The sequence below is a fragment of the Triticum urartu genome, chromosome 7, assembly GCF_003073215.2.
Source record: "Triticum urartu cultivar G1812 chromosome 7, Tu2.1, whole genome shotgun sequence".
NCBI classification, from domain to species: Eukaryota; Viridiplantae; Streptophyta; class Magnoliopsida; order Poales; family Poaceae; genus Triticum; species Triticum urartu.
The window spans coordinates 370,926,829-370,998,917 of NC_053028.1; the positions used below are offsets into that span (position 1 = coordinate 370,926,829).

Consider the following 72,089-nt stretch of genomic DNA (forward strand, 5'->3'; position numbering starts at 1 on the left):
TATCTGTTTTCAGCATGCTCTAGTTTTCACTAAGTCTGAGAACTGTTTATGTTTTTGCCATGTTCACATGCTTGCAATTGTATTTTCTGATCCCTTTTGGCTCAAGATCACTAAGGGACTTTTGTTAAGCTCTTTGAGTAGCTCCATGCCATGCTTTACTTTGCCATGTTCAGGTCCTGTAGCATGTAGTTTTGATGCTTCGAAGAGTGCTACCTGATCTAAAATTCCAGACAAGTGTTAATTTCACTAAGTCTGAAATCTATTTGCCATATGCATTTTTGCCATGCTTGTTTGAACCTGTTAATGGATGAACTGGCCGAAGCTCAGTGCTAGACTATTGTTAAGCATCATGATTTCATCCCTGCCATGTATTTTGTTCTCATGTTTGGGTGCTGTATCATGTTCATCTTGTTGCCTTTAGATTCCTACTTGCTGTAAATCGCAGACCGGTGTCATATTTGAATTGCTTGCCATTTCCAAACCGTAACTCCGATTCCGGCGTTCTTTATATCGTTTTCAAGCGATTTCATCTCATCTTTCCAGTGGCACATTTGATTCCCAAGTTGAGGCCAGGTTCATGCATCCCTTGTCAAATCTTGCATTTGCATCCCGCATCGCATCCCGCATAGCATTCCATGTTTGCATCATATTGTTTGATCCTTGCACGTGGTTGATTGTGTCCTTGTTGCTTGTTTGTCTTGTTTGGGTAGAGCCAGGAGACGAGTTCGCTAACGAGGAGCCCGTTGAGCTTGCTTTCGAGGATCCAGTCAACTCTGACAACTTTGCAGGCAAGATGATCATACCCTCGAAATCACTACTATCTTTGCTTTGCTAGATGCTCGCTCTTTTGCTATGCCAATGCTACGATGCCTACCACTTGATTTCAAGCCTCCCAAATTGCCATGTCAAACCTCTAACCCACCATGTCCTAGCAAACCATTGATTGGCTATGTTACCGCTTTGCTCAGCCCCTCTTATAGCATTGCTAGTTGCAGGTGAAGATTGGAGGTCGTTCCTTGTTGGAACTTTTATTTACTTGTTGGGATATCATTATATTATCTTGTTATCTTAATGCATCTATATACTTGGTAAAGGGTGGAAGGCTCGGCCTCTCGCCTAGTGTTTTGTTCCACTCTTGCCGCCCTAGTTTCCGTCATATCGGTGTTATGTTCCCGGATTTTGCGTTCCTTACGCGGTTGGGTTATAATGGGAACCCCTTGATAGTTCGCCTTGATTAAAGCTTTTCCAGCAATGCCCAACCTTGGTTTTACCATTTGCCACCTAGCCTCTTTTTCTCTTGGGTTTCCGGAGCCCGAGGGTCATCTTATTTTAGCCCCCCAGGGCCAGTGCTCCTCTGAGTGTTGGTCCAAACTAGAGTCCTGTGCAGCGCCCCCTCGGGGAAACTCGAGGTTTGGTTTTAGTTGTATGGAGCGCTCATCTGAGGGTGCCCTGAGAACGATATATGTGCAGCTCCTATCGGGATTTGTCGGCACATTCGGGCGGTGTTGCTGGATTAGTTTTAACCTGTCGACGTGTCTTGAAGAACCGAGGACCGAGTCTGATCGGGACGTCTCGGGAGGAGGTCTGTTCCTTCGTTGACCGTGAGAGCTTGTCATGGGCTAAGTTGGGACTGCCCTGCAGGGATTTGAACTTTCGAAAGCCGTGCCCGCGGTTATGGGCAGATGGGAATTTGTTAATGTCCGGTTGTAGATAACTTGAACCTTAACTTAATTAAAATGAATCAACTGAGTGTGTTACCGTGATGGCCTCTTCTTGGCGGAGTCTGAGAAGTGGACACGGTGTTGGAGTAATGTTTGCGCAGGTTGTTCTCTAGTTTCTCGCTCGCGCTTTGCCTCCTCTTGTCGCTCTCTTTTGCGAACAGGATAGCCACCATATTTGCTAGTCGCTTGCTGCAGCTCCACATATATTTACCTTGCCATACCTATAAGCTTAAATAGTCTTGATCGCGAGGGTGCGAGATTGCTGAGTCCCTGTGGCTCACAGATTACTATTACACCAGATGCCGGGCCTGATGATTCCACTCCAGGTGATACGCTTGAGCTCAAGTGGGAGTTCGACGAAGACTCTCAGCAATACTATGTTTCCTTTCCTGATGATCAGTAGTGGTGCCCTATTGGGGGTGATCGGGACCGTGTCGCATGTTGGGTTATCTTTTATTTTGGCGCCGTAGTCGGGCCATGAGTGTTTGGATGATGTAATGTTATTTATGTACTTGATTGACGTGGCGAGTGTAAGCCAACTATGTTATCTCCCCTTTTATTATCTATATTACATGGGATGTTGTGAAGATTGCCTAACTTGCGACATATGCCTTCAATGCGATTATGCCTCTAAGTCGTGCCTAGACACGTGGGAGATATAGTCGCATCGAGGGTGTTACAATTAAGGATCAATATCCATAGTAAAATCACAAATTATGTGTAATGACTCTATGTATCCAAGTACTTTACGTTATTAATGCTCGGATCCGCATTGTACAAAACTTTGTTGACCGACCATCGGCTTCCACCTCCTTGGCCAGTAGCCGAGGAGTGTTTGTCCTACTTTATAAAGCCTTTATGAGGGCAAAGATTTACGACAAACAAGGCAATCTGGCCACACAGTTTTATAAACAAAGGTACGCAGAGAGATATGTTATATTACTGTTTAACGGAAGAAATGTATTCCAAAGAAAATAGTCCCGCTATCGGTTCCTTTCTTTGGGTTGTCATGCTAAGCATGATCATGAAACCTCAGCTCGAATGTAAGAGCAAAATATCGAGGATTTAGTTTGGGAGGCCAGTTAATAGCCCCCGGTAGTGTTCGGCGACAGTCGAGGTCAAGCCGTAAAAACTTCGGCCAATGTTATGAATGGCCCGTCATAGTCATCGGATCGCTGACCAGTTTACACTTATTGTGACAGTCAGTTTTCGGCTTTCTCCACTAAGGTGCTTAACCATGTGAGCTGGAAGCACAATCGCAGTGGTTCTCCCTTTGCACGCCTAGCCGAACAAAATGAAACGTAGGAAGCAAGTGCAGGAGCCGGGCAACCCAACTATTGACCGAAGACACAATTCAAAACCGATGCATATATAGCAATATCTGAGAATGTTTTTGCCGAATCCCTAAAGGTGTCCGGCGTTGCACTGCGAGACTAATGCTGGAAAAGCACAAATATTTTAAAAGTGCCAAAAAGCTTGGAAAACCAAGAAACATTAGTAAAAACATGACGTCCGAACAAGATCAAGTGTTCGGTGCCAATCCGAAAATTGGTCTTAGAAAAAAGAAGTGCTTCTGTCGTCCTTTAACATGACACATCCTATCTCAAGACTTCGAGCGGGTCAGCCTACGGCTTCAACCTCCTATCCCGAGGGCGGAGTACTTCTCATTAGGCCAGTTTAGCAAACTAAACTCTAGCGGCTTTGAGAGAGAAATTAGGCTCCCCGGCTAGTGACCGCACACTCGCGTCGAAAAAAGGAGTGATAAAAAATAATAATAGAACTTTGCAACGACTGAGAAGAAGAACACTTATTATAAAACGGCTCAAATAAACTTAAGAGCCCCCAAGTGACTTGGGTAGAAGAATGATTGCATGTACCAAAGTACTTATATCATATCTATGTTCAACCGAACTTTGAACGCGTCTTAACCGACCGTCGGCTTCTCCCTCTTCGGTTAAGGACCGAAAAGTGTTATGTACTCCATCGGTCGAGAATATCGACGGTGTTTCCAATAAGCAGGCAATCAGGCCATAAGGCTGTAACAGACAAAGCGCGCTCAGGGAACTTATGCTATATTACTGCGAAGAGTAAGAAGCATCTTCGAAGAAAATAGTACCCCCACTGATACCTTTCTTCGGTGCTCATTGTTATTATGAGACTTGTGCAATAGATTTTTTGTACTCATGAGTTCCGTTGTGTGCCGACCATCATTGAATAACTATAAGAGCGCTAGCTTTCGGCTTCACCCAGTCTGAGGTCCGGCTCGGGTGACCCGATCGTGACAATCATAGAGGTGCTCCCTTTACTCCCTAGCCGAACAATCGGGAACGTAGGAGTAAACACAGGAGTGAGGCAACCCAGCTTGCAAATCGCTTAAGTCAGTGTGGTGCATATTGTGGCGTAATACACGAACAAGGAACGAAGCTGTACAAGTATAATCATATGCAATAGGAAAAGCTTCATAAAGGAAGCCCCCAAGTAAACGGGGTATTTGAATTTATGCGTCACAAACAAAGTTTGGACAAGGAAATTTTTTAGAAGCAACTTTTTTCCAAAAAAGTATAATGCTTGGTCGAACCGAACGCAAGTTAGAAATTAAAGCTTTGAGCATGAAAGCGACTTAGCTGGTTAATGTGTTCGGTATTGATGACGCGGTCCGAGCTTGATGCGGGGCAAGGTTCCATCCCTCAAGCCGGTCCCGAGGTGGCGGAGCGGAGAGCTTGACATGCCGAAGTGGTGACATGGCACGATCAATGCAGACCGGCAGAGTGACGCCGAAGTCCCCGGATCATTTTCCTGTGCACAAAAAATAGTGCAAACCGGAGATAATAGTAATAATGATAATTAAAAAAATCATTGCATAATAAATAATTTATGCAAAGTGAGTAATAAAAGAAATATGGCCTGGCGCCGAAGTCAAGTCGATGCAGGGCGTCGGCGTGATGCGGTAAAGGCGTGGCAAAGCCTGAATTCGCAGGTCGGTCCGAGCTCCAAGTGCGGCGTTCGCCGGACTATGTACGGAAACTGACCGAACCACCATGCGACTGTCGTTAATGCAGCCACCATTTGATAGACCTGTGTACATATGATGGACCAACCAGAGTAATAATTCCTTGGGAAAAATGAACCCAAACAAGCAAAAAATACTGGGATTAATAGCACCTGGTTTATTTGTTGTAGCAATCCAAAGGAAGGTGATTCCTAAAATTGGGACCCGCTCCGCACACCCATTGCCTGATGGGCGATAAAACGACGGCATGGCAATGCTGGTAAAGGTTGACTCGCCGAGGCAAAGCCCTCGGCCCAGCTAACGTGACGGAGCTGGTCGGCTAATGATGCCGAAGTGTCCGGAGTAGGTTGATGAAGAGATGGCGAAGCCCCCGGTCCAGCCGAGATGTCAAAGCCTTGATGTCAACCGATGAGTTGAAGTAGGTCGGCGTGATAGACACCAGCTTGAAGAAGCAATAGTGCGGCCCTGTCGATGCAGGTCATGACGTGGTCGATGCCGGCTTGATGAAGCGACCGTGCGGCGATGCCGGTATGCCCGCGCCGTGTAATCCGTGGGGCGGCGATGTTGGTGATGATTTATCCTTCGCGATTCCGGGCTCTTGTTCAGCTTGCCGAGATGATGATCCGAAGAAGTTGAGCTCGGCTCAACAAAGTGACGCCGTGTCTAGCGCAGGTCGGCAGCCGTGGAGTAATATTCCGGACTGGTTTGACACCAGCATGATGTTGAAGATCATGTTCAAAAGATCTTACAGTTAGTGGGATGTGTTCGGGAACAAAACACAATACCCCATACAAAACTTCCTTCAAAAGGGATGTCCGAAATCCTGTTCATAAAAAAGATGAACTCGGGTCGGATTCGTTTTCGCGCAGAAAATAGATCCGAAAAGTGATGCACTAATCGGAAGGTTCTCGGAGTTTGGACGGTCGGATCAAGCCGAAATTTTGAGAGGTGGTAGATATAGGAATTCCACAGCCGATCAACGGTTGGATCTTCCAAAGGACTTCCGAGCTAGAAGCTGGACACCACGCCCTAAACTCATCCAAATTCCCGTCCAGATTTGACAGGGCTCCGGTATATCGTGGATTGCCAAAGATTCCTCCATCAGAACTCGACGAAATATTCCAGGGTTGTTGTAGACTCAATTCCGCACAATTCCACCAAAGCGATCGTCAAAGCGATACTCGAGGAGGTGGTGGTGGCAGATACGAGTTCGCTGTCCAGAAAAACAGCACGGTCGCTTGAGGGCAATGTTGACGTTGAGCCCCCGAGCTCCATAGATGATTCCTCCGTGATCTTGATAGAAATCGGAGTTGATGTTTGATGAAGGCCCTCTTCCGGACATGGTGATCCGAACACGGGGCGCAATTCTTGGTCAAACCAAGGTGACCAGTCGAGCTGGTGACGAAGATGCCGAAGTCGCAGTCGATCTGCAGGCGAGCCATCGATCCTTTTTGATAGAGGCTAAGGTGTCCCGATGTTTCGATGAGATGGTGGCTATCGTTTTCTGTGGGAGTCGACCTTAACGATCCGACTACGAACGTGCGAGACGTCGCACCTTAGCAATCGCTAAACCAACTTCCGAGGGTTATTGACCACGCCGGAGCACGATCAACCTGACCACGAGGGTCTGTTTCCTGCGAGCAAACAAAGAACAAGCAAGAAACTGAGATTGCAATCGGGATATTGCGAATATAAGATGAAAGCTTTATTGATCAAGGTGGGGTTCTGTGACGTCTTGGTCTGGTCGTTGGACACAAACGAAGTACGCGAAGTTGCAGCTACGGCGAACTTTTAATCTAAACAAAACCCAAAGTCTAAACGATGCCCTAAGGGCTGTATATATGGAGGAAGAGGGGGGGATTTCGTGGCCCTTGAGGGTGGGGTCCGAAACCAACCCTAACTCTTGTTTCCCCACACATACGGACTCTAAAAATAGCCTATACTTAAGTATTTCGAAATTACATGGGCCTGGCCCATTAATAAGGTGACGCAGCACCTAGAATAGCCTATGGACGAATATTATGAAGTGGCATCTTGTATATTTCGTCCAAGGCTTCAGGCACTCCTTATGGAGGCTTCAAAGTCCTGAAATCATCACTTGTAACTCCGTTCTTGATCCCCTTGCGCATGCCATCAACTCCATGCGTGTTCTTGCTCCAATGTTCATCCTTCTCCAAGCTAGGCCCTTCATTTGTAAGCAAAACAAATGTATCCAATTTAGGCAGCATCATATTCTCATGAACATTAGAATCATTACCAAGAAACGAAAGACCTGGTAATTTAATTGGCGTGCGCGAGCTCTAGTAATTGGTCCAGTATATGTAACAGTAGGCGCTGTGGGTGTAACAATGGTATTGATGTCCTCATCATCCTCCCCTTCTTGAAATGAAGTTGTCCTCGACGGAAGCGCATCTTCCTCACCCAAATAAGGCTTCAAATCTGCAATGTTAAAAGTGGGACTAACCCCAAAATCTACAGGTAGCTCAAGTTTATATGCATTATCATTTATTTTCTCTAACACCTTAAAAGGACCATCAGCACGTGGCATTAGCTTTGATTTGCGCAGATTAGGAAATCTATCTTTACGCAAATGTAACCAAACAAGATCTCCAGGTGCAAACACAACATGTTTTCTACCCTTAATGATGCTGAATTTTTGACGAACAGACTAGGCCCACTCAATTTTTCAGAAAAGTATGCAACAGGTTTTCCATCTTGTAATAACACACCTCCTAATCCAATTCCACTAGAATCACATTCAAGCTCAAAAGTCTTATTGAAATTAGGAAGTTGGAGTAAAGGAGCATGTGTCAACTTATCTTTCAATACCGTGAAAGCTTCTTCCTGTGCGGTACCCCAAACAAAAGGCACATCCTTCTTTGTAAGCTCGTTGAGAGGTGTAGCAATGGTGCTGAAATCTCTCACAAAACGCCTATAGAAACCAGCGAGGCCAAGGAAACTCCTCACTTGTGTGACCGTTTTGGGCTGCGGCCAACTCTCAATTGCTTCAATCTTGGCTTTATCAACTTCAATTCCCTGTGGAGTAACAACATAGCCAAGAAAAGATACTCGGTCGGTGCAAAAGGTGCACTTTCCAAGGTTTCCAAACAAACGTGCATCACGTAGAGCAATAAAAACAGCACGTAAATGTTCCAAATGTTCCTCCAAAGATTTGCTATAAATCAATATGTCATCAAAGTAAACTACCACAAATCGTCCAATGAAAGCACGTAAAACTTCGTTCATTAACCTCATGAAAGTACTAGGTGCATTAGTTAACCCAAAAGGCATGACTAACCACTCATATAATCCAAACTTAGTTTTAAATGCTATTTTCCATTCATCACCCAATTTCATACGAATTTGATGGTATCCACTACGCAAATCAACTTTGGAGAATATTGTAGAGCCACTCAATTCATCAAGCATATCATCTAGCCTAGGAATAGGATGATGATAACGAATAGTAATATTATTAATGCCTCTACAATCAACGCACATACGCGACGTACCATCCTTTAACGGTACTAAAATGATAGGAACAGCACAAGGACTAAGGGATTCGCGTATATAACCTTTGTCGAGCAGTTCTTGTACTTGATGCATAATCACCTTCGTCTCCTCTGGATTGGTACGGTATGGTGCACGGTTGGGTAGCGAAGCACCGGGGATTAAGTCAATTTGATGCTCAATCCCTCGAATAGGTCGTAATCCCGGTGGAACGTCTTGTGGAAAGACGTCAACGAACTCCTGCAAAATGTTAGTGACGGCAGGGGGCAAAGAGGAAGGCACGTCCTCGAATGAAAATAATGCCTCTTTGCACACAAAAGCATAGCAAACAGATTTGCTAAAATCTAGCTCATCAATATCAGATTTGGTGGCAAGTAAACATGAACTTTTCAATTTAATTTCAGAAACAACAGTAGATGGTTTATTATTAGGCTTCATTTGGTGCTCAAATTCTTTTGCCACAATCTGATTTTCACTCTTATTTGTCTCCTGTTTTGCTTTATTAGCTCTATTAATATCATCTTTCAAAATGGAATCAGGAGTCATAGGAAGCAAAGTAATATTTTTATCGTTATGAACAAGAGTATACTGATTGTTTCTACCTTGGTGTACAGAATTTTTATCAAATTGCCATGGTCTACCAAGTAATAAGGAACATGCTTGCATAGGTACCACATCACAATCAACATAATCAGCATATGTAGAGATACTAAAATGCACACGAACAGTACGTGTTACCTTAACCTTGCCGCTGTTGTTGAACCATTGGATGTAGTAAGGATGTGGATGTGGTCTTGTGGTGAGAGATAGCTTCTCCACCATCTCCGTGCTAGCCAAGTTATTGCAGCTCCCTCCATCTATGATCACGCGAACAGAACGTTCCTTCACAACTCCCTTTGTATGGAACAAATTATGCCTCTGATTTTGCTCATCTTGTGTAACCTGCACACTCAAAACACGTTGAGCAACTAAACATTCATACCTGTCAACATCTTCAGGAGCCATGTATTGCGTCTCATGATCAAAATCGTCTCCACCGTGTTCTTCACGTGTAATAAGAGCCAAGTCTCCTCATCATAGTCACTAGCGGACTCATACCCACCATCCTCAGTAACAATCATCACACGCTTAGATGGGCATTCTCTCCCATAATGACCTCCACCCTTGCAACGTCGACAAATAATATCATGTGTTTGCCCTGTTGATGCCATGGATGAAGAAGAGCTCTTTGCAGGCCCAGAAGGTTTGCTCTTAGCAGATAGTGGTGATTGTGCCTGCTTTATTGTATCACGGTTGGAGGTGGCAGCCGACGGAGGCGCCGGTGTAGCAGAACGTGTGGAAGTAGATGATGCACGTGGTGTCCATGATGAAGGTCGACCTGCAGAAAAGTTAGTCCGCGCCAATGCCTGTCGATCCTGCACTTCACGTTCAGCTTTACAAGCAAGATGGAATAAACGAGTGATATTAGTATACTCCTTATACTCTAGAATCGTCTGAATCTCTCTATTTAATCCACCCATAAAACGTGCAAGCATAGCTTCATTCTCCTCAACAATACCACATCTAATCATGCCAGTTTGTAATTCCTGATAATATTCTTCTACAGAATTTTTTCCCTGTCTTAAGCGCTGCAATTTTTGAAGTAATTCACGTTGATAATATGGTGGAACCCAACGAATACGCATAGCAGTTTTCAAAGCAGCCCAAGTAGCCAGAATAGGATATAATCTACAATGCTCAGACCACCAAACACATGCAAAACTAGTGAATGCACAAACAGCAGCAGGAACACGTCTCTCCTCGGGATATTGTAAACATGTAAATCGTTGTTCAGTTTCTAAATCCCAAGTAAGATATATATCAGGAACATATCTACCCTCAAATGGTGGAATATTCAATTTTAGTTTAGGGAGATGGTCATGATCTCGTACCTGAGGGTGAGCCCTACCATTGCCATTATTTGCATGTGGACGACCTGGTGGTTGCTGTGCTGGTGGTGGCACGTAGTTCTGATTTTGATCAACCTCATCCTCATAATCTCCCACATAATCATCCTCCCTCCACATCAGCAGTAGGAGCCACAGAACTATCAACAGCAGCACCAACAGTTTGGCCCGACTGAAGAGGGACACGGCTCGCTCGGCGGAGGGCTGTTTCCCGACGTGGAGGTAGTCGGTGTTGTTGCTGTTGTTGCAGAGGTGCGGCAGGAGCAGCCGGTGGTGGTGGTGGAAAACGCGAAAGCAATTCAGCAAACTTGTTATCGAGCTTTGTTTCAAACGTCTTCTCCATGCCATCTATCTTCTCCATGGCCTCTTCAAATCTGTTTATCACATCTTGCACCTGTCCACTCATCATTTGCTGAAACGTATCATGAAGCTCCTTGTTCGTCAAGTTCTCCCAGTCAGTCTCGTCGGCTTGTGATCCTGGCATGGTTAGTAGCAATAGAAACACACAAGAATATGATCCTACAGACTACTAACAAGTGGTGGTGGTGGCGGGTGTCACAAATCCGTCAAGCAAATCTCAAATTCTTACCAGTTCTTACCCAGCAGCAGGCGGTGATCGACAACCGTTATAGTCAAAACTCTCAAAAGCTTGGATAGAGCGATTGCCAGGGAGACTCAAACACACGACGTAGATGTATGTGGAGCCGGGAAGGCTTATGGTATGGTAGCAAAAAGGGTCAGCAATAATCGATTCAGAGATGCAAAGTTGAATAAACGCTCAAACGACGGTACTGTGCTGGTCCTAGGCTAGACCGTGCTAGAGACGCGAGCCTAGAACACTAACAAAATCACGGCGCTGCACGTAAATAAGGGAAAAGCACACTCTGGAACTTTTTTTTTCGCTCTTTTTTTTTGCGCTCCTTTTTTTTGCGCTCCTTTTTTTTTGCGAAAAATCACTATAATGGCGAGTGTCTCAAAACTCTTCCCTCGTCAAACTGATAGGATGGGCACAAAAAATTTTCACTTTTTTTTCGGAAATCAGGGCAGCGACGACGAAAAAGTGCGACAAAAAATCACTATGATGGCACGTGGCTCAAAAGACTCAGAAAAGCCTAAAAATAGGATAGGGAAAAAATTTGCCCGTGAAAATTTTGGCCTAAAAACTGCCCGGGGGTCTCCAGACTCTTTTTTTTTTCGAGACCTACGCAGGCAAGGAAACACGAAACGGAATTTAGATTGATCTCAAGAACAAACCTAATATGAGAAGAACTCGGATTGGTGGTGGATATATGGTTGTGGTATATGGCAGCGTGGTGGTATATGGTAGCGGTGGTGGTATATGGATACAGATTGGTGGTGGTATATGGATACGGATTGGTGGTGGTATATGGATATGGATTCAGAGCGGTGGCGGATAAGCAAAAGTGGTAGATGGGCGATGATGATGGTGCGGCGGCGGCGTGACAACTTATGACTAGAACTCGAAACTCTAAAAGACTAGACTCTAAGACCAGCAACTTGACACGACGATGCAACCGCAAATTCAACAAAGCAAAAACCCTAAAAAGATTATGCAAAGGCTCAGATTGGTTCGGATATGATGAACTAACCCTAATTTTTTTGGCTTTTTCGTGGACTGTAGGTATGAAGAACAGACTCGATCTAATCTACGAAAAACTGTAAAATCTCACCGAGCAACCTGGAAATCTGATACCACTTGATAGAGGCTAAGGTGTCCCGATGTTTCGATGAGATGGTGGCTATCGTTTTTCTGTGGGAGTCGACCTTGACGATCCGACTACGAACGTGCGAGACGTCGCGCCTTAGCAATCGCTAAACCAACTTCCGAGGGTTATTGACCACGCCGGAGCACGATCAACCTGACCACGAGGGTCTGTTTCCTGCGAGCAAACGAAGAACAAGCAAGAAACTGAGATTGCAATGGGATATTGCGAATATAAGATGAAAGCTTTATTGATCAAGGTGGGGTTCTGTGACGTCTTGGTCTGGTCGTTGGACACAAACGAAGTACGCGAAGTTGCAGCTATGGCGAACTTTTAATCTAAACAAAACCCAAAGTCTAAACGACGCCCTAAGGGCTGTATATATGGAGAAGAGAGGGGAATTTCGTGGCCCTTGAGGGTGGGGTCCGAAACCAACCCTAACTCTTGTTTCCCCACACATACGGACTCTAAAAATAGCCTATACTTAAGTATTTCGAAATTACATGGGCCTGGCCCATTAATAAGGTGACGCAGCACCTAGAATAGCCTATGGACGAATATTATGAAGTGGCATCTTGTATATTTCGTCCATGGCTTCATGCACTCCTTATGGCGGCTTCAAAGTCCTGAAATCATCACTTGTAACTCCGTTCTTGATCCCCTTGCGCATGCCATCAATTCATGCGTGTTCTTGCTCCAATGTTCATCCTTCTCCAAGCTAGGCCCTTCATTTTAAGCAAAACAAATGTATCCAATTTAGGCAGCATCATAATCTCATGAACATTAGAATCATTACCAAGAAACGAAAGTACCTGGTAATTTAATTGGCGTGCGCGAGCTCTAAGTAATTGGTCCAGTATATGTAACAGTAGGGGCTGTGGGTGTAACAATGGTATTGATGTCCTCATCATCACTTGGTCGATCACAGAGGAACTCTAATGAAAGCACCAATGTCGGTGTCAAAACCGGCGGATCTCGGGTAGGGGGTCCCGAACTGTGCGTCTAAGGCCGGATGGTAACAGGAGACAGGGAACACGATGTTTTACCCAGGTTCGGGCCCTCTTGATGGAGGTAAAACCCTACGTCCTGCTTGATTAATATTGATGATATGGTAGTACAAGAGTAGATCTACCACGAGATCAAGGAGGCTAAACCCTAGAAGCTAGCCTATGGTATGATTGTTGTATATATTGTATATCTATCGACTAGCCTGGCCTCGGTTTATATAATGCACCGGAGGCCTAGGATAACAAGAGTCCTAGCCGAATACGCCGGTGGGGAGAAGTCCTTGTCTTGATCGCCAAGTCTTGTGGAATCTTCCTTGTATGCGGTAGCCGTCCGAACTGGCCCATGAGTATACGGCCACGGGGGTCCTCGGCCCAATCTAATAGATCGGGAGACGACGTGGTGAGTACCCCCTAGTCCAGGACACCGTCATCTTACAATAGTTCAGACTAGGCCCACTCAATTTTTCAGAAAAGTATGCAACAGGTTTTCCATCTTGTAATAACACACCTCCTAATCCAATTCCACTAGCATCACATTCAAGCTCAAAAGTCTTATTGAAATTAGGAAGTTGGAGTAAAGGAGCATGTGTCAACTTATCTTTCAATACCGTGAAGGCTTCTTCCTGTGCGGTACCCCAAACAAAAGGCACATCCTTCTTTGTAAGCTCCTTGAGAGGTGCAGCAATGGTGCCGAAATCTCTCACAAAATGCCTATAGAATCCAGCAAGGCCAAGGAAACTCCTCACTTGTGTGACTGTTTTGGGCCGCGGCCAACTCTCAATAGCTTCAATCTTGGCTTTATCAACTTCAATTCCCTGTGGAGTAACAACATAGCCAAGAAAAGATACTCGGACGGTGCAAAAGGTGCACTTTCCAAGGTTACCAAACAAACATGCATCATCTAGAGCAATAAAAACAGCACGTAAATGTTCCAAATGTTCCTCCAAAGATTTTCTATAAATCAATATGTCATCAAAGTAAACTACCACAAATCGTCCAATGAAAGCACGTAAAACTTCGTTCATTAACCTCATGAAAGTACTAGGTGCATTAGTTAACCCAAAAGGCATGACTAACCACTCATATAATCCAAACTTAGTTTTAAATGCTGTTTTCCATTCATCTCCCAATTTCATACGAATTTGATGGTAACCACTACGCAAATCAACTTTGGAGAATATTGTAGAGCCACTCAATTCATCAAGCATATCAATCTAGCCTAGGAATAGGATGACGATAACGAATAGTAATATTATTAATGCCTCTACAATCAACGCACATACGCGACGTACCATCCTTTTTCGGCACTAAAATGATAGGAACAGCACAAGGACTAAGGGATTCGCGTATATAACCTTTGTCGAGCAGTTCTTGTACTTGACGCATAATCTCCTTCGTCTCCTCTGGATTGGTACGGTATGGTGCACGGTTGGGTAATGATGCACCGGGAATTAAGTCAATTTGATGCTCAATCCCTCGAATAGGTGGTAATCCCGGTGGCACGTCTTGTGGAAAGACGTCAGCGAACTCCTGCAAAATGTTAGTGACAGCAGGAGGCAAAGAGGAAGGCACGTCCTCGAATGAAAATAATGCCTCTTTGCACACAAAAGCATAGCAAACAGATTTGCTAAAATCTAGATCATCAATATCAGATTTGGTGGCAAGTAAACATGCACTTTTCAATTTAATTTCAGAAGCAACACTAGATTGTTTATTATTATTAGGCTGCATTTGTTGCTCAAATTCTTTTGCCACAATCTGATTTTCACTCTTATTTTTTCTCCTGTTTTGCTTTATTAGCTCTATTAATATCATCTTTCAAAATGGAATCAGGAGTCATAGGAAGCAAAGTAATATTTTTATCCTTATGAACAAGAGTATACTGATTGTTTCTACCATGGTGTACAGATTTTTTATCAAATTGCCATGGTCTACCAAGTAATAAGGAACATGCTTGCATAGGTACCACATCACAATCAACATAATCAGCATATGTAGAGATACTAAAATGCACACGAACAGTACGTGTTACCTTAACCTTGCCGCTGTTGTTGAACCATTGGATGTAGTAAGGATGTGGATGTGGTCTTGTGGTGAGAGATAGCTTCTCCACCATCTCCATGCTAGCCAAGTTGTTGCAGCTCCCTCCATCTATAATGACGCGAACAGAACATTCCTTCACAACTCCCTTTGTATGGAACAAATTATGCCTCTGATTTTGCTCAGCTTGTGTAACCTGCACACTCAAAACACGTTGAGCAAACTAAACATTCATACTGTCAGCATCTTCCAGCCCCATGTATTGCGTCTCATGATCAGAAATCATCTCCACCGTGTTCTTCACGTGTAATAAGAGCCAAAGTCTCCTCATCATAGTCACTCGGACTCATACCCACCATCCTCATTAGCAATCATCACACGCTGAGATTGGCATTCATTCTCGCAAAATGTCCTCTTCCCTTACAACGACGACAAATAATATCACTTGTGTGCCCTGTTGATGCCATGGAAGAAGAAGAGCTCTACGCAGGTCCAGCAGGTGTGCTCTTGGCAGATAGTGGTGGTTGTGCCTGCTTTCTTGTATCACGGCTGGAGGTGGCACCTGATGGAGGTGCTGGTGGTGGAAGTAGAGGATGCACGTGGTGTCCATGATGAAGATCGACCTGCAGAAAAGTTAGTTCGCGCCAATGCCTGTCGATCCTGCACTTCACTTCAGCTTTACAAGCAAGATGGAATAAACGAGTGTGATATTATACTCCTTATACTCTAGAATGGTCTGAATCTCTCTATTATATCCACCCATAAAACGTGCAAGCATAGCTTCATTCTCCTCAACAATACCACATCTAATCATGCCAGTTCGTAATTCCTGATAATATTCTTCTACAGAATTGTTTCCTTGTCTTAAACGTTGTAATTTTTGAAGTAATTCATGTTGATAATATGGTGGAACCCAACGAGTACGCATAGCAGTTTTCAAAGCAGCCCAAGTAGTTGGAATAGGATATAATCTACAATGCTCAGACCACCAAACACATGCAAAACTAGTGAATGCACAAACAGCAGCAGGAACACGTCTCTCCTCGGGATATTGTAAACATGTAAATCGTTGTTCAGTTTCTAACTCCCAAGTAAGATATATATCAGGAACATATCTACCCTCAAATGGTGGAATATTCAATTTTAGTTTAGGGAGATGGTCATGATCTCGTACCTGAGGGTGAGCCCTACCATTGCCATTATTTGCATGTGGACGACCTGGTGGTTGTTGTGCTGGTGGTGGCACGTAGTTCTGATTTTGATCAACCTCATCCTCGTAATCTCCGGCAAAATCATCCTCCTCCGCATCAGCAACAGGAGCCACAGAAGTATCAACAGCAGCACCAACAGTTTGGCCAGGTGCTAGAGGGAGACGGCTCGCTCGGCGGAGGGCTGTTTCATGATGTGTAGGTAGTCGTTGTTGTTGTTGTAGTAGTAGAGGTGCGTTAGGTGCAGCCGGTGGTGGTGGTGGAAGACGTGTGAGCAATTCATTAAACCTGTTATCGAGCTTTGTTTCGAACGTCTTCTCCATGCCATCTATCTTCTCCATGGCCTCTTCAAATCTGTTTAGCACATCTTGCACCTGTCCACTCATCATTTGCTGAAATTTATCATGCAACTCCTTATTCGTCATGTTCTCCCAGTCAGTCTCGTTGGCTTGTGATCCTGCCATGGTTAGCAACAATAGAAACACACAAGAATATGATCCTACAGACTACTAACAAGAGGTGGTGGTGGTGTCACAAATCCGTCAAGCAAATCTCAAATTCTTACCAGTTCTTACCCAGCAGCAGGCGGTGATCGGCAACCGTCGTAGTCAAAACTCTCAAAGCTTGGATAGAGCGATTACCAGGGAGAGTCAAACGCACGACGTAGATGTATGTGGAGCTGGGAAGGCTTATAATATGGTAGCAAAAAGGGTCAGCAATAATCAATTCAGAGATGCAAAGTTGAATAAACGCTCAACGACGGTACTGTGCTGGTCCTAGGCTAGACCGTGCTAGAGACGCGAGCCTAGAACACTAACAAAATCACGGCGCTGCACGTAAACAATGGAGGAGCACACTTTGAAATTTTTTTCCTTTTTTCACTTTTTTTCACTTTTTTCCTCTTTTTTTGCTCCGCAACAAATTTTTTCGAAAAAGTCTACAAATGGTCTAAAAACTGCCTAGCCAGAATTTTCCAGACTTAGTTTTTTTTTGAGTTTGGAACTATTTTTCTTCTGCGGGTAGCACGGAATCTCGAGAGTTATACTCTGTCACGACTCGGAGTATGGCGTGATCTGGAACTCGAAAACAATGCAACAATTACTGGACTCGGACTAGGACTGGTGGCGGAGATGAATCTGGTGGAATCTCGGACTGGTGGCGGCGATGAATCTGGTGGAAATCGGACTGGTGGCGGATATATGTTGCGGGTGAACTCGGATTGGCGTGATCGCGGCGGATATGCGGTGGCGTATATGGACTCGGATTGGTGGTGGATATGGCAGCGACGATGAAGATGATGCGGTGGTGATATATGGCAGCGGCGACGTGACAACCTGTGAACAGAACTCGAAACTCTAAAGGACTAGATGCTAAGACCAGCAACTTGACACGACGATGCAACCGAAAATTCAACAAAGCAAATACAGAAAATATTATGCAAAGGCTTAGATTGGTTCGGATAGGATGAACTAACACTAATTTTTTTTTGGCTTTTTCGTGGACTATAGGTACGAAGAATAGACTTGATCTAAACTACGAAAAACTGTAAAATCTCACTGAGCAACCTGAAAATCTGATACCACTTGATAGAGGCAAAGGTGTCCCGATGTTTCGATGAGATGGTGGCTATCGTTTTCTGTGGGAGTTGACCTTGACGATCCGACTACGAACATGCGAGACGCCGTGCCTTAGCAATCGCTAAACCAACTTCCGAGGGTTATTGACCACGCCGGAGCACAATCAACCTGACCACAAGGGTCTATTTCCTGCAAGCAAACGAAGAACAAGCAAGAAACTGAGATTGCAATCTGGATATTGCGAATATAAGATGAAAGCTTTATTGATCAAGGTGGGGTTCTGTGACGCCTTGGTCTGGTCGTTGAACACAAACGAAGTACGCGAAGTTGCAGTTATGGCGAACTTTTAATCTAAACAAAACCCAAAGCCTAAACGATGCCCTAAGGGCTGTATATATGGAGGAGAGAGGGGGAATTTCGTGTCCCTTGGTGGAGGGGTCCGAAACCAACCCTAACTCTTGTTTCCCCACACATACGGACTCTAAAAACAGCCTATACTTAAGTACTTCGAAAATACATGGGCCTGGCCCAATAATAAGGTGACGCAGCACCTAAAATAGCCTCTGGACGAAATTTATGAAGTGGCATCTTGTATATTTCGTCTCATGCTTCATGCAGTCATTATGGTGGCTTCAGAGTCCTGGAATCATCACTTGTAACTCCGTTCTTGTTCCCCTTGCGCATGCCATCATCTCCATGCTTGAACTTGCTCCAAGGTTCATCTTTCTTGTCCAAGCTAGGCCCTTCATTTGTAAGCAAAACAAATGTATCCAATTTAGGCAGCATCATATTCTCATGAACATTAGAATCGTTACCAAGAAACGAAAGTATCTGATAATTCAATTGGCGTGTCCGAGCTCTAGTAATCGGTCCAGTATGTATAGCAGCAGGGGCTGTGGGTGTAACAATGGTATTGATGTCCTCATCAGCTAGACTAGCTCCATGCAGAGTATTGTAGACATAGAAATTTGCAAAATACATACGGATCTGAATGTGGCAGACCCATTGACTAAACCTCTCTCACCAACAAAACATGATCACACCTTAGTGCTCTTTTGAGTGTTAATCACATGGCGATGTGAACTAGATTATTGACTCTAGTAAACTCTTCGGGTGTTAGTCACATGGCGACGTGAACTATGGGTGTTAATCACATAACGATGTGAACTAGATTATTAACTCTAGTGCAAGTGGGAGACTGGAGAGGCAATTGAAGGAAATATGCCCTAGAGGCAATAATAAAGTTGTTATTTATATTTCCTTATATCATGATAAATGTTTATTATTCATGCTAGAATTATATTAACCGGAAACTTAGTACATGTGTGAATACATAGACAAACAGGTTGTCACTAGTTTGCCTCTACTTGACTAGCTTGTTGAATCAAAGATGGTTAATTGTCAGGACCCCGATCCTAAGACACACCGATCTAGCATGTAACACCTCATATCACTTTGCGGCCTCACGCACGGTATTCCCACGGGTGCCACCTTACCTGGCCCGGGACCGTTTGCGCCTTTTGGCTCACGTATACGATAGTGTCGCTAGCATCCATATCACAAAGAACCCAGCCCGACATGACTAGTCGTGAACCCAAAGTGGCACTAACTTACGGGGACAGACATACATGAACCAGCATCGAACGTGTCGGTCATTAGCGTGTGAATCCGGGATGTAGCAACTAGGCTAATAGGACTCCGGGAACCCGGGCTGTAGCAGGCTAGCAGGACTCCGGAAGTCACCGCGTGACATTTCCCCGAAGGGACAGACACAGGAATGAAGTGAATCACATGTCGCCCAGTCTAAGTGTTCCGGAGCAGTAGTAACTAGGCTAGCAGGACTCCAGTAAACAGGGCTGTAGCAGACTACCATGGCTCACTGGAAGCACTAGACTACATTTCCCCATAAGAGAGGCTACCAAGGATAAACAACTAGGTTGTTAGATCCCACACATACCAAGCATTTAAATCATACACACACTATGCCTGATATGCGTAAATACAACATGGCATCACAATAAAACTCTACAACTCAAAGTATTTATTAATTAGGCTCCGAGGAGCCATATATTACAAACATGAGTCCCATGACCCAGCATTCAAGTCATACAAGCAATAGCACAAGCGGAAGCTTAACTTGTCTGAGTACAGACAACTACAAAAGAAAAGGCTGAGAAGCCTGACTATCTACAAGACCCTGCCGAGGGCACAAGATCGTAGCTGACGTAACAAGCTAAACATCGAAGTCCATGTGGAACTACTAGCGAGACTGAAGTCTCTCTGCAAAACATAAATTAAGCAAACGTGAGTACAAATGTACCCAGCAAGACTTACATCAGAACTATCTACATATGCAACATTATCAACAAAGGGATGGTGGGGTTTAACTGCAGCAAGCCAGCTTTGACTTAGTGGCTAACCTGAACTACTACTGCAAGTAACTCTTTTGAGGTGGCGCACACGAGTCCACATATTCACCAATCAATACCCCACTATGGATCCGCTCCCGTTTACCTACGAGAACGCCATCCATAGCACTCACTCTTATCTTGCGCATTTTAGAGTATCCACTTTCACTTGTCTATGAACTGTACAGGCAACCCAGAAGTCCTTTACCGCGGACACGGCTATTCGAATAGATCATTTATAACCCTGCAGGGGTGTACTTCCTCACACACGCTCTCACCACTTACCACCATGTACACGTCATGTATCTCGGCAACCTTCAAGCGGAAGCCTAACGAGGGAGTCGTCCACGACCTGACTAACCACACAAAGTCTCTAGTCTAGGTTTATCGCCTATTCGGGTTCCATCCGCAAGGATATCCGGCCGGGGTTTCGCTCACGGCCCCAAACGATGAGAGCAGGGTTCCCGAGGCACCAAACGGGCGTCCCGGTACACCATGCCTCGTGTCTCTACCGCATCATAGCCCACCCCTAGGGTCAGCACTACGCACGGCCCCCAACACATATCCTACAAACACCAGAAACTAGTTGCAACTCCTGGACAGAGATCGAGGCGATTAATAAGCCGAGAGGGGCCGAGTTACCGGAACCCAATGTGTGGTAGTAACTGTTCATGGATCACAAACACAGAACTCAGTTCCTGAGGACGGTTTCAATGAGACAACCCACCATGTACTCATACATGACCTCTCACTGCTACCTTTACCAAATCGTGTTCACACACTTAGCTCTCAATAGTAGGACATGTTCACCACATTCCAATTCATCCCCGATGAATCAGACCTAACTCAACTCTAAGCAGTAGCAGGCATGACAACAAGCATGAATGAGTAGGCACATCAGGGCTCAAACAACTCCTACTCATGCTAGTGGGTTTCATCTATTTACTATGGCAATGACAAGTCATGCAGAGGAAAGGGGTTCAACTACCGCAACATGTAACAGTTGAATCGTTGTTGTCCTAATGCAATAAAAGAGAGCAGAAGGGAGAGAGTGGGATTGTATCGGAATGAACAAGGGGTTTGCTTGCCTGGCACTTCTGAAGATAATATAGATCTTCATCAGTGTCATCGATCTCATCGTCGGAATCACGTCTACTGAGGGGGAACAATTACCGGCAACAGAGAGGAAACACAATCAATGCAATGCAACAATATGATGCATGATCATTACATGGCAACATGCTGGTGTTTTGAGCTAATGCAACTAGCAACAAGTTAAATGAAGTTGGTTTGAACCAAAGGTTCAAATTCAAACTCCATATGTGATTCTTTAAATGAAAATGGTTCAGATGGATAGATTGGATTTTTCTGATAATTTTCCATATATAGCTTATTTCATTTGGAGTTACCGTTGAATTTCTATGATTTTTAGAAGTTTAAAGCATTTTCTGGAATTTGCTGAATTATTTTAAATCCAGAAAATTATTAACTGTGTCAGCATTGCGTCACTGTGACGTCAGCAAGTCAACTGCGGCTGACCAGGTCAAACCTGACCAGTGGGGTCCACTGGTTAGTCACAAAGTGTTGTCTGGGTCACCGGCAGGTGGGGTCAGGTCAACAGCCACATCAGCAAGTCAACGCTGACGTGTGGGGTCGGTCAACAGGTGACGTGGCCAGGTCAAACTGACCTATGGGCCCTGCCGGGTTAGTTTAATCTAAACAAAACTAAATCAGGGTTAATTAGGTAGTGAGGCCCGTTTGTAGGTGGCTCTAGGGTTAATTAGCGATGTCATTAGCTGCTAATGATGGGGCCACGTCAAGCTCGCCAGACTTCAGCCAGCGACGACCATAGAACACGGCGGGGCACGCTGGATTTGCACTAGAGGCATCGGCTTAGCGCGCTGAGGGCACCAGGGCATAGCCCTTGCTCGCCGGAGTTGGGTGCGGGGGTCACCAGAATCATGCCGGCGGCGAGCTTTGGTGGCGGCCGGAGTTCGGGTAGGTGTGGATTGGCGCTGCAGCTTGCAAACAAGCCGGCCGCCACGCTAGTTTTGCTCTATGGGACGTTGCGAGTGCAACGGATGCACGCGCGGGACCAAAAGGTCACCGGGGCTTCGCCGGCGACGAGCCCGTGCGGCGACGGCTACGGTAAGCAAGGGGGCAACGGCTATGGCGACCAAATGAAAGCGGGGTTAGGGGAGAAATGACCGGGGGCTCACCACGGTCACGAAGAGATGCTTGGCGGGCTCGGGGAAGGCCGGACGGCGACGAATTTGACGGCGGCGATCGTCGGGGCAGAGGTTGATGACGACGGCAATGGCGACATTCTAGGGCCTCCGGCGTCGTACAGCTCGGTGGAGAGGACGAGGGGAACACGGCGGTGCTTCTGGGATCAGCGGTAGGATGGGGGGTGTGTTAGCCGTGGCGGCAGCGAACAGCAGCGTCGGCTCCGCTCAGCTTCGGGAGAGAGAGCGAGTGAGGCGAGGCAGTGAGAGAGGGGAGTGGTCGAGGGGGTCCAGGGTGCTGTGTGGCGTTGTCCTGGGTGTCGAGCCAGTGACGGGAAGCCGGAGGTGGCCCGGCGCTTGGCCAACGCGCGACGAGCACGTGCCCTCGCCTACTGGCGCGAGGAAGAAGGCGACAGGGCGGCGCTGGTGGGCTAGGCTGCCTAATGGGCCGGCTACAGGTAAGGCCAGGTAAGTAGCCCAGCCACTCTCTCTCTCTCTCTTATGCTTTCCTATTTCCTTCTAATTTTCTAATTATTTAGTTTTCTGTTATTTCATTTAGTTCATTTGCCACAGTTTTGAATTCAAACAAGTGCCAAACTTTCTCTGAATTTATTTATGTTGCTTCATGGACTTTTCCAAGGCACATAAACTATTTCAGAAACATTTGAAAATATATTCTAGTTATATGAATATAAGTTCAAATTCAAATAGCTATTGTTCTAAATTCAAAGTCCCAAAGTAATTCCTTAAAATGTTCCTAAATTTTCGTTTGATATATAGCTCTTGCCAAAATTCTCAAACATTGCAAAAGGACATCTTGGAAACAAAGAATGAGATTTCCAGGGTTCTTTGCCCTTCTTTTATTTAAGTTTTTGAGGCTTCCACTTTCCTCAATTCCTGGTTTCAGAAATTAGACATGATGCATGGGTGCTCTATCATGCAACTAATACAAGCAATATTCTGGGGCTGTGACAACTCACCCCCACTAAACAAGAATCTCATCCCGAGATTCAAGCTTAGGGTAAGAGGAAGATGGGACACAAAAGCTAACACAATCTTCACGATCTAACTTCCCTTCTCGGAGATTTTGATTGATTGCATCATATTGATCTTAACATCCTTGCTTTCGATATCTTCATCCAACTATGACGACGGAGGGAAACTCTACAGGAATCGATCCCCTTTAAGTTCGAGCACTCAAGATCAACTCATGGAGTGAGACGAAAGAACGCCTCTTGAGCTGAGAGACAAGACATACATCAGGTGGATGGAAAGAAACGGATGAAGAAGGTTCAATTTGGTAGGCAAGAATCCCATGCCTAAGTAAGATGGTGAATAGGTTTCAAATTAGCGAGGAAGTAATTGCCATGATTCCATAACGGGGCACCGTAGGGAAGGTGACCCGTAGAATTATCCCTTAAGTGGCAAAAAGAATTACTTTTGATACAAAGATCATTGAAACTCTTTATACCAGCCTAAGGCAATCACAATCGATCATTTGAAGGAGTTCGAAAGAATGACATACTCGGACTAGAATGGATGATGTGCACTACCTTGTTGAAGACAACGCAATGGATGATTTTTGCTTATCATCGGAAATGGATGGGACCCATGGTAGGACCACTTTTGAAGATGATCCTGAACAGTAAATAGTGGGAGGGGCAGCCCATGGGAAATTGGCACAATGGCGGTGCAAGCTGGGAACAAAATGCAAATGTTGGGAGTTTTTCAACCATCATATCTTCCTGATATTCAGATCTGGTTGGTAACAGGATATTTGAGACATCATGTCTGGAAAGAAAAGTTTGCAACACAAATCGACAAGACGATGTTGCGAGATTCTCGGGGAATGAACTACGATAGCAAGCTCCAAAACATGAGCTCGTTCCGCTACACACATGTGAACACGCTGTCCCAGACAAGCATGACCACATAGTAGTCTTACAATAAAACACTACCGAGTTCCAGCTGGGAACCATCATTGCGGAGAGCGAAGCCCTTGCATAAGTCATATGATTAGCTCTTATGAAGGAACTTCTCCTCCTTGAACAAGTCAATCAGTGGCTTGGTGTGCTAGGGATTACATCTGGAATGGAGATAATCAGTCTATCAGACCATAGAATGCTTCACATGTGCATGAATGACTTGGGATGATTCCAAAAGAAGCAAAATACAAGCTTTCTCGAATTCACGGTGGCAACTTGCTTCAAATACACATGAACTAGAGGAAGTCACTTCTTTCATCCAAACATATGCTTCATGAACGGGACATGAAGATAATGCTTATAAAAGTTTCCAACACTAACTTAGATGTTCAACATGAATCTTGGACAAGATGAAAATGTTGTCAATGGGCTTAACAGTAATCCATCTAGGCTTCCATATAGGTGGAATTCCTAAACTATGTGAACAAGACGATAGTATTGGTCAGACCCAAAAGATATAATGGTGTATGCTCGAGGAAACAACCACGAGTAAGACAACATTACGAACATCGTTGGTTCTAATTTGATTTGAAGGTAGCCCACACTCAAATCAAAGTATTGACAAGATAGTATATCCAACAATTGATCACGAGGACCAATTGATGAAGATATCATCTTTCTTCAACAACACATGAGGATATCCCTTTGAAATGAACTAAGTAGGGCAAAGCTTTATCTTCCAACTCTCCAAGTTGTTGTTTAGCTTGACTAACTAGCTTAGGGTATCCAACACAGATTCTTGGAGAAGGGGTGGTTTACAAGAAAACCAACCAGATCACGGGCTCAACATAGTGGTCAGGAAACAACCTGGTGATACTTCCCAGAAGATAATCAGAAAATCACGATCCACCGATATGTTACTAAGCTCGAGAACAATCTTGCTTTTCAGGGCAAGACGATGTGACCAAGAGAGTGATGGGTTGACACAATCCTATCTCATTGATCGAGGAGTGCACCAGGGAAAATGGACTAGGTAGCACAATCCATCTTAGAATGATGGTTTAGTAACCAACACGCTATGAATGAATTTATCGTCCATTAACTACCAAGCAACGGGGTTGCTAGGAGTATTAATTTCACACATCATGATTCACTTGTCGGCATTCCAGTTACAATACCACGGGAACAGAGGAATGAACAATGATGGCAAGAAGTATCATTGCGTCAAGAATTCATAAGAGGTAGTGCAATTCTCATGACGATCCTGGCATAAAGGGGGTAATACTTCATGGTAGAGCAGAGCAAAAGCTAGATTGGCATTTTGATCCACGGAATACAACTACTTTGACCAGTCCAAGAAATGGATGAGGTACTGAAGTTTGTTTCTCCTAGTCATTCTGGAATGGAATGGCTTGACGGACCGCAAGAATAATAGGCATCGATAACACAAATGCACAACTAGTCCTGACTATCAATTGATAGACAGAGGTCAGAATACAACTAAAGAGAGACAACGCAAAGGAACCTATGGTTTTCTGAGTTGCGGATGCATAGATTTAGTATGTCAAACAAGTTCAACATGTTTCTTCCAGATAATCCATGCAGAAAGGTAGGACTGGTAGAATCACAATGCAGAATGGAGAACTCATCAAGAGCACTCTTATTGTGACGTTTTGGTTCAGGAGAGCTTATGCCATAAGTAGTTCATGGTATTCGGAAGAAGGATAAACCACGGACCTCGAGGACTATAGCAAAGGTTACTTATAACCTAAAGGAACGAGCAAACACTAACAGCAGGAAGTGAGTAGAGTGATTCTTTGGTTCAAGAACCCATAAATAGAATGCCTACTAACTAAGTGGCATCACGGGATGCTTTCGAGAATGATGGCCAGAATCATCACACTGGGAACCCAAAACATGGCTAGATTATTGGGTGATCCTCTAAGACACCTAGGGTCATAATAATAGCTCCAACATATATGTTGAGACAATAGAGTACCTCAACTCACCGATTAGTGTGGTTAAACGGGCCCAAAGGAACATCGAGAATGGAGAGATGGGATTGCAAATGCATCACACTATTTAGAAACCTGGGATGACTCGGACAGTATAACGGTTGTAAATGCTCAAAAAGATTTGAGACATCCTGTAAAATGGTAGCATAACCGGTCAACATCATAATATCAAGGTTTTGAGGCCAGCTATGCAAACACAGAAGTAGTAGGAGCTAAATTGGGACTTGAATCCATCATTCCTATAAGTCTACGGATTAGTAACACGTGATACTGATAGAAAGATGAGAAGCCTAGTTCTTAATCCCTGTAGAAGATAAGAGGATGACTCAGATTAGAAGGGCATAAGGTAAAGGAGTAAAAACAGCCTTACGTTCCCATCCACAATCAATTCCCTTATATAACTAAAGCATTTCTAGACTAAACTTCGACCAGTTTGGCTTGGTAATCCTACTGGCAATCAGGCTCTGATACCAAAGCTGTCAGGACCCCGCCTAAGTCACGACCGATCTAGCATGTAAACACCTCATATCACTTTGCGGCCTCACGCACGGTTATTCCCACGGGTGCCACCTACCTGGCCCGGGACATGTGCGCCTTTTGGCTCACGTATATGATAGTGTCGCTAGCATCCATATAACAAAGAACCTGGGCCGACATGACTAGTCGTGAACCCAAAGTGGCACTAACTTACGGGGACAGACATACATGAACTAGCATCGAATGTGTCGGTCATCAGCGTGTGAATCCGGGCTGTAGCGATTAGGCTAACAGGATTTCGAGAACCCGGGCTGTAGCAGGCTAGCAGGACTCTGGAAGTCACCGCGTGACATTTCCCCGAAGGGACAGACAAAGGATCAAAGTGAATCACATGCCGGCCAGCCTAAGTGTTCCGGAGCAGTAGTAACTGGGCTAGTAGGACTCTGGTAAACCGAGCTGTAGCAGACCATGGCTCAGTGGAAGCACTAGACTACATTTTCCCATAAGAGAGGCTACCAAGGATAAACAACTAGGTTGTCGGATCCCACACATACCAAGCATTTCAATCATACACATACTATGCCCGATATGTGTAAATACAACATGGCATCACAACAAAACTCTACAACTCAAAGTATTTATTCATTAGGCTCCGAGGAGCAAGATATTACAAACATGGGTCCCATGACCCAGCATTCAAGTCATACAAGCAATAGCACAAGCGAAAGCTTAACTTGTCTGAGTACAGACAACTACAAAAGAAAAGGCTGAGAAGCCTGACTATCTACAAGACCCTGCCGAGGGCACAAGATCGTAGCTGAGGTAACAAGCTAAACGTCGAAGTCCACGTGGAACTACTAGCGAGACTGAAGTCTCTCTGCAAAACATAAATTAAGCAAATGTGAGTACAAATGTACCCAGCAAGACTTACATCAGAACTATCTACATATGCAACATTATCAATAAAGGGATGGTGGGGTTTAACTGCAGCAAGCCAGCTTTGACTTAGTGGCTAACATGAACTACTACTGCAAGTAACTCTTTTGAGGTGGCACACACGAGTCCACATATTCACCAATCAATACACTACTATGGATCCGCTCCCGTCTCCCTACGAGAGCGCCATCCATAGAACTCACACTTATCTTGCGCATTTTAGAGTATCCACTTTCACTTGTCTATGAACTGTACAGGCAACCCAGAAGTCCTTTACCGCGGACACGGCTATTCGAATAGATCATTTCTAACCCTGTAAGGGTGTACTTCTTCACACACGCTTTCTCCACTTACCACCATGTACACGTCGTGTATCACGGCAACCTTCAAGCGGAAGCCTGGCGAGGGAGTCGGCCACGACCTGACTAACCACACAAGTCTCTAGTCCAGGTTTATCGCCTATTCGGGTTCCATCCGCAAGGAGATCCGGTCGGGGTTTCGCTCATGGCCCCAAACGATGAGAGCAGGGTTCCCGAGGCACCAAACGGGCGTCTCGGTACACCGTGCCTCGTGTCTCCACCGCATCATAGCCCACCCCTAGGGTCAGCGCTACGCATGGCCCCCAACACATATCCTACAAACACCAGAAACTAGTTGCAACTCCTAGACAGAGATCGGGGCGATTAATAAGCCGAGAGGGGCCGAGTTACCGGAACCCAACATGTGGTAGTAACTGTTCATGGATCACAAACACAGAACTCAGTTCCTGAGGACGATTTCAATGAGACAACCCACCATGTAGTCCTACATGGTGTGACGCCCCCGATTTGACTGTACACTAATCTTACACGCAAACGTGTACGATCAAGATCAGGGACTCACGGGAAGATATCACAACACAACTCTACAAATAAAATAAGTCATGCAAGCATCATATTACAAGCCAGGGGCCTCGAGGGCTCGAATACAAGAGCTCGATCATAGACGAGTCAGCAGAAGCAACAATATCTGAGTACGGACATAAGTTAAAAAAGTTTGCCTTAAGAAGGCTAGCACAAATTGGGATACAGATCGAAAGAGGCGCAGGCCTCCTGCCTGGGATCCTCCTAAACTACTCCTGGTCATCATCAGTGGGCTGCACGTAGTAGTAGGCACCTCCCGAGCAGTAGTAGTCGTCATCGACCATGGCGTCTAGCTCCTGGGATCCATCGTCTGGTCGCAGCAATCGGGTATAGAAAGGGGGAAACAGGGAGCAAAGCAACTATGAGTACTCATCCAAAGTACTCGCAAGCAAGGAGCTACACTACATATGTATGCATTGGCATCAAATGGAATGAGGGTATCATATGTGGACTGAACTGCAGAATGCCGGAATAAGAGGGGGATAGCTAGTCCTTATCGAAGACTACGCTTCTGGCCACCTCCATCTTGCAGCATGTAGAAGAGAGTAGATGGTAAGTTCACCAAGTAGCATCGCATAGCATAATCCTAACTGACGATCCTCCCCTCGTCGCCCTGTGAGAGAGCGATCACCGGTTGTATCTGGCCTTGGAAGGGTGTGTTTTATTAAGTATCCGGTTCTAGTTGTCATAAGGTCAAGGTACAACTCCGGGTCGTCCTTTTACCGAGGGACACGGCTATTCGAATAGATAAACTTCCCAGCAGGGGTGCACCACATTTCCCAACACGCTCGATCCCCTTTGTCCGGACACACTTTTCTGAGTCATGCCCGGCATCGGAAGATCAACACGTCGCTGCCCCACCTAGGAACAACAGAGAGGTCAGCACGCCAGTCTAAATCCTATGCGCGCAGGGGTCTGGGCCCATCGCCCATTACACACCTGCACGTTGCGTACGCAGCCGGTGAGCAGACCTAGCCTCCCTTATACAAGAGCAGGTGTTCCAGTCCAACCCGGCGCGCGCCGCTCAGTCGCCGACGTCACGAAGGCTTCGGCTGATACCACGACGGTGAGTGCCCATAACTGTTCCGCGTAGTTGGTTAGTGCGTATAGGCCAGTAGCCAGACTCAGATCAAACACCAAGATCTCATTAAGCATGTTAATTGATGTATCTGCGGACACCGACCAGGGCCAGGCGCACCTCTCTCCTAGGTGGTCTCAACCTGCCCTGTCGCTCCACCACAAAGTAACAGTCGGGGGCCGTCGGGAACCCAGGCCCACCACTACCTGGATGGAACCACCTGCCCCTTCAGCCCCCACATCAGAATCACTTGCGGGTACTCAACGAGCCGACCCGACTTTAGTCACCACCTGTATAGCATGTATATATAGTATATATTTACCCGTGATCAACACCCGACGTGATCACGGCCCGATAGTATAGCATGACAGACTGGCAAGAATGTAGGGCCACTGATGATAATCTAGCATCCTATACTAAGCATTTAGGATTGCAGGTAAGGTATCAACAGTTGTAGCAACAATGACAGGCTATGCATCAGAGTAGGATTAACGGAAAGCAGTAACATGCTACACTACTCTAATGCAAGCGGTAGAGAGAAGAGTAGGCGATATGTGGTGATCAACGGGGGGCTTGCCTGGTTGCTCTGGCAAGAAGGAGGGATCATTGTCGATGTAGTCGATCATGGGGGTAACAACGGCGGTCTCGAGGTCTACCGGAAAGAAGTAACGGAAGGGTAACACAAATAAATAATAAAGCCATCAAAGAAACACAAATAATAACATGGCAATATGTGCTGCTAGGGTGACCTAACGCAGTAGTAGGCGATACCGGCTAAGGGAGGAAACATCCGGGAAAGTATTCCCGGTGTTTCACGTTTTCGGACAGACGGATTGGAGGGGGAAAGTTGCGTGTTCGCTATGATAGGTATGTGTGATGGATGAATAGATCCCTAATTCGGATTCGTCTTGTCGTTCTGAGCAACTTTCATGTACAAAGTTTTTCGATCCGAGCTACGGTTTAATTTCTATGATTTTTTTAAAGATTTAATCCATCTTCCTAAATTATTTGTATTTCAAAAGTAATAGACAAAATGCTATGGGTACCCAGCCCTGTGTACACAGAATATACACAAAGGCTGACATGTGGGCCAATGGACCCAGTTGACCAGTCAAACTTTGACTGGTCAACAAGAGGGTGGGGCCTCCTTGTCATTGTCTGATTAAACTAGTGAGGTAGTTAATTAGTTAACTAAGCAATATTAATTAAGTTAATTAATTAATGTTTTAATTATTATTATTATTTTATTAATTCTAATTCTCTCTTTTTTAAAAGGGCAGGGCGCTGGGCCCCAGTAGTCAGTGGCCCAGAGGCCTTTTGGGTGCGTGGGTTACGGATGTGGGCGTTGGGAGCCCGTAGGGGCAAACCCGGGCGCGCGGACGAAGGCCGCCGGGCGGCCGGCGACGGCGGCGACAAGGGCATGCGAGGGGGCAGCGAAGGGGAGTTGGCCGGCGCGCGTGGGGCTGCGGTCGGAGCGGAACGGGGCGGTTCGGTGGCGCGGTCGCGTGCGGAGGCAGCAGCAGCCATCAACAGCGACAGCTAATGACGAGCGCGAGCCGGTGGCTGGGCGGAGAAGGCAAGGCGAGCGGGCAACGGCAGCGGCAAGCAGCAGCTAAGGCGAGCAGAGCGCAAGCGAAGCGCACGGGGGAGGTGGCAAGCGAGGCGACGGACAGGACATGGACGACGGGTCGTTGTGCAGCAACAGGCGAGCAGCAGGGACGTGCAGCTCGCGGGAACAAGCAGGGGGAAGTAGTAGGGCGCGGCGCGAGCGGGTTGTACGACGACGGAGCACGGGCGCGGCGCTGCAGGTTTGCAACTAGGCGAACGAAGAGCCCAGACGGCTGCTACGGTTAGCAGGAACGCAGTGGTGCGACGACCTTGGACAGAGGAGCTCAAGGACGCGGAGGTCATCGGCCATGGCGGTGGCCGGAGCTCGATTTCTTCGCGGCGGGCACTAGAGTACGTGCACAGTAGAGGAGAAGACGGGGGGAACGAAGGACGGGGCCTCACCGGCCCTGTAGGCGTGCAATAGTGTGCGCGAGGTGGAGTCAGGGAGGCGTCGGAGCTCGGGGTAGTCGATGACGACGGCCGGTGATGTACGCGGCGGAGATGAGAGGAGGAAGAAGAGGTCGACGGCTCCATCCACGCAGCTTCCCGCCTTGCTCCAATGCCCTGAACGGACGTGGACGAACACGACGAACCCCCAGGACGTGCTCCCGAGCGCCGGAGAGGCTGGTGGACACGTCAACGACGGCGGGGAAGCCTCGACCATGTGAGTTTGCGAGCTCAAAATTGAGCCAGACGAGAGGGGAGAGGTGGATCTGGATCTGGGGGGTAGTGGGTGGCTAGGGTTCCAGGGGACGGGAGAGAGCACGCGGGCGCGGCCTCTTATCCACTCGCCAACGCCGTCGAGCTGGTCCGGCGGGGCGCCCCCTGTAGCGACCCCAGTTGGGGGAACAGGAGGACGACCGAGGGAGGGGAAGTGGGTCGGGCTAGTTGGGTGGCTCTGGCCCAGGGGTTCTTTTTATTTGTTTTACATTTTCTTTTCTCTATAGTTTCAATTTACCTTTAACTTAAAAAAACAAAATAGCTCCTAGATCAGCATAGCTAAAAAAACTACTGCGTCGTTTAATTATGGCACCCAAATAAAATAGCCTAACATTTTTACTAATTATAAAAGGCAATAATTAATTGATTCACCCACTACTTTAATTATCTTAGTGCATTTAACTATTTTATAAAAACTTGGTTTCTTCATCAACATTGCTTGAATTATTTGACACCTCTAGAACATTTTAGTTTTAATATTTGAAAACTTTTATTGTTTGCTTGATTTTGAATTTGAATCTGAACCGGTTTCGAACTAATGCGAGATTAGCAACAATAATTGGGGTGACGTGGTATCATTAGCAGAGGTTACTGTAGCTTGATTATCCGGGCGTCACAATTCTCCTCCACTACAAGAAATCTCGTTGCGAGATTCAAGAGGTGCAATAAAGGGGAAAGGTCTGGTTACGAAATCCTAACGAATCTTCTCGGTCTTGGTTGCTCTTCTCGAAGAGGTAGATCCACTACGTTTGATGTTTTCATTTCTCTGTTTCAGGTCATGATGAACTCGGCATCCTTTCTTCGGGAACTCCATCGTACTTACGAAAGACGAAAGGGTGGTTATTCTAGGAAAATGTACCTCTGCAAGGTTGACCATCTGGTCGATAACATCGGGGAAGGTGGGGGAGAGTAACTCTCGAATTGAAACTTAAGAAAATATCGAGAGCAAAGTAAGGAGGTATCATGAGAATTTTCGAGCGGACAGGCAATCGTTCGATGCCTGAAATAGGGCGTGAAAAGGGTTTGGAGCAACGGGAATAAGCATTGTGTCTGATACTAGAATTGATGATCTCTCGGAAGGTGGCTCGTGAATAACATATGAGGCCACGCGCGAGGAATAACCTTGGAAACAGGTGGTGTACCGGAGAGTCAGGTTTCGATCCTGTGGAACTGTGGGTTATGGGCCCACCATGTGGGTTAAAAGTAGAAAGTGTGGTGATATATTGCATAGTCATGATAACAAGGCATGTCAGAGGATAACCTATCAATTATGTCAGCAACATCGGTACAAAGGGTGAGGGATGAAGAGAACCATCTTCCTACTCGTTGAACGAGGCGGACCAATAGGTAAAGTTCTCGTCCGTCGATGGTTACCGGAATGTTATCAACAATATTAACAGGGTCTTACTGACAAAGTGATACAACGATGTGTTTTACATAAGCAGGGAAATATTACTGCTTATATAATATGGATCGCAATAAGGTTTAAACAAACCAATGGAAATGAAAATGTATTAAAACACATATTTTAGGGGTATATCCTTCCCAAGGACAAGTAGAGCATGATATCCATGACAGGATAGAATTAGAAAATCATTTAGGTAAGGGGAAAGAAAATTCATGACATTACCCATACAACGGTGTTTGGATAATTCATAAAGAAAATTTAATATCGTGCTTCAAACGTTCCTATTGAAGATTGGATTACCACAGACATGCTTCGAGATAGCATTGACATGGTTTCAAGCAAAGGTCAAACTTTGGATACACCAAGGATCCATCGGAAACAACTTAGAAAATAAGTCATACAATTTTAGCAGGGAAAAGATGAGGGTGTGGCCGACGGGCTAAGTCACAATCCATCGACATGCCAAAAAGGATCTATTTCCCAAATTATATGAATAAGTTTGCGTTGGGGAAAGACAAGAATGTTGTTGGTGCTGACACAAACCATCGAGAGGCAAGGATGGTATTTTTCATCATGAATTCGATTGATATCCTGGAAAAGCTCAGAATGTTGATGATGATCACGACACATTTGTCGAGAGATTTCATGAAGATGTAATCGATCGGCGATGACATCAAGTCAAAGGAATGATGAAGCAAAAAGTAATTGGAACCAAGGGTACGATACAAACTCGAAATCAAGTTTGTTGTTCAAGGAGAAATGATAAGACGAGGAAGGTCGACGTAAGATTAGCTCACCGTCAAAATTTGTGCTCCGGGAAGAAGGGCGAGGTAGCACAGTTAAAACTTAGCATAATAATGATATAGCCAATTAGGCTAGGAATGACTTGAAGGATTATTAAACTCATAGGCAGTGAAAATTATTTAGGAGTTATTGAATCGAAATGCGGAATCGATTCACTTATCGGTGTTCTCGAGTGACTAATAGCTCAGAACCCGGGGGAAATCTGAAATCGATGAGAAGCAATACTAGATGAAGACTCATAGGAAGCAACACAGTTATTTGATATTCTCGAGATACTGGAGGGTATACTCGAAGGTAGAGCATAATAGTTGTTGGATAGATGTATTGAACTCCAGAAGACAAGTACTTCAACTTGTCCGGGAAATGGGATCAAGGAAGAATAATATGGTCAGAACCATAGCTGTAGGGGATCCAATTTAAGGACACCGAAAGAATTACCTAAATGATTAACTATTTTGCAAGAAGCTCCCATGATAAGTTTCACATCGGGTCCATGGGCATGAACACAAAGTTCAAGGTCGACTCCCACTTCTCCAATGTATAAACTTTCATTCACAGCTCTAATAAAAATGATTTCAGTGTGAAAACCTACCTCATGAATTACCAGAGGAGTATGACCCGTGAAAACTTTCGGGTTCACATAGATTAAGGAAGGCATAGGTTCAACCCATCGGGGCATCGTAGAAACATATACCACAAACTTCAGGAGTAAATAATACAAGCACAGGAGCAGAGCATGGTTAACAAAAGCAGGGGATACAATTTACCAAAGGTATTATGTATCCAAAGAAAAGCTCACAATGTTTAATGAATATGAAGGACGGTGTCGAACAAAATCCAACAAAGGATTTGGTGGTCCTCAAGGGATCTGATGTGAGCATCGGTACTCAACCAGAGGAAGAAGGAATGCACGGGGATAAGTTTATAGAAACAACTGACTAACTCAAAACTCAAATGCAAAGGAATTATGAATCCCAAGACAAGGGATCAGAAGCAATGCTCTGATTAGGGATGGATAAGTTGAATAGCCTTAGAGGTACAATCGATGGCAATTTGATTGGTCGAGATCCAGCTCATGTCCGGAATGACGTCTGAATCGGAAAGATAACTTCCAATGAACAACTGATGATTGTGTGCATTCACACACATGTTGAATCAAAAGGATCAGAATGACAATCACAAAGGTTTTTAAAGTAAATTGCTAGACCAATGGAATTAACCGGAATGCAAGTATGCAAGAATTTCAAGAACAATAGGTTGTTGAGGATTTTCAGAAGAACGAATGGTATTCCGAAGACTTTTGTGAAATACATAAATCAACTGAGGATGAGCGGATACTCGATAGGTGCACAAAGTTATCCGTAGGGGTATTCAGGTGACAAGGAACTGCAAGGCAGTAAGCTCAAAGGATTCTCGGAACAACGACGAGTATTTCGGGGTATCTTGTAATAACAAGAGCAACTGGGGACTAGTGTAAGAATGGCAAGTGCATGTAGTTATCTATAGGGGGTGACGGTGGAAGGGAATTGCAAATGCAATGAGAAAAAGTTCTCGGGATAACATCGGAGAGTATCTTCGGAATCCTTCGGCGCACCAAGCAATCATCTGGAGTGAGGGACTCTCCGGGTGGAAGTAATTACGAGAACCTAGAGTCAAAGTTGGTAAAATCATTTAACCGAACTAGAAGAGAGTTCAGAGTCCTAGAGTAAAGATCGAGGAGTAAAAGATCCTAATACCACCCAAATGGCGACGTGGGCCCGTAAGACACACATCCATGTTAGTAAAAAGTTTTGTAATGTCTAGACTCGACTTCGGCCAAGGAGTGTGGAAGGGGGATTCCTACAGGCAATCGGCTCTGATACCAACTTGTGACGCCCCTGATTTGACCGTACACTAATCATACACGCAAATGTGTATGATCAAGATCAGGGACTCACGGGAAGATATCACAACACAACTCTACAAATAAAATAAGTCATACAAGCATCATATTACAACCCAGGGGCCTCGAGGGCTCGAATACAAGAGCTCAATCATAGACGAGTCAGCGGAAGCAACAATATCTGAGTACAGACATAAGTTAAACAAGTTTGCCTTAAGAAGGCTAGCACAAACTGGGATACAAATCGAAAGAGGCGCAGGCCTCCTGCCTGGGATCCTCCTAAACTACTCATGGTCGTTGTCAGTGGGCTGCACGTAGTAGTAGGCACCTCCCGAGTAGTAGTAGTCGTCATCGACAGTGGCGTCTGGCTCCTAGGCTCCATCGTTTGGTCGCAGCAATCGGGTATAGAAAGGGGGAAAAGAGGGAGCAAAGCAACCGTGAGTACTCATCCAAAGTACTCGCAAGCAAGGAGCTACACTACATATGTATGCATTGGCATCAAATGGAATGAGGGTATCATATGTGGACTGAACTGCAGAATGCCGGAATAAGAGGGGGATAGCTAGTCCTTATCGAAGACTACACTTCTGGCCACCTCCATCTTGCAGCATGTAGAAGAGAGTAGATGGTAAGTTCACCAAGTAGCATCGCATAGCATAATCCTAATCGATGATCCTCCCCTCGTCGCCCTGTGAGAGAGCGATCACTAGTTGTATCTGGCCTTGGAAGGGTGTGTTTTATTAAGTATCCGGTTCTAGTTGTCATAAGGTCAAGGTACAACTCTGGGTCGTCCTTTTACCGAGGGACACGACTATTCGAATAGATAAACTTCCCTGCAGGGGTGCACCACATTACCCAACACGCTTGATCCCCTTTGTCCGGACACACTTTTCTAAGTCATGCCCGGCCTCGGAAGATCAACACGTCGCTGCCCCACCTAGGCACAACAGAGAGGTCAGCACGCCGGTCTAAATCCTATGCGCGCAGGGGTCTGGGCCCATCGCACATTGCACACCTACACGTTGTGTACATGGCCGGTGAGCAGACCTAGCCTCCCTTATACAAGAGCAGGTGTTCCAGTCCAACCTGGCGCGCGCCGCTTAGTCGCTGACGTCACGAAGGCTTCGGCTGATACCACGACGTCGAGTGCCCATAACTGTTCCCGCATAGTTGGTTAGTGCGTATAGGCCAGTAGCCAGACTCGGATCAAATACCAAGATCTCATTAAGCGTGTTAATTGATGTATCCGCGGACGCCGGCCAGGGCCAGGCCCACCTCTCTCCTAGGTGGTCTCAACCTGCCCTGTCGCTCCACCATAAAGTAACAGTCGGGGGCCGTCGGGAACCCAGGCCCACCACTACCTGGATGGAACCACCTGCCCCTTCAGCCCCCACATCAGAATCACTTGCGGGTACTCAACGAGCCGACCCGACTTTAGTCACCACCTGTATAGCATGTATATATAGTATATATTTACCCATGATCAACACCCGACATGATCACGGCCCGATAGTATAGCATGACAGACTGACAAGAATGTAGGGCTACTGATGATAATCTAGCATCCTATACTAAGCATTTAGGATTGCAGGTAAGGTATCAATAGTTGTAGCAACAATGACAGGCTATGCATCAGAGTAGGATTAACGGAAAGCAGTAACATGCTACACTACTCTAATGCAAGCAGTAGAGAGAAGAGTAGGCGATATCTGGTGATCAACGGGGGGGCTTGCCTGGTTGCTCTGGTAAGAAGGAGGGGTCGATGTAGTCGATCACGGGGGTAACAACGGCGGTCTCGAGGTCTACCAGAAAGAAGTAACGGAAGGGGAACACAAATAAATAATAAAGCAATCAAAGCAACACAAAGTATAACATGGCAATATGTGATGCTAGGGTGACTGAGGGAGTTCGAGATTAGGGGGTCTCCGGACAGCCAGACTCTATCCTTCGGCCGGACTATTGGACTATGAAGATACTAAATTGAAGACTTCGTCTCGTGTCCAGATGGGACTCTACTTGGCGTGGAAGGCAAGCTAGGCAATACGGATATGGATATTTCCTCCTTTGTAACCGACCTTGTGTAACCCTAACCCTCTCCGTTGTCTATATAAACTGGAGGGTTTAGTCCGTAGCACAATAACATACAATCATACCATAGGCTAGCTTCTAGGGTTTAGCCTCTCCGATCTCGTGGTAGATCAACTCTTGTAATACTCATATCATCAAGAATAAATCAAGCAGGACGTAGGGTTTTACCTCCATCAAGAGGGCCCGAACCTGGGTAAAACATCGTGTCCCCTGCCTCCTGTTACCATCCGCCTTAGACGCACAATTTGGGACCCCCTACCCGAGATCTGCCGGTTTTGACACCGACATTGGTGCTTTCATTGAGAGTTCCTCTGTGTCATCGCCGTTAGGCTTGATGGCTCCTTCTATCATCGATAGCGATGCAGTCCAGGGTGAGACTTTTCTCCCCGGACAGATCTTTGTGTTCGGCGGCTTCGCACTGCGGGCCAACTCGCTTGGCCATCTGGAGCAGATTGAAAGTTACGCCCCTGGCCACCAGGTCAGGTTTGGAAGCTTAAACTATACGGCCGATATCCGCAGAGACTTGATATTCGGGGGATTCGAGCCTCTGCCTTGTGCGTCACGCGGTCACGATGAGTACGATTTAGCTCTACCATCAGACAGTGTTCAGGAGATCGCACCGGCAGCCGCTCCGACCCTCAATTCGGAGCCAGTTGCGCCGTCCATGGACGGGTGGATGGACCCCGCCACGGAGGCCTTACCCTCAGCGGCGATCGAGCCGAACATCGACCTTACCCTGCACGAGAGCCGTGTTGTCAGACTGCCGGATCCTTCTCTGGCCATGGACTCCGAACCGCCTGCGCCCGTTCCTAACGAATCCGATTGGGCGCCGATCATGGAGTTTACCTCCGCGGATATTTTTCAGCACTCGCCCTTTGGCGACATAGTGAACTCATTAAGGTCTCTCTCCTTGTCAGGAGGATCCTGGCCGAACTATGTCCGGCAGGATTGGGATGCGGATGACGAAGAAATTCGCGGCCCACCCACCACCCACTTAGTAGCCACTGTCGACGACTTAACCGACATCCACGAGGAGTCGGGGAGGCGCCGGAGCTCGGGGTAGTCGATGACGACGGCCGGTGATGTACACGACGGAGATGAGAGGAGGAAGAAGAGGTCGACGGCTCCATCCACGCAGCTTCCCGCCTTGCTCCAATGCCCTGAACGGACGTGGACGAACACGACGAACCCCCGGGATGTGCTCCCGAGCGCCGGAGAGGGTGGTGGACGCATCAACGACGGCGGGGAAGCCTTGACCATGTGAGTTTGCGAGCTAAAAATTGAGCCAGAGGAGAGGGGAGAGGTGGATCCGGATCTCGGGGGTAGTCGGTGGCTAGGGTTCCAGGGGAAGGGAGAGAGCACGCGGGCACGGCCTCTTATCCACTCGCCAACGCCGTCGAGCTGGTCCGACGGGGCGCCCCCTGTAGCGACCCTAGTCAGGGGAATAGGAGGACGACCGAGGGAGGGGAAGTGGGTCGGGCTAGTTGGCTGGCTCTGGCCCAGGGGTTCTTTTTATTTCTTTTACATTTTCTTTTCTCTATAGTTTCAATTTACCTTTAACTTAAAAAAAGAAAGTAGCTCCTAGATCAGCATAGCTAAAAATATGACTGCCTCATTTAATTATCGCACCCAAATAAAATAGCCTAACATTTTTACTAATTATAAAAGGCAATAATTAATTGATTAACCCACTACTTTAATTATCTTAGTGCATTTAACTATTTTATAAAAACTTGGTTTCTTCATCGATATTACTTATGAATTATTTGACACCTCCAGAACATTTTAGTTTTAATATTTGAAAACTTTTATTGTTTGCTTGATTTTGAATTTGAATCTAAACTGGTTTTGAACTAACACGAGATTAGCAACAGTAATTGGGGTGACGTGGTATCATTAGTAGAGGTTACTGTAGCTTGATTATCCGGGTGTCGCACATGGCCTCTCACCACTACCTTTACCAAATCATGTTCACACACTTAGCTCTCGACAGTAGGACATGTTCACCACATTCCAATTCATCCCCGATGAATCAGACCTGACTCAACTCTAAGCAGTAGCAGGCATGACAACAAGCATGAATGAGTAGGCACATCCGGGCTCAAACAACTCCTATTCATGCTAGTGGGTTTCATCTATTTATTGTGGCAATGACAGGTCATGCAGAGGAAAGGGGTTCAACTACCGCAACATGTAACAGTTTACTCGTTGTTGTCCTAATGCAGTAAAAGAGAGTATAAGCGAGAGAGTGGGATTGTATCGGAATGAACAGGGGGGTTTGCTTGCCTGGCACTTCTGAAGATAATATAGCTCTTCATCGGTGTCATCGATCTCATCGTCGGAACCACGTCTACTTAGGGGGAACAATTACCGACCACAGAGAGGAAACACAATCAATGCAATGCAACAATATGATGCATGATCATGACATGGCAACATGTTGGTGTTTTGAGCAAATGCAACTAGCAGCAAGTTAAATGAAGTTGGTTTGAACCAAAGGTTCAAATTCAAACTCCATATGTGATTCTTTAAATGCCAAACATATGGTTTGCCCTGTTTAGAAACTATAAGTTGTTCCAACTTGCATGAAAATGGTACATATGGATAGATTGGATTTTTCTGATAATTTTTCATATATAACTTATTTCATTTGGAGTTACCGTTGAATTTCTATGATTTTTAGAAGTTAAAAGCATTTTCTCGAATTTGCTGAATTATTTTAAACCCACAAAATTATTAACTGCGTCAGCATTGTGTCACTGTGACGTCAGCAAGTCAACTATGGCTGACCAGGTCAAACCTGACCAGTGGGGTCCACTGGTCAGTCACAAAGTGTTGTCTAGGTCACCGACAGGTGAGGTCAGGTCAACAGCCACGTGAGCAAGTCAACGCTGATGTGTGGGGTCGGTCAACAGGTGACGTGGCCAGATCAAACTGACCTGTGGGCCCTACGGGGTTAGTTTAATCTAAACAAAACTAAACCAGGGTTAACTAGGCAGTGGGGCCGGCTGTAAATGGCTCTAGTGATACAGGCGAAGGTGTCCTGATGTTTCAATGAGATGGTGGCTATCGTTTTCTGTGGGAGTCGACCTTGACGATCCGACTACGAACGTGTGAGACGCCGCGCCTTAGCAATCGCTAAACCAACTTCCGAGGGGTTATTGACCACACCGGAGCACGATCATCCTGACCACGAGGGTCTGTTTCCTGCGAGCAAACGAAGAACAAGCAAGAAACTGAGATTACAATCTGGATATTGCGAATATAAGATGAAAGCTTTATTGATCAAGGTGGGGTTGTGTGACGCCTTGGTCTGGTCGTTGAACACAAACGAAGTACGCGAAGTTGCAGCTATGCCGAACTTTTAATCTAAACAAAACCCAAAGTCTAAACGATGCCCTAAGGGCTGTATATATGGAGGAGAGAGGGAGGAATTTCGTGGCCCTTGGAGGAGGGGTACGAAACCAACCCTAACTCTTGTTTCCCCACACATACGGACTCTAAAAACAGCCTATAATCAAGTATTTCAAAATTACATGGGCCTGGCCCAAAAATAAGGTGACACAACACCTAGAACAGCCTCTGGACGAAATTTATGAAGTGGCATCTTGTATATTTCATCCAAGGCTTCATGCACTCCTTATGGTGGCTTCAAAGTCCTGGAATCATCACTTGCAACTCCGTTCTTGTTCCCCTTGTGCATGCCATCATCTCCATGCTTGAACTTGCTCCAAGGTTCATCTTTCTTGTCCAAGCTAGGCCCTTCATTTGTAAGCAAAACAAATGTATCCAATTTAGACAGCATCATATTCTCATGAACATTAGAATCATTACCAAGAAACGAAAGTACCTCATAATTCAATTGGCGTGCGCGAGCTCTACTAATTGGTCCAGTGTGTATAGCAGCAGGGGCTGTGGGTGTAACAATGGTATTGATGTCCTCATCATCCTCCCCTTCTTGCAATGAAGTCGTCCTCGACGAAAGCTCATCTTCCTCACCCAAATAAGGCTTCAAATCTGCAATGTTAAAAGTGGGACTAACCCCAAAATCTGCAGGTAGCTCAAGTTTATATGCATTATCATTTATTTTCTCTAACACCTTAAAAGGACCATCAACACGTGGCATTACCTTTGATTTGCACAAATTAGGAAATCTATCCTTACGCAAATGTAACCAAACAAGATCTCCAGGTGCAAACACAACATGTTTTCTACCCTTATCTCCAGCAAGTTTATATATAGCATTCATATGCTCAATGTTTTCCTTAGTTAACTCATGGATTTTTAAAATCAACTCAGCATGTTCTTTAGCATCAAAATTAACCTTCTCCGAAGATGGAAGAGGCAACAAATCAATAGGTGCACGAGGTTGGAAACCATACACAATTTCAAAAGGGCACATCTTAGTAGTAGAATGCATTGAACGATTATAAGCAAATTCAATATGAGGCAAGGATTCTTCCCACATTTTCTTATTATTCTTCAAATCAGCCCTAAGCATAGTAGACAATGTCTCTTGACTACTTTAGTTTGTCCATCAGTTTGGGGGTGACAAGTAGTACTAAAAAGCAGTTTAGTCCCCAACTTAGCCCATAAACATCTCCAAAAGTGGCTAAGAAATTTAGTATCACGATCTGAAACAATAGTATTTGGCACACCATGCAAGCGAATAATTTCACGAAAGAACAAATCAGCAACATTAACAACATCATCGCTTTTATGACATGGTATAAAGTGTGCCATTTTCGAGAACCTATCCACGACAACAAATATGATATCCCTCCCCTTCTTTGTTCGAGGTAAACCTAAAACGAAGTCCATAGATATATCCTGCCAAGGAACACTAGGTACAGGCAAAGGCATATATAAACCATAAGGATTGAGTCGTGACTTAGCTTTTTGACATGTAGTGCAGCGAGCAAAAAAACACTCATCATCCCGTCTCATCTTTGGCCAAAAGAAATGTGTAGCAAGTATGTCCTCCGTCTTCTTCACGCCAAAGTGTCCCATTAATCCTCCTCCATGCACCTCCTGCAACAACAAAAGACGAACGGAGCTAGCTGGAATGCATAGCTTGTTAGCACGAAACACAAATCCATCGTTAAGAACAAACTTGTTCCAAGTTCTCCCTTCCTTACAATTCTGCAATATATCTTCAAATTCAGAATCATGCACATATTGATCTTTGATGGTCTCAAAACCAAATATTTTAAAGATAAGTTGTGAAAGCATAGTATAACGACGAGACAATGCATCAGCAATAACATTTTCTTTACCCTTCTTGTGTTTAATGACATAAGGGAAAGTCTCAATGAATTCAACCCATTTAGCATGTCTACGGTTCAGTTTTGCTTGACTTTTAATGTGTTTCAAAGATTCATTATCAGAATGTATAACAAATTCCTTGGGCCATAAATAGTGTTGCCATGTTTCTAAGGTCCGAACAAGAGCATATAATTCTTTATCATAGGTAGAATAGTTCAGACTAGGCCCACTCAATTTTTCAGAAAAGTATGCGACAAGTTTGCCATCTTGTAATAACACACCTCCTAATCCAATTCCACTAGCATCACATTCAAGCTCAAAAGTCTTATTAAAATCAGGAAGGTGGAGTAAAGGAGCATGTGTCAACTTATCTTTCAATACCGTGAAGGCTTCTTCCTATGCGGTACCCCAAACAAAAGAACATCCTTCTTTGTAAGCTCGTTGAGAGGTGCAGCAATGGTGCTAAAATCTCTCACAGAACGCCTATAGAAACCAGCGAGGCCAAGGAAAATCCTCACTTGTGTGACCGTTTTGGGCTGCGGCCAACTCTCGATAGCTTCAACCTTGGCTTTATCAACTTCAATTCCCTGTGGAGTAACAACATAGCCAAGAAAAGATACTCGGTGGGTGCAAAAGTCGCACTTCCCAAGGTTACCAAACAAACGTGCATCACGTAGAGCAATAAAAATAGCACGTAAATGTTCCAAATGTTCCTCCAAAGATTTGCTATAAATCAATATCTCATCGAAGTAAACTACCACAAATCGTCCAATGAAAGCACGTAAAACTTCGCTCATTAATCTCATGAAAGTACTAGGTGCATTAGTTAACCCAAAAGGCATGACTAACCACTCATATAATCCAAACTTAGTTTTAAATGTTGTTTTCCATTCATCTCCCAATTTCATACGAATTTGATGGTATCCACTACGCAAATCAACTTTAGAGAATATTGTAGAGCCACTCAATTCATCAAGCATATCATCTAGCCTAGGAATAGGATGACGATAACGAATAGTAATATTATTAATGCCTCTACAATCAACGCACATACGCGACGTACCATCCTTTTTCGGCACTAAAATCATAGGAATAGCACAAGGACTAAGGGATTCACGTATATAACCTTTGTCGAGCAGCTCTTGTACTTGACGCATAATCTCCTTTGTCTCCTCTGGATTGGTATGGTATGGTGCACAGTTGGGTAATGATGCACCGGGAATTAAGTCAATTTGATGCTCAATCCCTCGAATAGGTGGTAATCCCGGTGGCACGTCTTGTGGAAATACGTCAGCGAACTCCTGCAAAATATTAGTGACAGTGGGAGGCAAAGAGGAAGGCACGTCCTCGAATAAAATAATGCCTCTTTGCACACAAAAGCATAGCAAACAGATTTGCTAAAATCAAGATCATCAATATCAGATTTGGTGGCAAGTAAACATGCACTTTTCAATATAATTTCACAAGCAACACTAGATGGTTTATTATTAGGCTTCATTTGTTGCTCAAATTCTTTTGCCACAATCTGATTTTCACTCTTATTTTGCTCCTGTTTTGCTTTATTAGCTCTATTAATATCATCTTTCAAAATGGAATCAGGAGTCATAGGAAGCAAAGTAATATTTTTGTCCTTATGAACAAGAGTATACTAATTGTTTCTACCATGGTGTACAGAATTTTTATCAAATTGCCATGGTCTACCAAGTAATAAGGAACATGCTTTCATAGGTACCACATCACAATCAACATAATCAGCATATATAGAGATACTAAAATGCACACGAACAGTACGTGCTACCTTAACCTTGCCGCTGTTGTTGAACCATTGGATGTAGTAAGTATGTGGATGTGGTCTTGTGGTGAGAGATAGCTTCTCCACCATCTCCATGCTAGCCAAGTTATTGCAGCTCCCTTCATCTATGATGACGCGAACAGAACGTTCCTTCACAACTCCATTTGTATGGAACAAATTATGCCTCTGATTTTGCTCAGCTTGTGTAACCTGCACACTCAAAACACGTTGAGCAACTAAACATTCATACCTGTCAGCATCTTCAGGAGCCATGTATTGCGTCTCATGATCAAAATCGTCTCCACCGTGTTCTTCATGTGTAATAAGAGCCAAAGTCTCCTCATCATAGTCACTAGCGGACTCATACCCACCATCCTCAGTAGCAATCATCACACGCTGAGATTTGCATTCTCTCGCAAAATGTCCTCTTCCCTTACAACAACGACAAATAATATCACTTGTGTGCCCTGTTGATGCCATGGAAGAAGAGCTCTGCGCAGGCCCGACAGGTGTGTTCTTGGCAGATAGTGGTGGTTGGGCCTGATTTCTTGTATCACGGCTTGAGGTGGCACCTGTGGAGTAGCTGGTGCAGTGGAAGTAGAGGATGCACGTGGTGTCCATGATGAAGATTGACCTGCAGAAAAGTTAGTTCACGCCAATGCCTGTCGATCCTGCACTTCATGTTCAGCTTTACAAGCAAGATGGAATAAACGAGTGATATTAGTATACTCCTTATACTCTAGAATGGTCTGAGTCTCTCTATTTAATCCACCCATAAAACGTGCAAGCATAGCTTCATTCTCCTCAACAATACCACATCTAATCATGCCAGTTTGTAATTCCTGATAATATTCTTCTACAGAATTTTTTCCTTGTCTTAGCGCTGCAATTTTTTAAGTAATTCACGTTCATAATAAGGTGGAACCCAACGAGTACGCATCGCAGCTTTCAAAGGAGCCCAAGTAGCTGGAATGAGATATAATCTACAATGTTCATACCACCAAACACATGCAAAACTAGTGAAAGCACAAACTGCAGCAGGAACATGTCTCTCCTCAGGATATTGTAAACATGTAAAATGTTGTTCAGTTTCTAACTCCCAAGTAAGATATATATCAGGAACATATCTACCCACAAATGATGGAATATTCAATTTCAGTTTAGGAAGATGGTCATGATCTCGTACCTCAGGTGGTGGTGCAGCCCTACCGTTGCGATGATATGCATGAGGACGACCTGGTGGTGGTGGTGGTGGTGGTTGCACATAGTTCTGATTTTGATCAACCTCATCCTCGTAATGGTCCTCCACCTCTGCAGTAGCAGGAGGAGCTACAGAAGCACCAACAGTAGGTACAACAGCACCAGAAGTTTGACTAGGCTCAATGGGAACGCGTTACACTCGTCCCACTTGATTTGGAAGACAATGTTGTTGTTTTAGAGGTGCGACAGGTGCAGCGGGCGGTGGAACACGCGCGAGCAATTCATTAAACTTGTTATCGAGCTTTTGAACACCTTCTCAATGCCATCTATCTTCTCCATGGCCTTTTCAAATCTATTTAGCAAATCTTCCACATGTCCACTCATCATTTGCTGAAACTTATCATGTAACTCTTTGTTTGTCATGTTCTCCCAGTCAGTCTCGTCGGCTTGTGATCCTGCCATGGTTAGCAGGAATAGAAACACACAAGAATATGATCCTACATACTACTAGTAAGTGGTGGACAGTCACAAATCCGTCAAGAAAATCTCAAATTCTTACCAGTTCTTACCAAGCAGCAGGTGGTGATCAGCAACCGTTGTAGTCAAAACTCTCAAAGCTTGGATAGAGCGATTACCAGGGAGAGTCAAATGCACGACGTAGATGTATGTGGAGCTGGGAAGGCTTATAATATGGTAGAAAAAGGGGTCAGCAATAATCAATTCAGATATGCAAAGTTGAATAAATGCTCAACGACGGTACTGTGCTGGTCCTAGGCTAGACCGTACTAGAGACGTGAGCCTAGAACACTAACAAAATCATGGCGCTGCACGTAAACAAGGGAGAAGCACACTTTGAAAAAAAATTCTTTTTTTTCTCTTTTTTTTGCTCCGCAACAAATTTTTTCGAAAAAGTCTACAAATGTCCTAAAAACTGCCTAGCCAGAATTTTCCAGACTTAGTTTTTTTAGTTTGGAACTATTTTTCTTCTGTGGATGGCTCGAAAGTTGGGGAGTCCTACTCTATCACGACTCGGAGTATCGCGTGATCTCGAAATCAAAAACAAAGCAACAATTACTGGACTCGAACTAGGACTGGTGGCGGAGATGAGTCTGGTGGAACTCAGACTGGTGGCGGATATATGTTGCAGGTGGACTTGGATTGGTGTGATGGCGACTGATATTTGGTGGCGTATATGGAATCGGATTGGCGGTGAAAATGTGGTGGTGGTATATGGCAGCGGCGATGAAGTTGGTGCGGTGGTGGTATATGGCCGCAGCGATAATGATGATGCGATGGTGATATATGGCAGCGGCGACGTGACAACCTGTGAACAGAACTCGAAACTCTAAAGGACTAGATGCTAAGACTAGCAACTTGACACGGTGATGCAACCGCAAATTCAACAAAGCAAATACAGAAAAGATTATGCAAAGGCTCAGATTGGTTCGGATGGGATGAACTAACCCTAATTACTTTTTTTGGCTTTTTCGTGGACTATAGGTATGAAGAACAGACTCGATCTAAACTACGAAAAACTGTAAAATCTCACCGAGCAACCTGGAAATCTGATACCACTTGACAGAGGTGAAGGTGTCCCGATGTTTCGATGAGATGGTGGCTATCGTTTTATGTGGGAGTCGACCTTGACGATCCGACTACGAACGTGCGAGACGTTGCGCCTTAGCAATCGCAAAACCAACTTCCCAGGGGTTATTGACCACGCCGGAGCACGATCAACCTGACTACGAGGGTCTGTTTCCTGCGAGCAAACGAAGAACAAGCAAGAAACTGAGATTGCAATCTGGGTATTGCGAATATAAGATGATAGCTTTATTGATCAAGGTGGGGTTCTGTGACGCCTTGGTCTGGTCGTTGAAGACAAACGAAGTACGCGAAGTTGCAGCTATGCCGAAATTTTAATCTAAACAAAACCCAAAGTCTAAATGATGCCCTAAGGGCTGTATATATGAAGGAGAGAGGGGGGAATTTCGTGGCCCTTGGAGGAGGGGTCCGAAACCAACCCTAACTCTTGTTTCCCCACACATACAGACTCCAAAAACAGCCTATAATCAAGTATTTCAAAATTACATGGGCCTGGCCCAAAAATAAGGTGACGCAGCACCTAGAATAGCCTCTGGAAAAAATTTACGAAGTGGCATCTTGTATATTTCATCCAAGGCTTCATGCACTCATTATGGTGGCTTCAAAGTCCTGGAATCATCACTTGTAACTCCGTTCTTGTTCCCCTTGCGCATGCCATCATCTCCATGCTTGAACTTGCTCCAAGGATCATCTTTCTTGTCCAAGCTAGGCTCTTCATTTGTAAGCAAAACAAATGTATCCAATTTAGGAAGCATCATATTCTCATGAACATTAGAATCATTACCAAGAAACAAAAGTACCTGATAATTCAATTGGCGTGTGCGAGCTCTAGTAATTGGTCTAGTATGTATAGCAGCAGGGGTTGTGGGTGTAACAATGGTATTGATGTCCTCATCATCTAGGGTTAATTAGCGATGCCATTAGCTGCTAATGATGGGGCCACGTCGAGTTCGCCGGAGTTCAGCTGGCGGCGACCACAGAACACGACAGGGCGCGCCAAATTTGCGCTAGAGGCGTCAGCTTAGTGCGCTGAGGGCACCAGGGCATAGCCCTTGCTCGCCCGCATCAAGAGGAGGCGGAGTTGGGCGCGGGGGCCGCCGGAATCATGCCGGTGACGAGCTTTGGCGGCAGCCGGAGTTCGGGTGGGTGTGGAGTTGGTGCTGCGGCTTGCAAATGAGCCGGCTGTCGCGCTAGTTTTGCTCTACAGGACGTTGTGAGTGCAACGGACGCACGCACGGGACCAAAAGGTCACCGGGGCTTCGTCGGCAACGAGCCCGTGCGGAGGCGGCTACGGTAAGCAAGGGGGCGACGGCCACGGCGACCAAACGAAAGCGGGGTTAGGGGAGAAATGACCGGGGGCTCACCACGGTCACGAAGAGATGCTCGACAGGCTCGGGGAAGGCCGGACGGCGATGAATTTGACGGCGGCGATCGTCGGGGCAGAGGTTGATGACGACGACGATGGAGACGTTCTAGGGCCTCCGGCATCGTACAACTCGGTGGAGAGGACGAGGGGAACACGACGGTGCTTCTGGGATCAGCGGCAGGGCGAGGGGTGCGGTAGATGTGGCGGCAGCGAATGGCGGCGACGGCTCCGCTCGGCTTCGGGTGAGAGAGCGAGAGAGGCGAGGCAGGGAGAGAGGGGAGCAGTCGAGGGGGTCCAGGGTGCTGCGTGGCGTTGTCCTGGGCGTCGAGGCAGTGGCGGGAAGCAGGAGGTGGCCCGGCAAGTGGCCAGCGCGCGACGAGCACGCGCCCTCGCCTACTGGCGCAAGGAGGAAGGCGACAGGGAGGCGCTGGTGGGCTGGGCTACCTAATGGGCCGGCTACAGGTAAGGCCATCTAAGTGGCCCAGCTACTCTCTCTCTCTCTTCTGCTTTCCTATTTCCTTCTGTTTTTCTAATTATTTAGTTTTCTGTTATTTCATTTAGTTCATTTGCCACTGTTTTGAATTCAAACAAAATTCAAACAAGTGCCAAACTACCTCTGAATTTATTTATGTTGCTTCATGGACTTTTCGAAGGCACATAAACTATTTCAGAAACATTTGAAAATATATTCTAGTCATATGAATATAAGTTCAAATTCAAATACCTATTGATTTAAATTCAAAGTCCCAAAATAATTCCTTAAAATGTTCCTAAATTTTGGTTTGATATATAGCTCTTGCCAAAATTCTCAAACATTGAAAAAGGACATCTTGGAAACAAAGAATGAGATTTCCAGGGTTCTTTGCCCTTCTTTTATTTAAGTTTTTGAGGCTTCCACTTTCCTCAATTCCAAGTTTCAGAAATTAGACCTGATGCATGAGTGCTCTATCATGCAACTAATACAAGCAATATTTTGGGGCTATGACATTAAGTTTCCCGGCCATAGACATGAGTTGTCATTTGATTAACGGGATCACATCATTAGAGAATGATGTGATTGACTTGACCCATCCGTTAGCTTAGCACGATGATCGTTTAGTTTGTTGCTATTGCTTTCTTCATGACTTATACATGTTCCTATGACTATGAGATTATGCAACTCCGGAATACTGGAGGAACACTTTGTGTGCTACAAAACGTCACAACGTAACTGGGTGATTATAAAGGTGCTCTACAGGTGTCTCCGATGGTACTTGTTGAGTTGGCATAGATCAAGATTAGGATTTGTCACTCCGATTGTCGGAGAGGTATCTCTGGGCCCTCTCGGTAATACACATCACTATAAGCCTTGCAAGCAATGCAACTAATGAGTTAGTTGCGGGATGATGTATTACGGAACGAGTAAAGAGACTTGCTGGTAACGAGATTGAACTAGGTATTGAGATACCAACGATCGAAACTCGGGCGAGTAACATACCGATGACAAAGGGAACAATGTATGTTGTTACGCAATTTGACCGATAAAGATCTTCATAGAATATGTAGGAACCAATATGAGCATCCAGGTTCCGCTATAGGTTATTGACCGGAGACGATTCTCGGTCATGTCTACATAGTTCTCGAACCCGTAGGGCCCGCACGCTTAAAGTTCGGTGACGATCGGTATTATGAGTTTATGTGTTTGGATGTACCGAAGGTAGTTCGGAGTCCTGGATGTGATCACGAACATTACGAGGAGTCTCGAAATCGTCGAGACGTAAACATTGATATATTGGACGGCTATATTCGGAAGATTTTGGTTGATCCTTAGTGCCAGAGGGGTTACCGGAACCCCCCGGGGAAGTATTGAGCCTTAGTGGGCCTGTAACATCCCAAATTTTCAATTTGGAATGTCATACATTAGAGCATCATGCATATCATATTTTATTTTGCATTTTGGTTGATCCTAGAAATTCTACGCAACTCAATGACCCACGGAGAGAGTTGGGGATTTCGTTATTTTCATATTTGAGTTTTCTCAAATTTTGAGAATAGGATCATTTGATTTTATTTATTTTATCATCAATTATTTCTATTACAAAAATATGAGAGAGGGAATAAAATGACTTTCTCAAAATAAAGAAAAATTGAGGATTTAATAATAAAATCAAATAAGATTTTATTTCGGAGTTTTTCGAAGTTTTATTTGAATTTAGGAAAAAAGTGCGTTTTGCAAAATTGCAATTGGGTAACAAATAAATGTTCACCTTGTGCGGCTTGATTTTAGAAGCCCGTGAAAATTTATTTCAGAATTTTTGAAGTCCGTTTAGTATTTCTTTTTATTTTTCTTCCGAGCGGAATTAAAAAATGCGAACCGACTTAACGGGCCTTGTCCGACCTGGACACCGACCCGGGAGGCCTTTATAAGCCGAGGCCCGGCCCCGGGGGGGGGGGACCCTAAGCGCCCTAAGCCGCCGCCGCCCTAAGTCGCTGCCGCCACCCTAAGTCGTCGCGCCGCCGCCGATGTCCGCCGCCGCCGCCGGATCCCGCCGCCGAGGTTCGTCGCGCCTCATTTTCCGTGCCAAAAAAAGAGAAAAAAAATCTGCGTTCGTCCTTTTTCTTTTTCTCGGATTAAATCCGCGATTTTTCTGATCGCGATTCCTGATCCGATTTTCGTTTTAGTATAACTTTTCGCTCGTTTATCGGAATCAGGCGATTCAAGCGCCTAGAGATTCGTCTCGAAACCCTCTATCCGTTTAACCAACTTAAACAAGATTTTGCTACTGTAAAATTTGCCCTAGATCCATATTACTAGAACGAAGTTGTTTTCTTTCGCCGTTTGACTTTCGTTGTTTCGTTCGATTTGATTCTTTTTGCCAACCGGAGTTCTTAAGTTGAACCTTCTGGTTAGATCTCTTATTTGAGTTTTACCTGTTGCATTAGATGAGTACTTATTGTATGCTTGTTTGTTTGTTTGCGATAGAGTACCCGGAGTGCGCCGCTTGTTACTTCGAATCGTTAGGTTTCGCGGATCATCAGCAAGGCAAGTAACACTTTGATCATACCTTTTCTACTACCCAGTTTTATTGCATTAGATCAATCCTCACACATTGCATGATTAGGATCTAATTAAATTGTGGGATGGGAAGTAGATGAGGTAGTACCTATTACCTGTTATTATCAAACCTTTGGGAGTTACTTCTACGTTTGCTTATTATGCCATGCTATGCTAGTAGACGTGGATTGGGTGAGTGATATCCATGACAGATGTGAGATTGTTAATTAATGGTTTATCTAAGGTGGCAACTTAAACACACATCTGGGTGGATTGAGGCACCTGGGTATTCCAGGACTTGCCTGTTTTCTTTTGGACCGCCACCCAGGCTCAAAGGGATCATGAGACTATTCATACTAGAAACTTCCGTGTGCAGCCACAAGCTATTATGGGCTCTAGCATAGTTGACTAAGTCGTGCGAACTCTTACAGTGGTAGACTAGCAGATGTAGGGGATGTAGGTGGTACGGTCTACCCGATCGTAAGGTGCTAGCGCTTCTGAAAGACTATGTCTCGGTCATCCGTCTTCTCAAACACCATGTAGTGCGAGAAACCAAAGAGGCGATCGAGTCTTGTGGGGAAAAGTGCGCAAACCTCTGCAGAGTGTAATAAACTAATCATGGTTAGCCGTGTCCCCGGTTATGGACATCTTGAGTATCTAGTACCTGGATTATCATGTGAATCTCAACATGTTACTCTAAATTAATGTTGGGTTATGTTTAATGATGATGCTTAATTGGGATTGAGAATGCTGTCAACCATTCTCAATGTTTAACAACCACCATGATAGTAATTAATTTATTCCTTTGAAGTAGGGAAAAATTGGCTTTACGCAAAATAGTAACCATAGAGCTTTCCACCAGCCAAATATGCATATAGTATAGATGTTTCATCCCATTATTCTCTATGTGTTACCTTGCCAGCATATTCCATGTGCTGACCCGTTTCGGGCTGCAACGTTAATATTGCATACTTTTCAGACGACGATTAAGGAGTTTTTAGGTCGTGGTTCTATACTCAGTGATGCCGTTGGAGTTGATGGACTCACTTATCTTCCAAGCCTTCCGCTGTTATCGTTATTAGATGGCCTTAAGCCATATTTATTGTAATAAGTTCTCTTTTGAGACACTCGATGTAATAAGTGTGTGATTGCTACTCTGCTATAAATCCTCCGAGTACTGTGTGGTGTCAACATTACTGATCCAGGGATGACACCGGAGCACAGAGATCAGACTATTTGAGGTCTGGTCACTACAGAGATGGTATCAGAGCACACGCTGACTGTAGGACACGACCACTAAGCTAAAGACCTAGATCACTATTCACTCTCTTCTCTTCTGACCTCTCATCTTTTCTACTCTTTAGGATGGCGGATGCAAGGAACAAGTTCACACAACCGGATGAAGATACACCCTTTGGACGTCACTTGAAGGAAGTCACTAGATACCTGAACATAGGAGTACCAAGCTTCACGGGAACCTACAACGCCACTTTACCTGAAGAAGAGCGTTGGATGATTCAAGTTCAAGTTCCAGGAAGGACGTTCATGCCAGTCACTGAGCCCATAGAGTTTTCTTTTGATGCGCCAACTTGGAGTCTAGGAAAGAGCATGGCAGCTCACATCGCCATGGGACGCATTGGAGAAGTCTACCGCAAGGATCTGAAGGATACTATCTACCAGATTTGTGGGCGCCAAGATGAACACTGGGAGATGATCAACACCAGGAAGGATAGATCAATCGCAGCTTTTATCCAGGAGTTAAACCAGCACATTCGACAACAGGAGAACCAGATGTGCGCCGACATGATAGATCTGAAGAAGGCTAAGACAAGAATCAAGGAACTGGAGGAAGAACTCAAGGCTACACGTGAAGATTATGAAGAAGAAATTGAAGTATTGGTGGAGAAGAATGACGACCTAATCAAGAAGATTGGAATATTTATGGGAGGCCCTACGCCAGTAGATGAAGACGAAGAACCCCAGGAAATTAGCCCGGAAGACTACATCATCATCGACGGCACCGACTCGGAAGCAGATAGTAGCGATGATGACTATGTTGATGAAGCTGGAGCAGATATTATGGAGTCAACGACCGTAGAATATTTCTAGTAGACCACCTCATCAGTAGTAGTAGTCCGCCATGTAAATATAGAAGTCCGAGCACTTTTGCGATAGATAGATCGATTGTATGCCCTTGTTTGATTGATTGAAGTGAATTGTTTGTTTTGCCTCATGTGCATATGGGTAGTGTTTTCTCTTTAGACCCCCTCTATTCTTATATCTCAACTTTTCTAAACCCTCAGATGCCTCCGAGACGTGACCCCGGATTTGCCTTTCCACCGGAGCTCACCCAGTTGATCCAGCAGCAAAACACATTGATGCAGTTGCTAGTCCAGAATCGGAATCAGGGGAACAACAACAACAACAACCCACCACCACCACCACCACCTATTGACCACTTAGCCCGTTTTCTTAGGCTAAATACGCCGGTGTTTTCCAGTAGCACCGAGCCGATAGTAGCGGATGATTGGCTCCGCAAGACAGCTAGGGAGTTGACCACAGCAGGATGCACAGATGCGGAGAAGGTGAAGTTTGCCGCACATCAGTTAGAAGGACCCGCAGCATCATGGTGGGAGAATTTCACAGCCACTTTCCCTGTAGACACTGTCACATGGGACCAGTTTCAGCAGGCTTTTCGTACTGCACATGTTTCAGCAGGAGCTATGGCCATGAAGAAGCGTGAGTTTCGCAACTTGCGCCAAGGAGGAAGGATAGTTGGCCAGTATGTGGAGGAATTTAGTAAGCTAGCACGTTATGCCCCAGATGACATCGCTACGGATGCAGCTAAGCAGGAGAAGTTTCTGGAAGGACTGAATGATGAGTTGAGCATGTAGTTGATGGTAGCAACCTTCAACAACTACCAGGAGTTGGTAGATCGTGCTCTTATGATTGAAGGGAAGCAGCAGCAGATTGAGAACCGTAAGAGGAAGTATGGACAAGGAAAGTACAATTCAGGAGCTCAGCAGAAGCCATGTTTTACCCCTAGACCGGGAGGACATTTTCAGCATACCCATGGAGGAGGTAGCTCGCACAATCACAATGGCACCAAGAATGGTAATGGCAATGGAGGAAGCAACGGCCAGAACCGCACCAACCCATCAACCCCAGCCAAGAAGGACTTAAGCCAAGTCACTTGCTTTAAGTGTTCGAAGACCGGACATTATGCCAATGAATGTCCTGAATTACAAAATGGAAATAGAAATGGAAGTTCTGGGAAGAAGCCGAACCCTTTTAACAGGGGACAGGTGAACCACGTTAGCGTGGAGGAGGTTGAAGCTCAGCCCGATGCAGTAATAGGTAAGTTTTTGGTTAAGTCATTTACTGCACTCGTTCTTTTTGATACTGGTGCATCGCATTCATACATCTCAAGGGGATTTGTGGATAAGTATAGCCTACCAACCCAAGCCCTTAGGTCACCCATGTTAGTAACCTCGCCCGGAGCAGAGTATATGGCTAGTGTATGGTGTGATCGGTTACCATTAAGGATTGGTAACTATGTTTTTCCCTCAGACCTAATAGTATTGGAATCTCAAGGATTGGATGTGATATTAGGTATGGATTGGTTATCAAAGTATGAAGGGAATATTGAGTGTGCTAGTAAGTCAATTTTGCTTACCACCCCAGAAGGGAGAAGGATCAAGTATGTATCCTGGCATGTTCTAAAGAGGACTCAAGTAAATTGCCTAACAGGAGTTGTGCAGGAGGAAGTACCAGTGGTAAGGGATTTCCCTGATGTATTTCCAGAGGAGTTGCCAGGCATGCCACCGGATAGAGATATTGAGTTTTTGATTGAGCTATTGCCAGGCACAGGGCCAATATCAAAGAGACCATATAGGATGCCAGCAAAGGATTTGGTGGAAATTAAGAAGCAGATTAAGGAGTTACTGGATAAAGGATATATTCGCCCAAGTTCTTCACCTTGGGGATCGCCAGTACTTCTAGTGGAGAAGAAAGATGGATCGTTAAGGATGGTTGTTGATTATCGAGGATTGAATGAAGTAACCATCAAGAACAAGTACCCACTACCAATGATCAACGATCTGTTTGATCGATTGCAAGGAGCTAAGGTATTTTCCAAGATTGATCTGCGATCAGGATACCACCAGTTGAAGATTCGAGAACAGGATATTCCGAAGACAGCTTTTACTACCAGGTATGGGCTGTATGAGTATACCGTTATGTCATTTGGTCTGACTAACGCACCTGCCTATTTTATGAACATGATGAACAAAGTGTTTATGGAGTTTTTGGATAAGTTTGTCGTAGTGTTCATTGATGATATCCTGGTTTATTCGAAGAATGAAGAGGAGCATAAGGAGCATTTGTGTTTGGTACTTGGAAAGCTTAGAGAACATCAATTATATGCCAAGTTCAGCAAATGTGAGTTTTGGTTGAAGGAAGTAGGATTCCTCGGACATGTTATATCTGGAGAAGGTATATCAGTAGATCCCGCTAAAGTTCAAATCGTGACCAAGTGGGAAGCCCCAACAACAGTTGGAGAGATCCGGAGTTTTCTTGGACTCGCAGGATACTACCAGAGATTTATTGAGAATTTCTCAAAGATTGCGAATCCTATGACTGAGTTGTTGAAGAAGGATACCAAGTTCATATGGACAGAGGAGTGTGAGGCTAGTTTCCAGGAGTTGAAGAAACGCTTGGTTACCTCACCAGTGTTGATCTTGCCAGACCAGACCAAGGATTATGAGGTGTATTGTGACGCTTCACGTCGAGGACTTGGAGCAGTGCTTATGCAGGAAGGGAGAGTTGTTTCATATGCCTCAAGACAACTGAAGCCTCATGAGTTGAATTATGCCACGCATGATTTGGAGTTAGCAGCCATAGTGCATGCATTGAAGACATGGAGACATTTCCTCATTGGGAATCATTGTGAGGTGTACACTGATCATAAGAGTTTGAAGTACATTTTCACCCAGAAGGAGTTAAATCTCAGAAAAAGGAGATGGTTGGAGCTTATCAAGGATTGTGATATGAAATTGCGTTATCACCCCGGAAAGGCTAATGTAGTAGCAGACGCATTAAGCCGCAAGAGCCATGTCAATACGTTAATGATGGGAGAAATACCAAGGGAGTTAGCCGAAAATCTTCGTGAACTATGTTTGGAAATAGTTCCGAGAGGCTATGTAGCAGCATTGGAGATTCAGTCAACCTTGATGGATAAAATCAGGGAAGCTCAGAAAGCTGACAAAGAGATTGCCGCTATAAAGGAGAAACTGAGCAAAGGAAAAGCTAAAGGATTTCGTGAGGATGAGCACGACACCCTATGGTTTGAAGACTGTGTTTACGTGCCCAATGACCCGGAGATCAGGAAGTTGATTTTGCAAGAGGCACACAACTCACCGTATTCAATTCACCCAGGAAATACCAAGATGTATTTGGATTTGAAGGATATTTTCTGGTGGACCGGAATGAAGAAGGATATTGCAGAGTATGTAGCAGTTTGTGATGTATGCCAGAGAGTAAAGGCAGAGCATCAGAAGCCAACAGGATTGTTACAACCATTGCCGATACCCGAATGGAAGTGGGATAAGCTAGGCATGGATTTTATCACGGGATTACCCAGGACTCGTTCAGGCTATGACTCGATTTGGGTTGTAGTTGATCGATTGACGAAAGTAGCTCATTTCATCCCAGTAAAGACCACTTATACCAGTGCTAAGTTGGCAAAGATATACATGACCAGGATCGTATGTCTGCATGGAGTTCCAAGGAGTATCGTAGAGGATAGAGGAACCCAGTTTACCTCAAAGTTCTGGAAGCAGTTGCACGAAACTTTGGGAACCAGGTTAGAATTCAGTACAGCTTTTCATCCACAGACAGATGGACAGACCGAGAGAGTCAATCAGATTTTGGAGGATATGCTGAGAGCTTGTGCGCTAGATTATGGATCTAGTTGGGACGACAATTTGCCATATGCAGAGTTCTCTTACAACAACAGTTATCAAACCAGTTTAAAGATGGCCCCTTTCGAATCTTTTTACGGAAGGAGGTGCAGGACGCCGCTGTCATGGGACGAAGTTGGAGACCGCCAGTTGTTTGGACCTGACTTGATTAAAGAGTCTGAACAGAAGGTGAAGTTGATCCGTGATAGGCTCAAGGTAGCCCAGTCCAGACAGAAGAGTTATGCGGATTCTAAATGCAAGGAGACAGTTTACGAAGTTGGAGATAGAGCTTATCTTCGAGTATCACCACTTCGGGGAACAAAGCGTTTTGGAGTTAAAGGGAAGTTAGCGCCACGATTTGTAGGACCATATCGAGTTTTGGAGCGTATGGGAGAAGTGGCTCAAGTTGGAATTGCCCGAAGGATTGTCAGGAGTACATGATGTGTTCTACGTTTCTCAGTTAAAGAAATGTCATGCGGAGATGGCTGACATACCATTGAGAGACACAGTGCCCTTAGAAACTATTCAGTTGGATAATGATTTGACCTACGAGGAGAAACCAATTAAGATCCTCGAGTTTGCCAGTCGAGTCACTCGCAGCAAGGTTATCAAGTTTTGCAAAGTTCAGTGGAGCCACCACACGGAGGATGAAGCCACCTGGGAGCGAGAGGAAGATTTGCTCAAAGACCACCCTCACCTATTTTCTAGCCAACCCGAATCTCGAGGGCGAGATTCATCTTAAGGGGGGTAGGTTTGTAACATCCCAAATTTTCAATTTGGAATGTTATACATTAGAGCATCATGCATATCATATTTTATTTTGCATTTTGGTTGATCCTAGAAATTCTACGCAACTCAATGACCCACGGAGAGAGTTGGGGATTTCGTTATTTTCATATTTGAGTTCTCTCAAATTTTGAGAATAGGATCATTTGATTTTATTTATTTTATCATCAATTATTTCTATTACAAAAATATGAGAGAGGGAATAAAATGACTTTCCCAAAATGAAGAAATATTGAGGATTTAATAATAAAATCAAATAAGATTTTATTTCGGAGTTTTTCGGTGTTTTATTTGAATTTAGGAAAAAAGTGTGTTTTTCAAAATTGCAATTAGGTCCCAAATAAATGTTCACCTTGTGCGGCTTGATTTTAGAAGCCCGTGAAAATTTATTTCGGAATTTTTGGAGTCCGTTTAGTATTTCTTTTTATTTTTCTTCCGAGCGGAATAAAAAAATGCGAACCGACTTAACGGGCCGTGTCCGACCTGGATACCGACCCGGGAGGCCTTTATAAGCCGAGGCCCGGCCCCCGGGGGGGGCCTAAGCGCCCTAAGCCGTCGCCGCCGCCCTAAGCCGCCGCCGATGTCCGCCGCCGCCGCCGCCGGATCCCGCCGCCGAGGTTCGTCGCGCCTCGTTTTCCGTGCCAAAAAAAAGAGAAAAAAAATCTGCGTTCGTCCTTTTTCTTTTTCTCGGATTAAATCCGCGATTTTTCTGATCGCGATTCCTGATCCGATTTTCGTTTTAGTATAACTTTTCGCTCGTTTATCGGAATCAGGCGATTCAAGCGCCTAGAGATTCGTCTCGAAACCCTCTATCCGTTTAACCAACTTAAACAAGATTTTGCTACTGTAAAATTTGCCCTAGATCCATATTACTAGAACGAAGTTGTTTTCTTTCGCCGTTTGACTTTCGTTGTTTCGTTCGATTTGATTCTTTTTGCCAACCGGAGTTCTTAAGTTGAACCTTCTGGTTAGATCTCTTATTTGAGTTTTACCTGTGCATTAGATGAGTACTTATTGTATGCTTGTTTGTTTGTTTGCGATAGAGTACCCGGAGTGCGCCGCTTGTTACTTCGAATCGTTAGGTTTCGCGGATCATCAGCAAGGCAAGTAACACTTTGATCATACCTTTCCAACTACCCAGTTTTATTGCATTAGATCAATCCTCACACATTGCATGATTAGGACCTAATTAAATTGTGGGATGGGAAGTAGATGAGGTAGTACCTATTACCTATTTATTATCAAACCTTTGGGAGTTACTTCTACATTTGCTTATTATGCCATGCTATGCTAGTAGACGTGGATTGGGTGAGTGATATCCATGACAGATGTGAGATTGTTAATTAATGGTTTATCTAAGGTGGCAACTTAAACACACATCTGGGTGGATTGAGGCACCTGGGTATTCCAGGACTTGCCTGTTTTCTTTTGGACCGCCACCCAGGCTCAAAGGGATCATGAGACTATTCATACTAGAAACTTCCCTGTGCAGCCACAAGCTATTATGGGCTCTAGCATAGTTGACTAAGTCGTGCGAACTCTTACAGTGGTAGACTAGCAGATGTAGGGGATGTAGGTGGTACGGTCTACCCGATCGTAAGGTGCTAGCGCTTCTGAAAGACTATGTCTCGGTCATCCGTCTTCTCAAACACCCTGTAGTGCGAGAAACCAAACGGAGGCGATCGAGTCTTGTGGGGAAAAGTGCGCAAACTTCTGAAGAGTGTAATAAACTAACCATGGTTAGCCGTGTCCCCGGTTATGGACATCTTGAGTATCTAGTACCTGGATTTTCATGTGAATCTCAACATGTTACTCTAAATTAATTTTGATGGGTTATGTTTAATGTTGATGCTTAATTGGGATTGAGAATGCTGTCAACCATTCTCAATGTTTAACAACCACCATGATAGTAATTAAATTTTATTCCTTTGAAGTAGAGAAAAAATTGGCTTTACGCAAAATAGTAACCATAGAGCTTTCCACCAGCCAAATATGCATATAGTATAGATGTTTCATCCCATTATTCTCTATGTGTTACCTTGCCAGCATATTCCATGTGCTGACCCGTTTCGGGCTGCAACGTTAATATTGCATACTTTTCAGACGACGATTAAGGAGTTTTTAGGTCGTGGTTCTATACTCAGTGATGCCGTTGGAGTTGATGGACTCACTTATCTTCCAAGCCTTCCGCTGTTATCGTTATTAGATGGCCTTAAGCCATATTTATTGTAATAAGTTCTCTTTTGAGACACTCGATGTAATAAGTGTGTGATTGCTACTCTGCTATAAATCCTCCGAGTACTGTGTGGTGTCAGCATTACTGATCCAGGGATGACACCAGAGCACAGAGATCAGACTGTTTGAGGTCTGGTCGCTACAGGGCCTGAGGGGAGAGAGAGAGAGCAGCAGCGTGATAGAGGCGAGGGGCCCGATCTTTCGATGAGATGGTGGCTATCGTTTTGGTGGAAGTCGACTTTGACGATCCGACTACGAACATGCGAGGACGTCGCGCCTTAGAAATCGCTAAACCAACTCCGAGAGGTTATTGACCACGCCGGGGCATGATAAACCTGACCACGAGGGTCTATTTCCTGGAAGCAACAAAGAACAAGCTAGAAATTGAAATTGCAATCTGGATATTGCGAATATGAGCGGAAAGCTTTATTGATGAAGGTGGGGTTCTGTGACGTCTTGGTCTGGTCGTTGGACACAAACGAAGTACGCGAAGTTGCAGCTATGGCAAACTTTTAATCTAAACAAAACCCAAAGTCTAAACGACGCCCTAAGGGTTGTATATATGGAGGACGAGGGGGGGGGGATTTCGTGGCCCTTGGAGGAGGGGTCCGAAACCAACCCTAACTCTTATTTCCCCACACATACGGACTCTAAAAACAACCTATACTTAAGTATTTCGAAAATACATGGGCCTGGCCCAATAATAAGGTGACGCAGCACCTAAAATAGCCTCTGGACGAAATTTATGAAGTGGCATCTTGTATATTTCATCCAAGGCTTCATGCACTCCTTATGGTGGCTTCAAAGTCCTGAAACCACCACTTGTAACTCCGTTCTGGATCCCCTTGCGCATGCCATCATCTCCATGCTTGGTCTTGCTCCAGTGTTCATCCCTCTTATCCATGCCAGGCCATTCATTTGTAAGCAAAACAAATGTATCCAATTTAGGTAGCATCATATTCTCATGAACATCAAAATCATTACCAAGAAACGAAAGTACCTGATAATTTAAATGGCGTGCACGAGCTCTAGTAATTCGTCTAGTATGTATAGCAGCGGGGGCTGTGGGTGTAACAATGGTATTGATGTCCTCATCACGGCCCAAGAGGTGGCGCGCCCCCTCCCATGAGGAGTCCGAATTGTACTAGGGGAGGGGGGGCGGCCCCTCTTTCCCTCTCACTCTCCCTCCCTTTCCTTCCCCTTCCCCCTTCCTAGTAAGACTAGGAAAGGATGAATCCTACTCCTACTAGGAGGAGGATTCCTCCTCTCCTTGGGGCGCACCAAGGCCGGTCGGCCTCCCCCTTGCCCCTTTATATACGGGGGCGGGGGGCACCTAAAGACACACAAGTTGATTGTTACAAGCCGTGTGCGGTGCCCTATCCACCATAATCCACCTCGGTCATATCGTAGCGGTGCTTTGGCGGAGCCCTGCGTCGGTAGCATCATCATCACCGTCATCATGCTGTCGTGCTGACAGAACTCTCCCTCGAAGCTCTGCTGGATCGGAGTTCGTGAGACGTCACCGAGCTGAACATGTGCTGAACTCGGAGGTGCCGTACGTTTGGTACTTGGATCGGTCGGATCGTGAAGATGTACGACTACATCAACCGCGTTCTCATAACGCTTCCACTTACGCTCTACGAGGGTACGTGGATGAAACTCTCCCCTCTCGTTGCTATGCAACGCCATGATCTTGCTTGTGCGTAGGAATTTTTTTGAAATTACTAAGTTCCCCAATAGTGGCGTCCGAGTCATGTTTATGCGTAGATGTTATATGCACGAGTAGAACATAAAGGAGTTGTGGGCATGGGTATATACATATTGCCTGCCGTCACTAGTTGATTCTTGATTCAGCGGCATTGTTGGATGAAGCGGCCCAGACCGACATTACGCGTACGCTTACACGAGACTAGATCTACTGACGTGCTTCGCACACAGGTGGCTAGTGGGTGTCTGTTTCTCCAGCTTTAGTTGAATTGGACTCAATGAACATGGTTCTTTCTGAAGATCAAAAAGCAATCACTATACCGCGTTGTGGTTTTTGATGCGTAAGTAAGAACGGTTCTTGCTCAGCCCGTAGCAGCCACGTAAAACTTGCAACAACAAAGTAGAGGACGTCTAACTTGTTTTTGCAGGCATGTTGTGATGTGATATGGTCAAGACATGATGAGATATACATTGTTGTATGAGATGATCATGTTTTGTTGAAGTTATCAGCAACTGGAAGAAGCCTTATGGTTGTCTCTTTATTGCATAAGATGCAAGCGCCAAATAATTGCTTTACTTTATTGCTATGCGATAGCAATAGTTGCAAATGAAATAGTTGGCGAGACGACCATATGACGACACGTTGATAGAGATCAAGATGATGGAGATCATGGTGTCATGCCGGTGACGATGGAGATCATGATGGTACTTTGGAGATGGAGATCAAAAGCACAAGATGATGATGGCCATATCATGTCACATATTTTGATTGCATATTATGTTTATCCTTTATGCATCTTATTTTGCGTAGTTCGGCGGTAGCATTATAAGATGATATCTCACTAAATTTCAAGGTATAAGTGTTCTCCCTGAGTATGCACCGTTGCGATAGTTCTTCGTGCTGAGACACCACGTGATGATCGGGTGTGATAAGCTCTACGTTCACATACAACGGGTGCAAGCCAGTTTTGCACACGCGGAATACTCGGGTTAAACTTGACGAGCCTAGCATATGCAGATATAGCCTCGAAACACTGGAGACTGAAAGGTCGAGCGTGAATCATATAGTAGATATGATCAACATACTGATGTTCACCATTGAAAACTACTCCATCTCACATGATGATCGGACATGGTTTAGTTGATATGGATCATGTGATCACTTAGATGATTAGAGGGATGTCTATCTAAGTGGGAGTTCTTAAGTAATATGATTAATTGAACTTTAATTTATCATGAACTTAGTCCTGATAGTATTTTCATAACTATGTTGTAGATCAATAGCTCGTGATGTAGCTCCCCGTTTATTTTTGATATGTTCCTAGAGAAAAACTATGTTGAAAGATGATAGTAGCAATGATGCGGACTAGGTCTGTGATCTGAGGATTATCCTCATTGCTGCATAGAAGAATTATGTCCTTGATGCACCGCTCGGTGACAAACCTATTGTAGGAGCAGATGCAGACATTATGAACATTTGACAAGCTCGGTATGATGACTACTTAATAGTTTAGTGCACCATGCTTTACGGCTTAGAAATGGGACTACAAAAATGTTTTGAACGCCACGGAGCATATAAGATGTTCCAAGAGTTGAAATTGGTATCTCATACTCATGCCCGTGTCGAGAGGTATGAGACCTCTGACAGTATGTTGCCTAAAAGATGGAGGAGAATAGCTCAACCAGTGAGTATGTGGTCAGATTGTCTAGGTACTACAATCACTTGAATCAAGTGGGAGTTAATATTCCCGAGAAGATAGTGTTTGACAGAGTTCTCTAGTCACTATCACCAAGTTACTAGAACTTCGTGATGAACTATAATATGCAAGGGATAATGGAAACGATTCCCGAAGCTCTTCGCCATGCTGAAATCAGCGAAGGTAGAAATCTGGAAAAAGCATCAAGTGTTCATGGTTGACAAGACCACTAGTTTCAAGTAAAAGGGCAAGGGCAAGAAAGGGAACTTCAAGAAGAATGGCAAGCTAGTTGCCATTCACATGAAGAAGCCCAAAGCTAGACCCAAGCCTGAAACTGAGTGCTTCTACTGCAAAGGAAATGGTCACTGGAAGTGGAACTACCCTAGATACTTGGAGGATAAGAAGGATGGCAAAGTGAACAATGGCATATTTGATATACATGTTATTGATGTGTACTTTACTAGTGTTTATAGCAAGCCCCTCGATATTTGATACTAGTTAAGTTGCTAAGAGTAGTAACTCGAAACGGGAGTTGCAAAATAAACAAAGACTAGTTGAGGACAAGGTGAGGATGTGTGTTGTCGGCTTAGCGCGCTGAGGGCACCAGGGCATAGCCCTTGCTCGCCCACATCAAGAGGAGGCGGAGTTGGGCACGGGGGTCGCCGGAATCATGCCGGCGACGAGCTTTGGCAGCGGCCGGAGTTCGGGTGGGTGTGGAGTTGGTGCTGCGGCTTGCAAACGAGCCGGCTGTCATGCTAGTTTCTCTACGGGACGTTGTGAGTGCAACAGACGCACGCACGGGACCAAAAGGTCACCGGGGCTTCGCCGGCGACGAGCTCGTGTGGCGGCGGCTACGGTAAGCAGGGGGGCGGCGGCTACGGAGACCAAACGAAAGAGGGGTTAGGGGAGAAATGATCGGGGGCTCACTACGGTCACGAAGAGATGCTCGGCGGGCTCGGGGAAGGCCGGACGGCGGCGAATTTGACGGCGGCGATCGTCAGGGCAGAGGTTGATGACGACGGTGATGGCGACGTTCTAGGGCCTTCGGCATCGTACAGCTCGGTGGAGAGGACGAGGGGAATGTGGCGGTGCTTCTGGGATCAACGGCAGGGCGAGGGGGGTGCAGTAGCCATGGCGGCAGTGAAGCGGCGGCTACGGCGACCAAACGAAAGAGGGGTAAGGGGAGAAATGACCGGGGGCTCACTACGGTCACGAAGAGATGCTCGGCGGGCTCGGGGAAGGCCGGACGGCGGTGATCGTCAGGGAAGAGGTTGATGACGACGGTGATGGCGACGTTCTAGGGCCTTCGGCATCGTACAGCTCGGTGGAGAGGACGAGGGGAATGTGGCGGTGCTTCTGGGATCAACGGCAGGGCGAGGGGGGTGCAGTAGCCATGGCGGCAGCGAACGGTGGCGACGGCTCCGCTCGGCTTCGGGAGAGAGAGCGAGAGAGGCGAGGCAGGGAGAGAGGGGAGCGGTCGAGGGGGTCCAGGGTGTTGCGTGGCGTTGTCCTGGGCGTCGAGGCAGCGGCGGGAAGCAGGAGGTGGCCCGGCGTGTGGCCAGCGTGCGACGAGCACGCGCCCTCGCCTACTGGCGCGAGGAGGAAGGCGACAGGGAGGCGCTGGTGGGTTGGGCTGCCTAATGGGCCGGCTACAGGTAAGGCCAGGTAAGTGGCCCAGCTACTCTCTCTATCTTCTGCTTTCCTATTTCCTTCTAATTTTATAATTATTTAGTTTTTTGTTATTTCATTTTGTTCATTTGCCACTATTTTGAATTCAAACAAAATTCAAACAAGTTCCAAACTTTCTCTGAATTTATTTATGTTGCTTCATGGACTTTTCCAAGGCACATAAACTATTTTAGAAACATTTGAAAATACATTCTAGTTATATGAATATAAGTTCAAATTCAAATAGCTATTGATTTAAATTCAAAGTCCCAAAATAATTCCTTAAAATGTTCCTAAATTTTGGTTTGACATATAGCTCTTGCCAAAATTCTCAAACATTGCAAAAGGACATCTTGGAAACAAAGAATGAGATTCCCAGGGTTCTGTGCCCTTCTTTTATTTAAGATTTTGAGGCTTCCACTTTCCTCAATTCCAGGTTTCAGAAATTAGACATGATGCATGAGTGCTCTATCATGCAACTAATACAAGCAATATTCTGGGGCTGTGACAACTCACCCCCACTAAACAAGAATCTTGTCCCCAGATTCAAGCATAGGGTAAGAGGAAGATGGGACACAAAAGCTAACACAATCTTCACGATCTAACTACCCTTCTCGGAGATTTTGATTGATTGCATCATATTGATCTTAACATCCTTTCTTTCGAGATCTTCATCCAACTATGACGACGGAGGGAAACTCTACAGGAATCGATCCCCTCGAAGTTCGAGCACTCAAGGTCAACTCATGGAGTGAGACGAAAGAACGCCCCTTGAGCTGAGAGACAAGACACACATCAGGTGGATGGAAAGAAACGGATGAAGAAGGTTCAATTTGGTAGGCAAGAATCCCACGCCTAAGTAAGACGGTGCATAGGTTTCAAATTAGTGAGGAAGTAATTGCCATGATTCCATAACGGGGCACCTTAGGGAAGGTGACCCGTAGAATTATTCCCTTAAGTGGCAAAAAGAATTACTTTTGATACAAAGATCATTGAAACTCTTTATACCAGCCTAAGGCAATCACAATCGATCATTTGAAGGAGTTCGAAAGAATGACATACTCGGACTAGAATGGATGATGTGGACTACCTTGTTGAAGACAACGCAATGGATGATTTTTGCTTATCATCGGAAATGGATGGGACCCATGGTAGGACCACTTTTGAAGATGATCCTGAATAGTAATTACTGGGAGGGGCAGCCCGTGGGAAATTGGCACAATGGCGGTGCAAGCTGGGAACAAAATGCAAATGTTGGGAGTTTTTCAACCATTATATCTGCCTGAGATTCAGATCTGGTTGGTAACAGGATATTTGAGACATCATGTCTGGAAAGGAAAGTTTGCAACACAAATCAACAAGACGATGTTGCGAGATTCTCGGGAAATGAACTACGATAGCAAGCTCCAAAACATGAGCTGGTTCCGCTACACACATGTGAACACGCTGTCCCAGACAAGCATGACCACATAGTAGTCTTACAATAAAACACTACCGAGTTCTGGCTGGGAACCATCATTGCGGAGAGCGAAGCCCTTGAATAAGTCATATAATTAGCTCTTATGAAGGAACTTCTTCTCCTTGAATAAGTCAATCAGTGGCTTGGTGTGCTAGGGATTACATATGGATGGAGATGATCAGTCTATCAGACCATAGAATGCTTCGCACGTGCATGACTGACTTGGGATGATTCCAAAAGAAGAAAAATACTCCCTCCGGTCCTTTTTAGTTTGCATATAAGATTTGACTGAAGTCAAGCCTCGTAAAGTTTGACCAACTTTGTAGAAAAAAGTGCCAACATTACAATCTGAAATCAATACCACTAGATGTGTCATGACTTAAAGTTTCATATTATATAACTTTAGCATGGCAGATGTTGATATTTTTCATATAAATACGGTCAAATTTTGTGAAGTTTGACTCCAAAGAATTCTAATATGCAGAGTAAAAAGGACCGGAGGGAGTACAAGCTTTCTCGAATTCACGGCGGTAACTTGCTCCAAATGCACGTGAACTAGAGGAAGTCACTTCTTTCATCCAAACATATGCTTCATGAACGGGACATGAAGATAATGCTTATAAAAGTTTCCAACACTAACTTAGATGTTCAACTTGAATCATGGACAAGATGAAAATGTTGTCAATGGGCTTAACAACAATCCATCCAGGCTTCCATATAGGTGGAATTCCTAAACTATGTGAACAAGACGATAGTATTGGTCAGACCCAAAAGATATAATGGTGTATGCTCGAGGAAACAACCACGAGTAAGATAACATTACGAACATCGTTGGTTCTAATTTGATTTGACGGTAGCCCACACTCAAATCAAAGTATTGACAAGATAGTATATCCAACAATTGATCACGAGGACCAATTGATGAAGATATCATCTTTCTTCAACAACACATGAGGATATCCCTTTGAAATGAACTAAGTAGGGCAAAGCTTTATCTTCCAACTCTCCAAGTTGTTGTTTAGCTTGACTAACTAGCTTAGGGTATCCAACACAGATTCTTGGAGAAGGGGTGGTTTACAAGAAAACCAACCAGATCACGGGCTCAACATAGTGGTCAGGAAACAACCTGGTGATACTTCCCAGAAGATAATCAGAAAATCACGATCCACCGATATGTTACTAAGCTCGAGAACAATCTTGCTTTTCAGGGCAAGACGATGTGACCAAGAGAGTGATGGGTTGACACAATCCTATCTCATTGATCGAGGAGTGCACCAGGGAAAGGACTAGGTAGCACGATCAATCTTAGAATGATGGTTTAGTAACCAACACGCTATGAATGAATTTATCGTCCATTAACTACCAAGCAACGGGGTTGCTAGGAGTATTAATTTCACACATCATGATTCACTTGTCGGCGTTCCAGTTACAATAACATGGGAACCGAGGAATGAACAATGATGGCAAGAAGTATCACTGCGTCAAGAATTCATAAGAGGTGGTGCAATTCTCATGACAATCCTGGCATAAAGGGGGTAATACTTCATGGTAGAGCAGAGCAAAAGCTAGATTGGCATTTTGATCCACGGAATACAACTACTTTGACCAGTCCAAGAAATGGATGAGGTACTGAAGTTTGTTTCTCCTAGTCATTCCGGAATAGAATGGCTTGATGGACCACAAGAATAATAGGCATCGATAACATGAATGCACAACTAGTCCTGACTATCAATTGATAGACAGAGGTCAGAATACAACTAAAGAGAGACAACTCAAAGGAACCTATGGTTTTCTGAGTTGCGGATGCATAGATTTAGTATGTCAAACAAGTTCAACATGTTTCTTCCAGATAATCCATGCAGAAATGTAGGACTGGCAGAATCACAATGCAGAATGGTGAACTCATCAAGAGCACTCTTATTGTGACGTTTTGGTTCAGGAGAGCTTCTGCCATAAGTAGTTCATGGTATTTGGAAGAAGGATAAACCACGGACCTCGAGGACTATCGCAAAGGTTACTAATAACCTAAAGGAACGAGAAAACACTAACAACAGGAAGTGAGTAGAGCGATTCTTGGGTTCAAGAACCCATAAATAGAATGCCTACTAACTAAGTGGCATCACGGGATGCTTTCGAGAATGATGGCCAGAATCATCACACTGGGAACCCAAAACATGGCTAGATTATTGGGTGATCCTCTAAGACACCTAGGGTCATAATAATAGCTCCAACATATATGGCGAGACAATAGAGTACCTCAACTCACCGATTAGTGTGGTTAAACGGGCCCAAAGGAACATCGAGAATGGAGAGATGGGATTGCAAATGCATCACACTATTTAGAAACCTGGGATGACTCGGACAGCATAACGGCTGTAAATGCTCAAAAAGATTTGAGACATCCTGCAAAATGGTAGCATAACCGGTCAACATCATAATATCAAGGTTTTGAGGCCAGCTATGCAAACACAGAAGTAGTAGGAGCTGAATTGGGACTTGAATCCATCATTCCTATAAGTCTACGGATTAGTAACACGTGATCCTGATAGAAAGATGAGAAGCCTAGTTCTTAATCCCTGTAGAAGAGAAGAGGATGACTCAGATTAGAAGGGCATAAGGTAAAGGAGTAAAAACAGCCTTACGTTCCCATCCACAATCAATTCCCTTATATAACTAGAGCATTTCTAGACTAAACTTCGACCAGTTTGGCTTGGTAATCCTACAGGCAATCAGGCTCTGATACCAAAGCTGTCAGGACCCCGATCCTAAGTCAGACCGATCTAGCATGTAACACCTCATATCACTTTGCGGCCTCACACCCGGTATTCCCACGGGTGCCACCTTACCTAGCTCGGGACCGTTTGTGCCTTTTGGCTCACGTATATGATAGTGTCGCTAGCATCCATATAAAAAAGAACCCGGGCTGACATGACTAGTCGTGAACCCAAAGTGGCACTAACTTACGGGGACAGACATGCATGAACCAACATCAAACGTGTCGGTCATCAGTGTGTGAATCCAGACTGTAGCAACTAGGCTAATAGGAATCCGGCAACCTGGGTTGTAGCAGGCTAGCAGGACTCCGGAACTCACCGCGTGACATTTCCCCGAAGGGACAGACACAGGAACAAAGTGAATCACATGTCGGCCAGTCTAAGTGTTCCAGAGCAGTAGTAACTGGGCTAGTAGGACTCCGGTAAACCGGGCTGTAGCAGACTACCATGGCTCACTAGAAGCACTAGGCTACATTTCCCCATAAGAGAGGCTACCAAGGATAAACAACTAGGTTGTTGGATCCCACACATACCAAGCATTTCAATCAGACACACACTATGCCTGATATGTGTAAATACAACATGGCATCACAACAAAACTCTACAACTCAAAGTATTTATTCATTAGGCTCCGAGGAACTAGATATTACAAACATGGGTCCCATGACCCAGCATTCAAGTCATACAAGCAATAGCACAAGCGTAAGCTTAACTTCTCTGAGTACAGACAACTACAAAAGAAAAGGCTGAGAAGCCTGACTATCTACAAGACCCTGCTGAGGGCACAAGATAGTAGCTGAGGTAACAAGCTAAACGTCGAAGTCCACGTGGAACTACTAGCGAGACTGAAGTCTCTCTGCAAAACATAAATTAAGCAAATATGAGTACAAATGTACCCAGCAAGACTTACATCAGAACTATCTACATATGCAACATTATCAACAAAGGGATGGTGGGGTTTAACTGCAGCAAGCCAGCTTTGACTTAGTGGCTAACCTGAACTACTACTGCAAGTAACTCTTTTGAGGTGGCGCACATGAGTCCACATATTCACCAATAAATACACCACTATGGATCCGCTCCCGTCTCCCTACAAGAACGCCATCCATAGCACTCATGCTTATCTTGCGCATTTTAGAGTATCCACTTTCACTTGTCTATGAACTGTACAGGCAACCCAGAAGTCCTTTACCGCAGCCACGGCTATTCGAATAGATCATTTATAACCCTGTAGGGGTGTACTTCTTCACACACGCTCTCGCCACTTACCACCATGTACACGTCATGTATCTTGGTGACCTTCAAGCGGAAGCCTGGTGAAGGAG

The 72,089-nt window shown here is 45.0% G+C and overlaps 1 protein-coding gene across 1 annotated transcript; it reads right to left on the minus strand.

Moving 5' to 3' along the window:
- Positions 1-26,606: 26,606 nt before the first annotated feature.
- On the minus strand, positions 26,607-32,190 carry LOC125518856. Its single transcript, XM_048683732.1, has 3 exons — positions 31,720-32,190; positions 30,287-30,361; positions 26,607-26,620 (listed from the first exon to the last, which is right to left on the minus strand). The coding sequence occupies exons 1-3, from the start codon at positions 31,979-31,981 to the stop codon at positions 26,607-26,609; spliced, it is 351 nt and encodes a 116-aa protein (XP_048539689.1). The 5' UTR covers positions 31,982-32,190.
- Positions 32,191-72,089: the final 39,899 nt, after the last annotated feature.

Bases quoted from the DNA above. Each gene is read 5' to 3' on its own strand.
- LOC125518856 (XM_048683732.1), bottom strand. From the start codon at position 31,981: ATGGTCGAGGCTTCCCCGCCGTCGTTGACGTGTCCACCAGCCTCTCCG. The intron at 30,362-31,719 runs GTGAGGCCCCGT...TCTTTCCGGTAG, and splicing joins ATTGCACGCCTACAGGGCCG to ACCTCGAGACCGCCGTTGTT.